Genomic DNA, 72,089 nt, shown 5'->3' with positions numbered 1-72,089 from the left:
CCTGTCGAACGCCTGCTGCACAAGCGGCGGAAGCACGCCATCCGTGTAACTTTCGTATTTTCAATTGAAAAATGCTTCCGCCCGCCGGCCACTGATTGCCAAAAAAAACCGAGGAGACTGAGATTCTATCTGCAACGGTAAACGGAATCCTCAAATCGTGCACAGCAGCAACTTCATTCGGAAGGAAAACTTTCCAGATTTCCGACGGCTGCTGCTTTGAATCCCAGTGTAAACGTGCACCTCGGAAGCCGCTTTTTTCGAAACGGAGGCATCAAAGGCAGGCTAAGCAGAAGATTTCTAAGTGCCAACAGCGTAACGCCAGGGGGCCCGCTGTTTAAGATTACTAATGGCTGATGTGAGAAACAGCAGGAGGAAGGAGGCGGCTGACAAGCTGTTTACCCACGCTGGGACCAGCGCGGAGGAGAATGCAGGCACGAGTGCAGCACAGCCTAAACCTGTGGATGAAATGAAGAAATTATGGGACACGCTCTGGAAGGCTTTAAAACGTGAACAATCCAAATGGTGGGAAGCGGCTGCTCTCACCAAATACCAGGAATGTAACCGAATACCAAGAGGATTACGTATCTTTATCATTCCCACCTTCCAGAAACCAGATCCAGAACTCATAAATGAATGGATGGAAAACAATAATGTATGCTCGAGTAACATGTTGAAAATACTCATCAAGTATGCTGAAAAGGAGTGTGCCAAACTAAACGAGGAGATTGAAGTCTTGACAACCAAATTAAAAGAAAAATACACCGAAACTGAGTTTTCAACAGAGATGGCTAAAATGACGAAAAGATTGGAAAAACTTGAACAAGAAATAAAAGAGAAGAAACAACGGAAATTCCTCCGTGATGAGATTGACTATAAGAAAGGTCAAATCCTCACGTTCGCCAAGAGATTTGATGCACTAAGGGACACGGCAAAAAAACAAAAGAAAGCCAAATTTCCCAAGAAAAGCAAATCTACTGCTGAAACCACAGAGACCACAGAAGAGGAAGCGACTGTATTGGTGTCTGAAAGTGAATCAATTGAGAGTGACGTATCTGAAGTGGAGGAAGATATGACCCCAAACGACAGAATTTTAAACGAGCTAGCACTGATGGTACAAGGATGCCAAACAGGTACGCCTCAAAGAAATCGTGGAAGAGGCGGCAAAGGAGGAAATACAGCAACAGGAAGAGGAAAGGCAAACAGTGTGGCCAGCCCCGTGGGAATGCGAACAAGGGGCAAATCGATGAAGAAATGAAGACCAAAACTGTGGTAAATTTATCTAAACACCATTTATCCTCTGATCAGTTAGAAGTACTGTCTAGGGGTCTTTCCTTTTGCCCTACGGCGAGGTTTAACTTTACTAACACACGTATAGACTTGTTTAAATTTACGAGAAAGCTCAAGCTAAAAAAATGGTTTGCAAATAGAACACGTTTGAAAAAAGATAATAACCAAGATAAGGTTAGCAAACTAACTTTACATGATGCTGAGACTTTACAAACTTTTCATGAACTGGCTGGATGTGTTGACATCTCAGAGAATCCGATATTGAATTTGGTTGAAACTGAAACTGTTGATCTTTGTAGCAAAAGTGGTTTTAAACCAAAATCGATCTTTGTGCCTAACATTGCAAACACTTACATTGACACCTTTGAACAAGGAATGTTAACTGCAATGCGTAAAATTGAGAAACAAAGACCGAAAATTAATATGAATCTTAACAAACATAAACATATCATGTCGGTCTGACGTTGTGATAAAAAATAGTGACAAGGGGGGTAATGTAGTTATTTGGCCGATTGACATGTATCTGTTTGAAGGAGAGAGGCAATTGAATGACTTGGACAGTTATACAATGGCCACCAAACGGGAATACAATGAAATGATCAAGATTTATCATGACAAACTGTACAGTTGGAAAGAGGCAGGCATAATTGAGGATGAAGAATACAAATTCCTGTTATGCAAATATCCTGTGACTCCGGCACTGTACTTGCTGCCAAAACTACACAAGAGTATGTTGATACCACCAGGAAGACCTATAGTCTCCTCTGTTGGCAGCTTACTAGAGAACACCTCCCGGTATATCGACCACTTCCTACAGCCCTCAGTACAAGCACTACCATCATACGTCAGAGACACATCTGACTTTTTGAGAATACTTGAAAACTTTGCATGGCAACCCGAATACTGGCTAATTAGCTTTGATGTGGTCAGCTTATACACAAGCATACCACAAAGCCTGGGTATTGATGCTTGTAAACATTTCTTAAAAAACCGGTCCATTTCACATCTTGTACATACCAACATGTTATTGGACATGATATGGTTTTGCCTGAGCAACAATTATTTCATTTTCAATAAAAAGATGTACAAACAGATCCGTGGGACGGCGATGGGTACTTGCTTTGCCCCCAGCTTTGCCGGGTTATACCTAGGCTGGTGGGAGGAGCTAGTGGTGAACAACATCTCCCACTTTAGTACCCACGCCGTCCTGTGGATAAGATACATAGACGACATCTTCTGCGTGTGGAATGGCACGCTCAAACAAGCACAGGAATTTGAGTCTATTATGAATAAAAACAACCTCAATCTCAAATTCACGAGTCAAATGAGCAAAACTTCCTTGGAGTTTCTGGATGTGAATCTGACAGTTAAGGAGGGTGTACTTACAAGTTCACTATTCCGTAAGAAAACAGCGGGGAATAGCCTCCTTAACGCAGACAGCTGCCACCCAACCTCACTTATACACAGTATACCATTTGGGGAGCTCATCAGGGCTAAAAGAAACTGCAGCACAGCAGAGGGCTATGAAAAAGAAAAAGAAACAATGAAGAAAAGGTTTTTAAACAGGGGTTACTCAAAGAAAATGATCAAACAGGCAGAACAGAAAGTAGCTCAAATGGAAAGAAAAGATCTCCTAATCCCAAAAGAACGTAAAGAGGAGGAAATGATTCGGTTCATAACCACATATAACTGCCAATCTTGGGAAGTTAGGCGTGGGTTGAAGAAATATTGGGAGATCCTTAGATTAGACAAAGATCTAGAAGAAGTAATAAATGTTACTCCATCAGTTACGTATAAAAAAGCAAGGTCCTTGAAAGACATGCTGAGCACAACACTGATCAAAAATCCCCCCAAACCAAATGCAATACAAGGATTTTATCCTTGTAAAAAGTGCAAAGCCTGCAAAACAAGCAAAAATTGTAAAGCAATTAAGCTTTCTCCTGAACAAGATGAACACATTATCACGAAACATCTAAGCTGCTTCACTGATTATGCCATATACGCACTACAATGCCCGTGCAAGAAATCCTACATTGGGTGCACGACAAAACAAGCAAAACTCAGGGTCTTAGAACACCTCAGAGCCATAAAAAACTTGAACCAACAATACCCAGTAGCACGGCATTTTGCCCAAGAACATAATCAAAACCCCAATTTGCTAACATTTGTGGTAATTGACTGTGTAGAAAGTAAGGAAAGGGGTGGCAACCGATGGCTGGACTTGAGAAAACTAGAGTCCAAGTATATAATTAAGTACAACACAATCCAACCGGGGGGCCATAACCTCGGAGAGGAATTAGCAATACATCTATATGATTGAATGCAATGTTATATCCTTCAATTGTGTAAACTGTTGCTACATATTGTGCCTGCATTTGAAACACATTAATGTGCGCTAGTTTTTAATAATCACTTGTCACCACCTGCTGAGATTATCTGCGAACTTTTAACTGAGTTATAATTTTTGCACAAGCCAATCACATTTATTATTGAAGACAATAATACTAAAATATATATGTTGTCCTTTTGTTACAGATCAGTGATGCCTGCCCACTGGGGCTTGATAAACAATGTGTCAAACAAGATCAGCACAATATTCTTGCCCACTTGGGCAATACGGACTTTTTTGCAATCATAAATCAGGGCTAAAAATTGCCAACCCAATTCATTATGATGTACAATGCACATGAATGTGTTGATGGTCTCACTGTTTAGCTGGCTCAAAACGTTGAAATGACACTGTTCCTATGAAATTTCGCCAGAGTGAGACAATATCAAGTTTGGTGTAAATATAAATTGCGTATTCACATAGGCATCAAAATGCACATATGAAATACTGCATTTGTGGTAAATATGTCGTTTGAAAATACGTTCTGTAACACAATGTAAAACAGTAGCAACAATGTAGCCACGGTAGTCTGTCTTCATGATTGATTGTCACGTGATATGTGCAAACACAATTCTGTCACTTTAAAAGTTTGGCGCTTTGAATTACACTCCACCCGTGAGCAAGAGGTAGGCGTACCTCGAAACGCGTAGGGTTGTTTTTCGGCCAAAATAAATCTTTCTACAGGATTGTGGTGCCAGGATTGGGACATATATATATATATATATATATATATATATATATATATATATATATATATATATATATATATATATATATATATATATATATATATATATATATATATATATATATATATATATATATATATATATGCATATATATTCTCCAATTTCTTCTCCTGAAGTGGAGAAGTGTGAGCTGCACATACAACACCGTGCTGGAGCACTTTAATTGTACCGATGGGCAGTTGTTGAAGTCATAGCCTTGCTGGCCCTCTGGTGGACATCTTGGGTGATGGTCGCCTGGCATGCTGGTTACTGCAGTCCCGCTGAGTCCGTGATGATTTTTCTAAATGTGCTGATATTGTTCTGTTGCAAAGGAAACCGTTGGATTTCCTGTGGTGTTGTTCCGGTAGCTGCCCATATTGGTCACCTTACCACCTTAAAAGCCATCTACCATTCTTCTGACATTTCTAAAATATATGTGTCATTGTACTTAAAAGAACATGTAAAAAATATACATTTTTCACAAATTGCACCTCTCGCATTTTCTGATGTTTGTAAAACGTATTTGTTTAGATTTTACGTTTACTGTAAAACATCTGGAAATCTTACTTTTTTGAAGCAATACCTGTGAAACCCAATTAACTTATTTAGAGGTTGTTGGACAGGACACTCCATCACAACAGCTTCGAAGCATGCCATCCGCCAAACTCTAAATAAGGCCTTAAATGTTATTTCTAAATAGTTATTTTTCTGGGGCAAAAAGATTCATTTTTCTTTATTTGTAATAACAAAAATTTCAAACTGCTGAATTTAAAAGCATCTCCACTTAGATTAAAAAAATGACATTCAGCGTAGTTTTTCCCATGACTAAAAAAGATTTGCACATTGCTGCATATAAACTCCAAAATAAGTTTTATGGAACAGCGCAATATCTTCTGATGCTGGGGTTTTCATATTCTGTCTCAGCTAAGGCTTTTCTCAGAATGTTCATGAGAAGCCATGGCTTCTAATCTACACAGCGACCAGGGCTTGAGGCCTCGTCTGTGTGATGTCACAACTCAGAACCCTGACCATAGCAACTACTATCAAATGAGAACCTTCAGTGTGCAGAGAGATCCGGACGGGAAAGGCGAAGTACCAGGGCTCTCAGAGGCACTACAATGGAGGGTCCCAGTGGCCTTACCCCAGTGGACTTTGCCGATGCACCCGGAACCAGCCAGGACCTTCCTGATTATGAGTCCGATGGTAAGAGTCTGGAATGGGGTCAGAATAAAAAGAGGCAGACGTGAGCTGTAAAGAAGGGGGTGGTTCCGCCAAGGCACAAAGCACCGCCATGACACAAACATGGCATAAAAACTTCTGAACTTAAAGGGGTAATGTATATGTAGAGGGCAATTGATGACTACACTATTTGTTCAAGTCGATGTTGGACCCTGAATTTTTACTGAGTAATAAACTATTTTTAAGTGGACATGAACAGTCAACAAGGAACCTGCCAATGTTAAAACAAAGCCCATGCTTAGGGCTGTATGGAACTTAACACTGGACCATATAAATAAAAAATAAAGGTGTGACAGAGCTACAATACTGAAACTTTCATGACAAATAACATCTGCACAGGGCAGGTCCTAGGCATAGGCAACTGACGTGAGCTTAGCTAATGCACTAATCTGGATACAATTTGCTAACATTTGATTGAACTAACAAGATTTAGAGAGACCACACCAAACCTTTCCATCCAGTGTGACTAATATAATGTATTCCATTTAATTGAAATCAAAATATGTGCCTATTTTATAAGTGTTAATATTTAGGTTTTTGTTTTACTGATATGGGCACCAAGAAAATTGGTAATTCTAAAGTCGCTCAACAATAGACATTTGATGGCAGTTCCTATGACGTTATTTTCTGTGATTTCATAATGAATGCAAATTGGGAGAGGCTTACAAATTGTCTTTCCACCCTGGGCCCCAGAAGTTCTAGGATTGGCCCTCCTCCCGTCTTGCAGAAGTCAATGGTGTCAAGAGCGGCTCATAGCCAGCACAGGGACAAAAGTTGGTTTGAAGCCTTTGCACCTACATATCTAAGGATGCACAAATAGCATCTCCATTGTTTCTAATTCCTCTTTGTAATTACTGTAGAGCCATTGGCCATCAACAAAATGTAATGCTTGTATGTTACACACGCCACATTGTCTTCATTTTCCCTACAAAGTTTGTGTGAATGTATATATATATATATATATATATATATATATATATATATATATATATATATATATATATATATATATATATATATATATATATATATATATAATTTTTTTTAATTATTATTTTATTTTATAATTTATTTGCAATATACAAACTGCAGGGTTACATCCAGAATGAGGAGCAAGCTGCATTAAGCCATGCCAAATGTGTGCTTTACAACAGCAAGCTCTTCTCTTATGGGCACTTTAGCTCACATTCCAGATGTTTAAATGTCTTACCACACTACACTTTAAAAACTACTAGCTATGTTAGAAACAGGAACATCAATCTCTGTAAATAAAACACATGATAATGGAAAGAAAAGATTAAAATAAATGCTTAAATCCACTGTGCAAAATCAACATGATGGATTGGCAGAAAATGTATTTAGGTTTCGACCTAGTGGTGCTAGATGGAATCTATTGAAACATATTCGTGGGGAAATGGTGGAAAGTAGACTGTGGATTCTTTACAAATTGATAACAGTCTGGCACATATTAGTACACTGCAAAAGGCTGCTTTCATTTCATAGCCTGGATGGTAAATCTTCCATTATTTGTAGTACATCGTTATGGAAACTGCTGCTCTAACCTTCTTGCAATGGTAGTTGAACCATCAGACTGCCATAAAAACATGGTTGGCTTTGGCCGGAATTAATACTGTTATCACCCCTAGCATCATACATGAACCTGGTAACAGTGCAGATATTGTACCTGTTCAGAGAGTGAAGGAAGCTTGCATTGCGGACGTTTATGCTGTAAATGTTTCGTTAACCAATAAAGAGACTACTGCTGATTCACAAGGTATCAGTTTTGCGAGTGAGTGGAGTTTTCTTTGCTGGTGCCCCTGGCATCACAATGGACCCTGAAACAGTGCAGGTTCTATTCATGTTTAGTCAGAGAGTGAGGGAAGCTTGCATTGCTGACGTTCATTCTGTAAACATTTTGATAACCAAAAAAGCTTCTACTGCTGATAAACATATGGTTTCACTTCTGGATGTGAGTGAAGCTTTCTTTGCTGGGGCACCTGGCATCACACATGGACCCTCAAACAGTGCAGATACTGTGCATGTTCAAAAAGTGAGGGAAGCTTGCATTGCTGATGGCCATGCTTTACATGTTTGGTTAACCAAGAAATCTTAGACTGCTGATACACATAAGGTAGGTGTTTTGCTGGTGAGTGAGGCTTTCTTTGCTGTGCCAATGCTGTGTCTGTTGGATGGAGGGATAATTGCACTAAATATTCCCATTCGGTGTCTCTTACGCTACTGAGGGAAGCTTGCACTGCTGGTTTCCAATATGTACCTTTTCTAAGAAAGATAAAAGACAAAACTACTGTTGTCCAAGTGGCCCAGAGAGAGAGGGAAGTGATCATCATTAATGTGCATTGTGAACCTGTTTTGGTAATGGAGGAACCTTACATTTGTAATGTCAAAGCTGCACCTGTTCTGTGAGGGAATGTCACTGCCATGCTGTACCTCTCTGAGCAGGGGAAAATGTGTACTTCTGATGTCTATAGGAATTCTGTTCTGTGAGAAAAGGAAGCTTGCAATGCCGATGTCCATTCTAGTTCTCTGAGGGGAGGGAATCTTACCCTGTTAATGTTTGTGATATACCTTTTGTGTTGGTGTGGGAAGCTTTCACTATTGGTGTCCATGCTTTGCCTGTTATGTAAGGGAGTAAAGCTTGCACTTCTGGTGTCCAAGAAGAACCTGTTCTTTGTTTTAGGGAAGCTTGCATTACTGATGCCCATATTGCATCTTCTCTGTCGGGGGAAAAGCTTGAGCTTTTACTCATTTGTTATGCCTGTTCTCTGCAGGAGGACAACTCGCACTTTTAAAGACCATGCTATACATAGTCTGTGAGGGAGGGAAGCTTGCACTGGTGATGTCCAGGCAGCATATGTTCTGTTATTAGAGGAAGTGTGCACTGGTGATGCTAATGTCACTGCTGTTCTTTAACAGAGTGAAACACACATTTCTGATGGACATGCTGGGCCTACTCTATCACGAGGTGAACACTGCAGTGCTGATGCCCATGGTGTACCTTTTGTTGTAGTGAGGGAGTCTTGCTCTGTTGATGCCCATGAGGTGCTTAGTGTGGGAGGGTGTGAAACATGGTCAGAGAGGGAGGAACGTGTGCACCGCCTATCTCCATGGTGTCCCTGTGGTTGTAGCAAGCAAAGCTTGCACTGCTGATGCCTGTGCTCCACCCTTCTGTGAAGGAGGGCAACTTGCTCTCCTGCTGCTAATACTTTGCATATTCTGTGAGTGAATGAAGCTTCCATTGGTGATGTCAATGCTGTGCATGTTCCCTCATCAAAGGAAGCTTGAAGGTGTCATGCCTGTGCTTGTTATTTGAAAGGGAGACGTTTGCATTGATGATGGCCATGCTGAACTTACACCTTGATGCACTGAGGACTACACTGTAGGTATCCACACTGCAACTCATACGATAATGAGGGAAGCTTACACTGTTGCTTTCCTTGTGTTACCAGTTCTGTCATCCATGGATGCTTGACCCACTGATTCATTGTTTATGTGAGTAAGGCTGTCTCTGTTGACAGCGATAACAGGGCCTGCTCTATCATGTTCTATTAGGGAAGGACACTTTCTATGATCCTGTTGTGCTGGACATGTTCTCTGTTTGATGCTTGTGGTTGAATTGTGATTGTTCTGTGAAAGAGGGCAACATACATTACTGATTGCCAAGCTACATGTATATTTTGTGAGTGAGAGAAGCTTACAATGGTTATATCCATGCTGTAAATGCTTATTTCCAAAGGGTACTTGCACTGATGATGTCTATTTCGTACCTGCTCTTTGACTGAGAAAAATGTACATTGCATTCCCACCACAGGCATTGTACAACAGAGCATAGAGATACTCAAGTAGTGTGTGTGACTGTCAATCATTTCTGTGAAAATGTTCAATAGGTTGGTGCCAACTTGTATACATATATACATGGTTCAGAATTTTGGGAATGAGTCAAGCAATTTGCCAACCTCTACATGGCACATAAACACTACATACATTCACAAAAGTACATTGATTTAGTTAATCGGGTGCCGAGTAAACTCGGCCATCCTTTATTTTTCTGGAATTATTGATTTGCTTTACTTTAAGTAAATAAATATAGAAAGGCATGTTATGCTGCACTTTACACCTCTAACTGTTACTGTCTGAAATACAAGGATAAAAACGAGGTGTGAGAGCAAAGGAACTATCCTCATTGGCCCAGCCTGGCACCTCGAAATTTTTCAAAATGCATTCATTAAGATGATATTATAATTTATAATTTTAAAGGCTGTGACACTATATTATAAATGTAATGTTGCCGCTTATGGAGTGGTTATGTGGTTCTGGGTATTAGGTCCCTGGATTTAGTGTTCATGTGTCTAGCTCGTGCCAGTCTTGTAGATGGCAGTGCCATGGTGCATCATTCACTTTTTCCTACCTACTTCAAGTAGGTGGTAAGTCGTCAAAAACGGAAAAGGTTTCCCAAGGGACCTTTTAGTGAATGGTTGCAAAAACGAACCACTGCCTGCTCTTAAAAAATGAAACTTTCATTTTTTTCAATTACACATCCCAATTTCTGTTAAGGAAATGGGCTGCATTTCCACAAAAAAAGTTTATTGAAAAGCAAACACAGACATGTTGGTTTGCTGTCCCCAGCAGGCCACCATCTCTGTGTTTTTAGCGATTTGCAATGGGTCGCAAATTGCGATCTGCCTCATGAATATTAATGACGCAGGTCCATTTACAAACCTCTCAGAACCACAGTGTCAAAAGCTGCTGTACATCGCATTTTGTGACTTCCTAATTGCAAGTGACAAAAAGTCACAATTAGGAATTCACAAAATGTAGCCCAAAATCATAAAAACATAGCAATGAGGCTGGAGCTCCATAAATATCCAGCGCTTCCTTTTTTGAGTCTAAATGTATTTCCTTTTATTGTACATTTTTCAAAAACAATAGGCTTAATAATTGTTTCACCTATGCAAACAGTTGACACAAAAAGCAATATAAAAGATTTAATGTCCTAAAACTCTTTCCCACCTCGTTAAGCTCCATAGATGGGCTACTGTATTTGCTAGTCATCGAGAAGTGCTTGAATGTTTGCCCATCTCTGTGTAGGAAGTTTGATCAGAATGGGGAGTGATCCCTCTGTATGATTGTAGGATGCTGAAAACCTCATATTTTTCTCAATATGCTATCATTTTCTGATAATGTTTCCCTGATAATGTTTTCCTTACAGAAGTTCCGTGTATCAGCTTCTGTGAATTTCTAAAGCTTCACTTCAGTCAGGATGCAGAGGATCATGAAAAAGGTAAGACTGAAGCATATGCTTATGTGTTGTGGGTGGTAAAAAGGCCAACAAAAATAATTTCTTTCTCCTTGCTCAAAATGAGTTACCTCTTGCTACTGTAAACCAGTGTCGTAGCTAGCCCTTAGACCGCCCACGGCGTCCCCTGCATTTGCGGAGGATGCAGGTAAGAGAGGGGTAGGCCGCCACCCCCCCTAAACTCATTCCTCCCCATTGCTACGGCCACTGCTGTAAACGCCGTGGATGGACAATATCTGACATAAAATTGGTGTAATTCATAATGTCTTCACTTTGGTGTTGTAGACTATATTTAACATACTCATCATCCGACATTTTCAAAGTAGCTACATCAAAAATATCAGAAATGAGGATATGAGTAGTTTTTAAATCTTTACTTCCTTCCTGGCTGATCATAATCATGAAAAATATTTTTCCATATTCAATGACGAATTAGTCAACCACAATACACGTGTTTATTTTTTTCCTAGTGAGTCTGCCTTGGTAGTAGTGTAGTTTCTGTAATTGTTTTGGAACAACCTATCTCCAGCGCTTTAACATATTTTCTATAATGGACCTTTCCACCAGGCCCTGAAATACCATCTATTTTGATAGGTAAGGTCTTGGCCTATTAGTCTTAGATTTAGTGTAGTCTCTTTTGACCACCAGTTTTATCTCCAAGATGCCTTTCAGAGAATATTACACTATGCAGATACCCTCACTCACTGACCCAGTACTGATGTATATAATTCAGTGATGAGACAGTGCTCTAGGTAATTAGCTTTATAGAGGGCATTTGGTGTCTTTGCTTGCTTAAGCGCACAAAGAAGCATAAGATTTGAGAAATGGGGCACTGTTTAAGTATCCTCAAGACTAAGGATTATCTATTAATTTGTAAGAATATCGATATAAAAGCAATTTTGTACACCAAAAGTACATTTCATAAGTTGGCTTAAAAAATGGCAGACTACCTTTTAAAATGGCAATGAATATGGTGGATATCCACTTCTGTGATTTCAGTGGTGCAGTCATTTAGTTTTGTTGTAAACAACTGATTGTAAACTATTTAAAAACGCCAACAAAAGTGGGCTCAAAAATAGAAAGGGTGATGGCAAAAGGTTTGAGGATGACCCTGCGGAGAGAGCCAAATCCAATAGGAATTTGATCTGAAAAGGACAGAATAAAAGTCATGTTTGCCTCCTCATAATGACTTTGTTTAGTTTTTTGAGAAGGTAGCGAGATGGTTAGAAATTGAGGGGATGCAGAGTAACAATTACTATTCCCGCATTAAGCATCTTAACGTGTTTCAACCAGTGGCCCTACCCAAAGTCCGCCGCTTTTGTGAGGATTGGGGATCCTTAGTATCCTATGTTGTTAGCACATACACAATCAACACAAGCTGGCATACACACAACACCCAATATTATGAATAATTCTGGATGCTTGAATGCTTCTTCAGCACATATTATATGGTCCCTAATCTTAACTTGGGAAACCCTCATGGAGGAGTATGACGAGGAGAGCCTTATAGTCACACAGGTATCAAGGACCTTACTGAATTTGGCTATTCCTAGGCGTTGACCTTATCCTTTATGTTTTGTTCATTTTTTGTGATGTGGATTCTATTTTAGGAGGACGCACACCCAGCCGTCGCCGCTGCAGGTAAGTGGGGTGGTGTGGGGCCAGGTGAGGAGGGATTTTAAGTGACGACCACAAGGGGAAATAATTATTCATTTAATTTTCCCTCGTGGTCCTCTCTCAAAATACTCCCTCACCTGGCCCCACCGCTCTTACCTGCAGCAGCCGCGACTGTGCATACATCGACAGCCCAGACATCTCTCTTGTTCCGTCAATCTACTGGTAGAAGGGGTTTGTAGCTTGTGATCATTTAAAATCCACCAGATCGGTGTAGAAAAAAGGAAACAGAAGGAAGGCTATTTGCTAACCAAGCATTCCTGTCCTACCTACTCTCAGCAACTCTGAAGCAATGGAGATGTGTCTCTCAATCGTTTCCCTTTCAAGACCTCTCTCATAAAGTGTGTCATATTGCTTTCCTCTGAGAGTTGGGGCTTCTCTGGGTGATTCAGCCTATGACTATGGAGTTGTTTGATGGTGAGTGCAGTCTGAGTCTCCACACCTTGCCTTTCAAATGACCTTCTTTTGATACAATTTGTTTTACAGAATGGCCTACATCTCCTGATGTTTCTGAAGGCCAGGCTTTCTCCCCAGAGAATGCAACTAATGCTGAAGAGGGTAAGAGATCTTTTTCAATTTGCAGAGCAAAAAATACATTTTCTACATCACTGTATGCTCTCCGAGCTTCCGAGACGTTGGCAACCCATGCTTTGGCAGCCTCCTGTGAATAAACTCTTAACATAAGATAGACTCTTGTGAACCTCATGGATAGTGACCCTGCTCAAGAAGCAGTGTCCCTGACTAAGAGTATCACAGGATCACTAAGGAATGAGTGAACCTGCATCACCACGGAAGGGTTTGTTATAATGTATCTGATATCCGCACAGATTCATTTTTATTCTTCATTATTTTTAAGTCCCTGAGACAGCAAACGGTACCTGCTTTCTGTGACTCCATGGTGGGGCGTCTGTGCCACTGCTTGTTCCACATGTGATGCGAATTTTATACATTAAATTCAGAGTGGAGCAAGAAATAAAGCATTTTATTTTTTATTTTTCATCATTGAACCTGGGGGCATATTATCAAGGGGGTTTATCTCCGCTTTTTTGGCTTTAAAAGCCAAGAAAGCGGAGATAAAATTATCTCCCTATTACCCAGCTGCCGCTAACACCAGTTAGCGACAGCTTGTAGGAGATAGCGACCATCTTGGGCCCCACTTTGCATGTCAGTGATATTTATCACTAATGAGATGCAAAGTGGGCGTGCCAAGATGTTAGAGACTGAAAACAGTCGCTAACATCGCTATCTCCTATTATCAACTTTTGGAGATATTTGCGCTAAGCGGGAATATCTCCAAAAGCTAACACCTGCCCTGAGCAGTTCTTAGCCATGTTATCCAATGGGAGGTGGATAACTTGGCTAAGAGCATTAGCTCGCTAATGCATGAATATCGCTGACTTTTCAGCGATATTCATGCTTTGCGGCGATTTTTACCACATTTGCGTTAAACCTTGGTAATACCAAGGTTTATTTGCGGTAAAAATCGCCGCGGCGCTGCGGTAAATTTTTGTCTCTAACCAAGCAATAGCGATAATTATCGCTATTGCTTGGTAATATGCCCCCTAGTCTTTTCCACTGAGAGGGCCCTATTGTTCCACTAGCTCACACTAGATGTGTTATTCAGTATCCAGAAGTCTAAAAATGAATAAGGATTCCAAAACAAAAGTTAATGGTCAGAATGCCCTCCCTGAGCCCTTATTCTGTTCCTATGATTTGAAGATGGGCTAATCATATGCCATGTTCATGCTTTCCTCTTTATCTTAATTCGTATTAGAATACAGCTACATAAACAAGATGATATGGAACATGCCACACCCCACAGCATCATGTGCTTTTACAAAGTAGTGGTTGTCAGGCGTGTTTCTCATGTACTGTCTTTAATGTATTTGAAACCAGTAATAATATTGTCATAACATTCTGAGCCACCTTTGGGGTCGGCATGCTATGTGTCTTTTCAATGGAAACATTAATAACATATTTCTCGAAAGCACTTAATGCCAAACTTCTTGCTATTTCTAAGCACTATAAATACAGGTGTTACTACTGATCAAGATAATTTTACTGAGGGACATGTTTACAAGCTCCTATTGCCACCACAACGTCACTTTTCAGGACTTGTGGTGGCAATAGTGCCTTTGCCTTATTTACAAGGCAGCATTAAGCCAGTTAGCGTGGCTGAATGTTGCCTTGTGAATAAGGTCTCCTTTCACGCTACTCTTTGCGTAAAAGGGATGGGCAATGAGTGTTGTGGTGGGTGTTTCACCTCAACACCCATTGATTTTGACACTGCCCCATATTTACAAGGGTGGCTTAAACATTGGCAGCACCAAAATTACAATTTTTAATTTCTCCTTGTTTTTGCTGTTTGCATGTGTGCTGCGTTGTGCAGCACACATGGAAACAACAAAACATCAATGATTGGATATGTGCAGGAAGGGGTCATTTCCTGCACATAAAGAATACTTTTTTTTAAATGACGTTTTGCAACTTCTATGTGTGCTGCATGAAGAAGCACACAATGAAGTTACAAAACCTCATTCAAAGATTGTTTATGTGCAGGAAGGGATACCTTACTGCACATAAACAATCTCCCCCTGCAACGCAGACACCCTTGCAATATGGTGAAATGGTGCCCGCTTTTGCGCTAGGCAGCTAAAATTAGTGCCAGTGCAGGGGGAAACGCAGGGCTGCACCATAGCGTTCTTAATATAGTGCAGCCCTGTGTTTCTAAAGTGACGAATTGTGTCATTCGCCTTCTTGGCCTAACGACACGCTTCACCACTATACTAGTAAATATGCCTCTGAGTTTCCCATGCAGTGGAACTTCCATAGATTCACATGCTTGATTAATTTCCTGCTGCCATGGGGAATGATTCCAGAATATAATTCTCTGTGGCGACTGGGAGTGATTCAAGTGTGTGAATCTATGAAAGGTACCGATGCTGGAGAGCTGGAGTTACAGATAAGTAGCTTATTTCTTCATCAACTGTGAAAGAGAAAGGCTGATCTAGGACTTACTGGGTTTCAAAATTGAGACCTGTTAGTCACACACACAGACCAGCAGTCATAGCTGAACTTCCTGAGCTACCTTGCCATGACATAATACTACATTACAAAGGACACCACCACATTACAGGTGATAACATATGGTCGCATTTCATGCGCCAACATGACACACCTGCTGTGCTGAGCTGCACTTAGCAATAAAGTAAGCTCGAAATCACAGAACCCTCTTAAGTCATGCATGTCTGTAATTTGTTATGTCAGTTGAACTTCTGGCAACAGGGGATTTATAAACAGTTGTTTTTCACTCACAATTGAACATTTGAAACCTCTTATTAAAAACAACACAACTGATGGTGTGGGTGATACTTAATTGAACGGTATCTTTTTGAAGCTTTACTGCTTGAAATTTACACCCCAACCAATTAAGCTCTGAGATTCCACCACCTCGCCTTCAAGAGATACTCCTTGTGCAAATGATACACATTGTCTATTTATTGGATAAACCTTACAAATATTCTGCATTCTGTTGTGGAATTCATTTATAACAACACATTCTGATGAGACTCTAAAAGGTGTGGCAGCCCATTAGTACTACGGTATATTCTACCTTCAAAATCCAATTACAGCTTAAAAGCAAATGCTGGTCTTTAATTATGGTAGCTTTTCATTTGAGACCAAGTATTATATCATTTCACTGGTACAAATGTATGGGTCTGTTGGGTTCGGTTTGTAGTCTCAAGACATTAGAGTAGTTTAAATCTAAAAGTGAAAAAGTGACACTTCTGGAGGCAGAACAGAAAGGCAATGCGCACTACATAAATGCAGTGGTGCTATCTTTTATTCAGTTCTGGTCATATGCTCATTATCTCATTCAGGTATTGAGCTGAGGGAATCAGATGCCAGAGCTTTGCATTTAGTAGACAATTATTGAAGGGGCTAAAAGAAGTCTTCCTCCCCAATAATGATGTATATTTCCCTGGCTTTCTATTTAGCGAGCCTTTGTTCTCTTTCTACTTGGCATTTTTGGCTTCATTCACTCTTTATTTGCTGGGTCTGGTGCTTGGTGGACTAATGCGTCCACAGTAGGGGATGTGTTTGGCCTTATTGTCACAGGTTCAAATCCCAGTGGGTCCACTTAGCCTTTCGTCCTTCTGACATCGATAAAATGAGTACCATTAAGTTGGGAAACAACAAACATCTGTTGTTAAAGTGCCAAGATACCCTTTGCGGTGAACACAATGTGAATGTTATATTATGTGATTTCTGATTCCTTCATTTTTGAGACACTCAAGGTTATTCTGGTTAGTTATAACCCAACTGTGGCCCTTATGAAGGCAGTAGGCATGCACCTTGATTTCACTCAGGCTAAATGTTTTCCAACCATCACCCAACAGAATAAGAGGAATATTCATGCAGGGTTACTGCAGTGAAGGGTGACCTTTTGTTTACAGCCATTTGTTCGATTTGAATTGATTTTCAACGTGCCAGAATGTATTTGATAACTCAATGTATGTTTTAGTAAACTTAGTAAGTGCTTTGTGTCTATTTCAAAAACATGCATAACATGCCCGCTTCTTCCCCTAGTCAATACACTTGAGGAGATGCCAGCTCTGCAACTTAGCTCGTCATATGCCTATGAAAACCGGATCTATGCAGCAGAAACATCCCCAGAGAACATTGAATCTGAGAAGAATGTAGGAAATGAAGCGGTTATTGCTGAGCCTGAAACCATTTCTGTTGCCTGTGACTGTGTTTGGCATAAAAATGAAGATCGTGTTATTGTAATAGGGTCTGGCACTACAGTAACAGCAAAGGAGCAAAATAAGATTTCTACTGAACTGATCTCACTAGTCAAGCCACCCATTTGTACATGCCAAAGAGAAGGGAACAACAGCGGCAGGATGACATATAGCTCATACATTCAGTGTGAGTCAAGTGATGATGTGGAAGTTGTTCCTCTTCATCCACCGATCTCGGATTTTCCTCCTGGTATGCCCATTACCAAGGAATTTGTGCAGTGCTTTTTTGGGAAGGTGGAACGTAATGTTCTGTTCCCATATGGGTGTGCTGCTTGCTGGAAGGCCTTTGCAACAGCAGACATGCTTTTCTCTCATGTGATCCACGGAGTCAGGGGAGACTTCAGCTGCCTTGTGTTCTTCCAGAGGTGGAAACTGATGAGAAGAAGGCTGCGCATGATGAGCAACAGACTTGATGCTGCCACAGAGAGGCGCAACCGTCTGAAGAGAAAGAGAGAAGGTCTCATTTCTCTCCCACGGACAGTATGTTCTTGCTGTGGGAGGAGCGTCCAGGGGTATGTGAACAGCACCAGCAGTGAAAGCAACAGCAGCAGCTGCTGCAGTGGTAGCCGGAAGAGGATGCGGCAAGATTATGCTTGTCGTTGCCCACCCCCCAAAAGGCACCGTTCTAGAATAGAGCCATAGAAGACCACTAGAGCAGACCACAAGAGGCAATTGACCAGCTAAAAGTACATACTTTTAGCCAACATTTTAGGACTATTTAGGAAATGTTGATAAACATTTAGGTTTAGCACATTATTAACCCATTACCTATAGCACAATATTTATATGTAAGAGGCCCTTTACTTACGCAGCTAATTCACCTTGTTAAACAGAGCTCCACTCCTTTGTCTAATAAGAGCATATATACACTTCACAGAGAAACTTTATCTGAGCCCCATGGCAAGACTGTCTGACAAAAACTGTAACTCCTTCACACTGAGCTCCCTCTATCCCTTGATGGGCATTATGGAGGCCATAGAACATTCAAACTTCTGCCACCTTTGTAAAGCTATACGTCACTTCTACAGAGAAATGCATCCACTGGACCAACAGAGTTCAGGGGCATATACACTCTAAAGAGCAATTAAGCTTGCCTCAATGTGTCAGATGTCACAGAGATGGCCTTTTTTGAGGAGTGAACTCATTGTAATTAGAGTCCCCTCACACATCTATTGAGAGTGCTACAGAACAGCATAATTTTTACCTGAAACACTCCCATCTACTGTTTTAAAATTTCGGAGCTAAATAGGTCGAATGAGATATGCCTACAGATATATATAATTTGCGGCAGACAGGTTTACACTGACGGACTCCCCAGAGAGATGCTGTTTTACCCCAGGGTAAATTTGGTGATTTGAAACAACTTCCTACTTTAATTGTCACCTCTCATTTTCCTTTACAGTTCAGTTCTAAGCTTACCATGGTTCCTTATTTCCTGAGGACATCCTGTTTCCAAATCCTAGACTTTGTATCTTAAAGTGCCCCAACTCCCAGGTGTTACTCAACACCAATATATATAATACAGGCTTGAATGAGTGAGGTTTCTAGAGAGAGAATACCCCACTATCTACGGAAAGAGAACGAGGCAGACGCGCTATCCATGATCCACAACGAACATATCCAGTTCACGGTGTGAATCGCGCCAAAATATGCCCGTTCAGGATTTGGTTTTAACCTTTTAAGATAAATACCTACACTGATCAAGACAAGTGGAATCTTCCCCACATACCAACACAAAGATTGAAGAGGTCGTCTGTCTATACACATGAGACGTGCTTAGAGTCTCCGATAGAGTGAGCCCCAGGAACTCCGAGGAGCCACTACCCACAGATTAGGAAAATCAGAGGTCTCTAACTACTTCTTTTATATTAAAAAGGTAAAGGGACAACCAACCCTAGATACCAGGTCTGGCAACAAAAATCTACATTTGAAGCCGTGCCCTGCCTCATACCCGGATAAGAGGGTGGCAAGCTATATGATTGGAAGCCGGTGACCCCGAAGCAACGGCAGTCCTGAGGAAGGTGCCACAGTATCTAATGTTCCTCGCACCGAAACGCGTTGACGCATTTTTCTTATAGAATCCAAACAAGGTCTAGTGAACAACTGATACGCACGTATAAGTGGTACTGTAGGATGTCACTCTTTGATTAACTAATGACCGTTGGATCCAACAATCAGGAGTGGTAAAGATACTAGTTAGCCACACTATAGGGGGTTCAGTGTTTTTTTTATTGTGATTTGATGTAATTTGTGTCTACAATCTTTTTTAAAGTACATGAATGTGATATTTAATATTTGACTTGTTTTTGAATATGTATGTAATGAATTGCAGTAAACTGATATGATTACTTATGTTTTTTAAGAAAACCTTTTTAAAGGTCGCTCTTTGAAATTTTAATTTACCTATTTGGTTGTAAACACTTTTATACTTTAATTAAAAAGACTGTGAACGTTCAAATTTTAGTGTGGAAATTTTAAATTATTTTCATATAGTTCCCTGTGTATGATGGTTGAATGACTAATTAGTTAGGTATGGTATTAGAATAAGTCCATACTTAAGTGTACACCCAGGGATTTCCCTTTGACTGATTGAATGAGTGAGGAACAGGGACCAGACTTTGCATATTAGCATTATTGCCTGGCTGAAATTGGCATTGCTCCCTACCATAAAATAGGCACCAACTCCTGCTATAAAACTGGCACAACTGCCCACTACACAAATAACACTACCTCCCCCACACGGATGAACTTCCTCATAGAAAACTGCTGTTATTTACAACTGCATAAATGAAGAATTATTAATCTGCATAGACACACAGGGTGGTAGTCAGAGGTATTTCAACTGATTACAAAAAACTCAACTTGGGCAGATGTCACCTAACAAATTTAAAATGTTGTTTAATGTGGCATGTCCGCACTTATAGTAGTTGCTGCACCTGACCATGTCACACACAAAACCAGCCTAACCAACGGACGCATACAGAGATTATCCTAATCCCACCACTTTCACTCACACCTCAACTGCCACAGGCTTTGTCCTACTGACCTCATTGCAACCACTTTGCACTGCTGATTTTCCCACAATCCCCCATCCGTTTGTACTACCCGTACTACTTCTCCGTTATTTACCGTTTCTAAACCCTCACTGCTCTTATGTTGGCCAACACCGCAATACCGTCACAATCTAATGAACCCCAGCATCAAAGCCATGTCTATGCTTGAGACTCATGAATTGGGAAAAAACTTAGATAAAACAGAAAAGCATCCTACCCAACCACCACAATACATGGTGGCTGGCCCTACCACAGAAAAGAACAAATCAGGGCTGTGACTTCTCAAAACCAAGTATTGGGGATCAGGAATGGGAAATTCTGTAACACATATGAGAAACATGGAAGGACCATCATTTTAAATAAGTCCACGTTGCCCATCACATTAAGTGGGAGCTTAGTCCACTTGTAAAGGTCCTTTTAAGTATTTTTCAGCTGAGGTGTGAGGTTAAGATTGTAGTGCAATTCGGCACCATAGATATCTATACACTCACGTATTTAAAACTTGAGCAGCGTATTGGAATATCTGTTTGTCAACCAAAAGCAGCGTTATCCCCCTTCAGGGAAACTAAAAGGGATTTGCTCTAATTTGCATAGAGGTCCGACGGCTCCTCGTAGATTTTCAGGATTTCAAATGCTCATGGTCCTGACACCTGGGGATTTGATAGGAAGAGGAACGTATCAGCTCGGTATAGTGCATTTTTATCTTCCATTGATCTTCCCCAGTGACAGCCCTGTACTTAAGCACCAAAGCATATTATTTAAGCAAGAGGTTTGAAGTTGAGAACAAACAGTAGAGGGTACAACGGAAACCCCTGCCTGGTGCCCTATCAAAATTTGGAACGTTTACAACTGTGCCCCATTTATGAGGACTTGCTGATATAAGATAGTCACACATTTGGTATTTGGGACCAAAGCCCATACCCATTAGGAACTTATATAAATGGAACCATTTGACCATATAAAAAGTAGGAGTGGCAATGGGCCTGGGATGTCATGTAGTCTAGCTAGAGATGTATTGACATGGCAAATGTAGTGATGGGTGCTATGATTTGACATAAAGCCGGAATGATCAACATGGTCAGAACCCAGTGCAGCCTGGTTGCTAGTATCTTAGGAAATGCTTTTATGCCGCACTACTTAAGGAAATGGGATATTAAGAGGCACTGTCATCTCAAAGACATCCAGACTTGGGGAGCATTTCTATATTGGCAATCTAAACCAGGTGGGAAGTGACTTTTTGGCACTGTTTCTTTATAGAGTTTAAGTTGATGTGGGATAATTGTATCCCAAAACTTACTATATTACTCAAAAGGGAAACCATCAGGGCCAGGAGTCTTGCCCGTTTGCACATCTTCTATTGCTGTCTTAATTTCCTCCACCATAAGGGGAGCATTGAGGTCATCCCTTTGAGCATGTGTTAGTTCTGGAAGGAGTATCTCATTAATCAGGAGTGCAGCCGGACCGTCCTAGGGTAGTATGCATATAGTGTTCGATAGTAGCCTTAAATTATATCTGCTATTTCAATGGATGTATGCCAGTGGTTCCTCTCCCAACTTATAATATAGAGGGATTACTTTGGAGCCCATATCTCTAGTGGCCAAACGGTAATGACGTTTCCCACTCTTGTCCCCATGTTCATATGCCAGCCAGATAGATTCCCTCCAGCATTGTTGAGCCTCGTCCAGCATGTTCTGCTGCAATGAGGTTCTAACAAGTTTGAGTTGTCGACGGAGAGTTTCAGAGGAGTCAACTTAGTTTCTCTAGCTCTATGATTCAGACATTGTGGTCATTAAGTTGGCTAAGTTCGTCTCTTTCTACCTGTTTACGGTATGCTTTAGCCAAGCCTTTAATTAGAGCTTTGTTAGCGCCCCACAGAGTGCTTGTCTCAGTCACCAGCCTTAGATTATCTCAAAGAAGGAATTAAGCTCTGTAGCTAGGTAATCCAAATATTGTGAACACATGTTTTCTCAACTGTCTGTTTTATTCCATTGTATTTCTACTCCTTGACGAAAACAATAGGGTATTGTAACAATTATAGGTTTTTATTGTAAAGTATCACAAGTTGTAAATATTAAACATATTCTAGTAAAATGTTATGTTGTAAACTGCTGATATACCCTAATAAAAACACAGCACCAAAACATCCTACAAAAATAAACTTTACAAATGTTTTGGCTCCTTGCTTGTGGCTATGGTCTCTTTTTTTTGTATGAATGGTGCAGGGTTACCCCCTTATCCACAGAAAACACATTGGGGCATATGTACAAGCCCCTATCACCACCATAACGTCACCTTTATTGACGTTGTGGTGGCGATAGGGGCTGCACTGGCTTAACGCTGCCTTATACATAAGGCCCCCTTTCACGCTATGTTTAGTGTGAAAGGGGTGGGCAGTGGGTGTTGCTGTGGGCGTTCCACCACAACACCCATTCTTTTTGATGCTGCCCCCTATGTACAAGGGTGGCGTACATAGGAGGCAGCTCCAAAATTAAGACCAGGCAAAAAATGGTCTCAAGAAGGCGAAGCGAGGAGAAATGCATTATTTCTCCCCGTGTTTGTTTTTTCCATGTGTGCTGCCTTTCGCATAAAGCAGCATTCATGAAAGTGACAGAATGGCATTTCTAGGATTGTTTATGTGCTGGAAGGGACACCTTCTTATACATAAACAATCCTCCCCTGCATGCAGAAAACCTTGCACTCTGGTGCAAGGGTGCCTGCGTGGGCGCTAAGTTGCTAAACTTAGTGCCATCGCAGGGTGAAACGCAAGGCTGAACCACATTCTTGAAAATATGGTGCAGCCTTGTGTTCAGAAGTGGAGGAGAGAGGCGTTAAGCCAGGAAGGCTAACGCCTCTCTACTCCGCTTCCTTGCACATATTTCCCATTGTTTTGCGATTTCCAGCTGGCCCTTTCCAAAGAGTTAATTTTGCTTGTGGGTATTTTTGCTTCCCAGATATTTTGTTCACATTCCAATGGCTATTAAAACCTGAAATTGTTTTTAGAAAGAGCTGGCTGTGTGACTTTTAAATATATGTCATTATACCAATCCTAGAGTATTTCAGAAGCACATTCCAAAAATGATAACTTTCATTTGGTGAGTAGGAATATCAGATGTAGATTCTAAATATCTTGAACATGGTGAGATAGGTTGTAACATTCTGAGCTCCAAGTAAGTAAGTTGAGTGGAGGTACCCACCACTGAAGTAGGGAAATCATGCAATGGAAAATGGCAACATATTTATAGAAAAATGCCCCTCTCTGTTCTCATTCTGCAGATGTAAGCCAGAGAGAGTCTCTGCTTGGCTGTGAGGTCTCATTGGTCAACAGTCATCAACTAACTAAAGCACAGCATGGCTGAGGGCTTGCAGGAGGTGGGGATTTCACTAAGTGGTCCCCGGGGCCAGCATGGAATGGCTCATGTTCATAGGTGTTGCTGTTTCATCCTTTTGACCAACTGTGCCCAGCACAATAAGTTAATTGCTATTAAAGGGAGTGATGACAGGAGAAATAAAAGTATTCTAAGCAGCATATAAATCCAGCCAAGGTAATGTGCATTAGATATGAAACATGGTGGTAGGAGGAAGATTAAAGCAGAATAGAAAATAAAAAGTTAAGAGGAAGAAAACAGACAGACCAATGAGGTCCAAAGAAAAAGAAACAGTAAATGACAATAGAGCCTCGAACATGCAAAAATTGTCAGAGCTAAGGGAGTACAGATACCAGAGGAATATGAGGAGCTAAATCTAATCATGTTCCATTCAAAATCACAAGACACCAATCTGAAAGATACTGATGCCCTGGCCTCAGGGAAAATGGCTGATCTGTGGCTTTTGGCTCTCATCTTGCTTGAACCTTGTCAATGGGCACCCAGAAAGTTTGGTAGTTATTTAGTATGTTTGTGTATTATTCCAGTGGCTCAACTTCCTTTAAGAATAAAAGTAATTTACAATAAAAATGTGCATCACTGGATTCTATTCGTGCTATGGCTGTAGGATGGGATTTGTAATACAATAGATGCCCCTAGTCTTCCAAAATACATAGGGAATGCTCCCAGGCAGTTGATAGTTTAACATGAGCCTAGGAACAAGAAAAAAGTCATGTAAGTCAGAGTGTTAAATAATCTAAAGCTAGCTAAAGCTATTGGGGCATTTGGTATGTCCAGTTTAGCAAAAAATCATAGCCAGTTCTAGCTGGTTGGTTGCAATGCCTGTTCCAGTATCAGGGGGATACCTGATAAAGCAATAGTCCCTGTCCACTGCGAGAGGTGAATTTGAATACTTTATCAAAACATTATTCTGCAAATGATCACCTGATTCCCATATTGAGCATTTTGTGGGAGGATTTCCCTAGTAGGGTCAAAACTCATGTTTTGGAGCAAGCGAATAGCACCAACCATTTCCTCTGAAGGGAGACATGCTTTAATAATTGGAATCCACAACGCACAATGTAGCCGCTTTGGCTATATTGACAAAGATAACTGTGTGCCGAGGGATTTCTGCTATATTGTATATTTCCACTCCCTTCCACAGGCCAGGTAGACCTTCCTTGTGGACCAAGCCAATGGTTGGTGTGTGCCTGTTTCCTCTTATCCTTTTTCAATTATTATTACATCACACAAGTACAAATTACTTTGCTAAACCTCAAGTTTGGAGACAATATTAAGATTGGGGTGATTCAACCTAACCTTGGACACTAGTTCATCCTTCTTATGTTCTTTGCTGATGATGCACTCTTCCTGATTAACAATGTGAGGGAGCTTTAATGTAGCTTTCTTCTTACTGATTTCTTAGAAGCTGTAGATGTACTTTGGTGAATCAAAACTAATGATCTTTGGCCTCTTTAGAAGGTGATAGCATCTATGATACTATACACTTCCAGGTAGTTTGTAGCTATTTCTGGCACTAGTCATGGCCCTAGATTAAGGTAGATTTAAATATTAGATGAAGGAACCCACTGAAATTCAATAGTAAATTCCTTTAACCAACTGAGCAACTATATCCACAGAAGCAGAGCAGGAGGAAGGGCCTTCTCCTACATCGCAGCCAAGACCTGGAACAGGCTCCCAGTCAGCATCAGATGCTCCCTGAAACTGCACGTTTCCAGGAAGGGGATCAAGACTTTGCTCTTTGCCTGAGCCGGAGCTGCCTAACCCCCCTGCCCCGTGCCTTGAGACACTCATGGGTGAGTGGCGTGCTCTATAAACCCCTTGATTGATTGATTGATTGAATAAAGGTCCAATACTGGTTCTCTTAATAAAAACACATCTGGCAGTAATCTTTTTAGAACTCGTGAGTCAACAAAGGATCATGATAGATTAGAAGCTACAGATGAGTCACTGAACTGTGAGAAACTAATCTTGTTACCTTTAGAAAGAAATGTGGTATCAATTTGGAGAAAGAAGTAGCAAACTGGGCATCAAGAAAATGTCTCAACACAATTGTAATGCAAAGGTGGGCCTGTATTTGTAATCAATATTTTTCTTTAAAAGGCACTGCCCGCAGATGAGTGATGGGACTACAGCTGATTCTGGATTTCCAAACTACATATGAACAAGTTTAAAAAGGGGTTGGGTCAAGAGGATTGGCTCTGAAGGGTGTTTAGATAAACAAAGATGGTGAAGAATTTCTTAGCAGAGGTGTGCATGAGCTATTGTCTGCAGAACTCCGATTTACAAAATGTTTGAACACTAGCATGAATCTTTGGCTCTCTAAAGGTGCTGGAATGGAGGTGGAATATGATGAACAGAATTAGTGTAATTTGCCCACAGCTGTAAATTTAGGGTGAAGGGTTGGAATGTGTTTTTTCCCAGTGAAGAAACTTTGAGATGGCCATTGAGAAGGTAGCAAACCCCTCCAATTCTCCAATTTTTTATTTTCCCCACATTCACATATCATTTGGCAACCTGTCCATTATGTGAAAACAGCTGGGATAAGAGAGCTGATTAATTGTATAAATGCCAAACCAACCCCAACATTTCTGGGGGTTTAGGGATATTGATTTGAGGTCACAAGTTTTCTATTTGAGTCTTGTTCTAGCATGCCTCAAAGGTAGAGGTTCAATGGCCTTTCACTAAGAATTCTGCAGTTATATCCTACTTGTGAACTCATGCATGAAAATGTCAAAATTAATTGTTCAATTAATAATTATGCTATTCCATTGGATTGGAAGGATGAAGTTGTAAGTTCTAAGTGTCAAGGCAGAACAAGTTTTCAAACATTTGGGCAGCTGTTTATGTTTATATTGGGTACAAATACACTTTAGAGTTATTGGAGAAGCTTAAACAAGCATTTGCATTGCATTAGGTATGCATTCATGTGAGTTTGAGCTATTGCCATTGTAAACGGCAAAGCCTCTTATTTATGTTTTGGGTTTTAAAACATAAAAACAAGGTATTGTCATTTACAATACTAAAAGCTTAAACACTCACAAAAGCTAGACCTATTGCATTGCAATAAAGGCCCTTTTTGACCACTTGTTAGATTGTAAATATCAGAGGTAGGGACCGGACTGCAACTTCTTGAAAGTAGTGATAAATAGTGCAGTGAAGAAGATGTGTAAGTGTTGTAAATTACACAGACACAAAGTGTGAAGTGAGAGTTACATAAAATCCGAGATATAAACACTAACAAAGTGCTCCAACACCTTTCACACTGTGATTACACTGCTGCGGCTCAGGAGGAAGAGCAGGAGGGGGGGCTATTTCCTGCCATCTCCATGATTTGAGTGTGCAGTGTGACATTGCGTAATGTCATTGCTATCTTTGGCCTAATAAACACTCCTGTTGGTGGTGCTGGTGGTACAAGTGGTACTGGTGGTAATGGTACTGGTAATAGTGGTACTGTTGGTGGTGGTACTGGTGGTTTTGGTACTGGTGGTGGTTCTACTGGTGGTGCTGTTACAGGTGGTGGTGTTACTGGTGGTGGACCTGGTGGTACTCAGACTGGTGGTGGTGGTACTGGTGGTTCTGGTGGTAGTGGTGCTGGTGGAACTGGTGGTGGTGGTACTGGTGGAGGTTGTACTGCTGGTTCTGGTGGTGGTGTTAGTGGTGGTTGGGGTGGTGGTGGTACTGGTTGTACTGGTGGTGGTCCTGGTGGTACTCAGACTGGTGGTGGTGGTGATACTGGTGGTGATGCTGGTGGTACTGGTGGTGGTACTGGTAGTGTTGGTACTGGTGGTAGTGGGGGTGGTGGTGGTACTGATGGCGGGGTACTGGTGGTGGTGGTGAAATTGTTGGTGGTAGTAGTACTGGTGGTACTAGTATTGGTGGTGGGTCTGGTACTGGTGGTGGTACTAGTAGTGGTGGTACTGGTGGTGGTGGTACTGGTGGTGATGGTACTGGTGGTGATGGTACTGGTGGTGCTGGTGGTGGTGGTGGTATGGGTGGGACAGGTGGTACTAGTGGTAATGGTACTGGTAGTGGTGGTACTGTTGGTGGTGGTACTGGTGGTGGTGGTACTGGTGATAGTTGTGGTACTGGTGATGGTTCTACTGGAGACACTGGTGGTGGTGGTACTGGTGGTGGTCCTGGTAGTAGTTCTGGTGCTAATGGTACTGGTGGTGGTACTAGTGGTGCTGATACTGATGGTACTGGAACTGGTGGTGGAATGGGTGGTTGTGGTTCTGGTGGTACTGGTGGTGGTGGTGCTGGTACTGGTGGTGGTGGGATTGGTGGTGTTAATGGTGGTGGTACTAGTGGTGGTGGTACTGATGGTGGTGGTACTGGTGGTGGGAGTACTGATGGTGGTGGTACCGGTAGTGGTGGTGGTACTGGTGGTGCCAGTGTGGTGGTACTGGTGATGGTGGTTGTGGTGGTAATGGTGGTGGTCGTACTGGTGGTGGTACTGGGACTGGTGGTGGTGGTACTGGTAGTGGTGATGGTGGTACTGGTGGGCCTGGTACTGGTGGTGGTTCTTGTGGTGGTTCTGGTGGAGGTACGCATGGTGGTACTTGTAGTGTGGTACTGGTGGTGGTACTGGTGGTGATGGTGGTACTGTGGTACTTGTACTTGTGGTACTGGAACTGTTGGTACTGGTGGTGGTATGGGTGGTACTGGTGGTAGTGGTGGAGGTGGTACAGGTGGTGGTGCTAGTGGTACAAGTGGTACTGGTGGTACTTTTGGTGGTGGTTCTGGTGGTGGTACTTGTGGTGGTGGTGGCGGAACTGGTGGGTGAGGTACTGGTGGTGGTTCTACTGGTGGTGGTGGTGCTGGAGGTGGTGGTACTGGTGGTGGTCCTGGTGGTACTCAGACTGGTGGTGGTGGTAATGGTGGTTCTGGTGGTGGTGGTACTGGCGGTGGTGGTACTGGTGGAGGTTGTACTGGTGTACTGGTGGTGGTGGTACTGGTGGTGGTGATGGTATTGGTGGTTGAGGTGGTGGTGGTACTGGTTGTGCTGCTGGTGGTACTGGTGGGGGAACTGGTGGTGGTCCTGGTGGTACTCAGACTGGTGGTGGTACTGGTGGCACTGTTGGTGGTTCTTGTGTTGGTACTGGCAGTGGTGGTGGTACTGGTAGTGGGTGTACTCATGGTGGTGGTACTGGTGGTGGTTCTGGTACTGGTGGTGGTACTGGTAGTGGTGGCACTTGTGGTGGTGGTACTGGTGGTGGTACGGATGTGACAGAAGGTACTGGTGGTAATGGTACTGGTAGTTGTGGTACTGTTGGTGGTGGTACTGGTGGTACTGGTGGTGATGGTACTGGTGGTGATGGTACTGGTGATAGTACTGGTTGTTGTGGTACTGGTGATGGTTCTACTGGTGGCGTTGTTACTAGTGGTGGTGGTACTGGTGGTGGTATAGTCCTGTTGGTGGTTCTGGTGGTACTGGTGCTGGTGGTACTGGTGGTTCTGGTGGTGTGACTGGTGTTGGTTCTGGTGGTGCTGGTACTAGTGGTAATGGTAGTGGTGGTACTGGTGGTGGATTTGGGGGTGGTTCTGGTGGTGGTACTTGTGGTGGTGGTGGCGGAACTGGTGGGTGAGGTACTGGTGGTGGTTCTACTGGTGGTGGTGGTGCTGGTGGTACTGGTGGTGGTCCTGGTGGTACTCAGACTGGTGGTGGTGGTAATGGTGGTTCTGGTGGTGGTGGTACTGGCGGTGGTGGTACTGGTGGAGGTTGTACTGGTGGTACGGGTGGTGGTGGTACTGGTGGTGGTGATGGTATTGGTGGTTGAGGTGGTGGTGGTACTGGTTGTGCTGCTGGTGGTACTGGTGGGGGAACTGGTGGTGGTCCTGGTGGTACTCAGACTGGTGGTGGTACTGGTGGCACTGTTGGTGGTTCTTGTGGTGGTACTGGCAGTGGTGGTGGTACTGGTAGTGGGTGTACTCATGGTGGTGGTACTGGTGGTGGTTCTGGCACTGGTGGTGGTACTGGTAGTGGTGGCACTTGTGGTGGTGGTACTGGTGGTGGTACGGATGTGACAGAAGGTACTGGTGGTAATGGTACTGGTAGTTGTGGTACTGTTGGTGGTGGTACTGGTGGTACTGGTGGTGATGGTACTGGTGGTGATGGTACTGGTGATAGTACTGGTTGTTGTGGTACTGGTGATGGTTCTACTGGTGGCGTTGTTACTAGTGGTGGTGGTACTGGTGTGGTATAGTCCGGGCGGTGGTTCTGGTGGTACTGGGGCTGGTGGTACTGGTGGTTCTGGTGGTGTGACTGGTGTTGGTTCTGGTGGTGGTGGTACTAGTGGTAATGGTAGTGGTGGTACTGGTGGTGGTTCTGGGGGTGGTTCTGGTGGTGGTACTGGTAGTGGTGGTACTGGTGGTGAGATGGTGGTACTGGTGGTGAGATGGTGGTACTGGTGGTAGTGCTGGTGGTACTGGTGGTGGTACTAGTGGTACTGGTACTGGTGGTACTGAAACTGGTGGTGGAATGGGTGGTGGTGGTACTGGTGGTACTGGTGGTGGTAGTACTGGTGGTGGTACTAGTGGTGGTGGTACTGGTGGTGGTACTAGTGGTGGTACTGGTTGTGGGAGTACTGGTGGTGGTGTTACTGGTGGTGCTGGTGGTACTGGCGGTTCTGGTGGTGGTACTGGTGTTGGTTCAGGTGGTGGTGGTACTAGTGGTAATGGTAGTGGTGGTACTGGTGGTGGTTCTGGGGGTGGTTCTGGTGGTGGTACTGGTAGTGGTGGTACTGGTGGTGAGATGGTGGTACTGGTGGTAGTGCTGATGGTGGTGGTGGTATTGGTGGTGGTACTAGTGGTACTGGTACTGGTAGTACTGAAACTGGTGGTGGAATGGGTGGTGGTGGTACTGGTGGTACTGGTGGTGGTAGTACTGGTGGTGGTACTAGTGGTGGTGGTACTGGTGGTTGTACTGGTGGTGATGGTACTGGTGGTGGTGGTACTGGTAGTGGTGGTATTAGTGGCGCCGGTGTGGTGGTACTGGTGATAGTGGTTGTGATGTACTGGTGGTGGTGGTACTGGCGGTGGTACTGGGACTGGTTGTGGTGGTACTGGTGGTACTGGTACTGGTGGTGGTGATACTGGTGGTAGTGGCACGGGTGGGGATGGTAGTGGTGGTGGTACTGGTGGTGGTACTAGTGGTGGTGGTGGTACTGGTGGTACTGGTACTGGTGGTGGTTCTTGTGGTGGTTCTGGTGGAGGTATTCGCGGTGGTACTAGTAGTGCGGTACTGGTGGTGGTGGTTCTGGTGGTGGTACTGGTGGTGATGATGTTACTGGTGGTACTGGTACTTGTGGTACTGGAACTGTTGGTACTGGTGGTGGTATGGGTGGAGGTGGTACTGGTGGTGATGGTGGTGGTACTGGTGGGGGTTCTGGTGGTACAAGTGGTACTGGTGGTAATGGTAGTACTGTCGGTGGTGGTTCAGGTGGTGGTACTGGTGGTGGTGGAACTGGTGGCGGTTCTACTGGTGGTGGTGGTGCTGGAGGTGGTGGTCCTGGGACTGGTGGTGGTGGTACTGGTGGTAGTGGCAGTGGTGGTGATGGTAGTGGGGGTGGTACTGGTGGTGGTACTGGTAGTGGTACTTGTTGTGGTGGTACTGGTGGTACTGGTACTGGTGGTGGTTCTTGTGGTGGTTCTGGTGGAGGTATTGGGTGTGGTACTAGTAGTGTGGTACTGGTGGTGGTGGTACTGGTGGTGGTACTGGTGGTGATGGTAGTACTGGTACTTGTGGTACTGGAACTGTTGGTACCGGTGGTGGTATGGGTGGTGGTGGTAGTGGTGTTGGTGGTACAAGTGGTACTGGTGTTAATGGTACTGGTGGTACTGTTGGTGGTGGTTCTGGTGGTGGTACTGGTGGTGGTGGTGGTGGTGGTACTAGTAGTTGAGGTACTGGTGGTGGTTCTACTGGTGGTGATGGTACTGGTGGTGATGGTACTGGAGGAGGTGGTACTGGTGGTGGTCCTGGTGGTACTCAGACTGGTGGTGGTGGTACTGGTGGTACTGGTGGTTCTGGTGGTAGTGGTACTGGTGGAGGTTGTACTGGTGGTGTTGGTGGTATTGGTGTTTGAGGTGGTGGTGGTACTGGTTGTGCTGGTGGTGGTACTGGTGGTGGTCCTGGTGGTAATCAGACTGGTGTTGGTACTTGTGGCACTGCTGGTGGTTCTTGTGGTGGTACTGGTAGTGGTGCTACTGGTGGTGGTGGTGGTACTGGGGGTGGGTGTGCTGGTGGTGGTGGTGGTACTGGTGGTGGTTCTGGTACTGGTGGTGGTACTGGTAGTGGTGGTACTGGTGGTGGTGGTACTGGTGGTGGTAGTATTGGTGGTGGTGGTACTGGTGGTGATGGTACTGGTGGGGGTACGGGTGGGACAGGTGGTACTGGTGGTAATGGTACTGGTAGTGGTAGTGGTGGTGTTACTGCTGGTGGTGGTGGTACTGGTTGTTGTGGTACTGCTGATGGTTCTACTGGTGGCACTGGTGGTGTTGGTACTGGTGGTGGTGTAGTCCTGGTGGTGGTATTGGTGGTACTGGTGGTGTTACCATCCTGTTTCTTTTTGGGGCGGCCCATCTGGACTGGATCTTTCACTTGCGGCGTTACACTGTCTCCTTCATTAGTGGGTAGGCATGCTTGTCTGTTCATTCTGCTTTTGCAAGGGCGCTCGCACTTCACGGGCCGCCATGTACCGCGCTATAGCACAGCGCTTGTCTTTTTTGTCTAATGCTTTTTTAATTTATTTATTTACTTTTTTTTCACTTTGGCGACACACACGCTTTACCTTCAGCCATGTGGGAGGTTGTAATATATCCCAGACTGGCTCTGAAGTGCATTGGAAACCATGGCTAAATTCAAAATCGATGTTCTACGCAGCAATTATATTGTTTTTCAGAAAACCTGGAAAAATATGGCTGTGGGCAGAGTTAGATTTTAGTTGAATGTTGAGACTTTAGTGAAATACTGAGTTTGAGTGTTTTTGAAATGTCCAAATTGGGATTCCCAGCATCCAATGCGGGAAGTACATCCCATTTACCATCCTGAATACCCAAAATACGAAATGATAAGAATGTGGTTACAAGAGCTCGCATGGAAGCACGATTCCAGGAACAGTGGGTCTACACCCCTTGGAAAAGAAGTGAGGTTCTTTCCTTAAAATCACAGCTTCCGGATCCTCGAAAAAATCCTTCGGCTTATTATAAAGAACTGACTGAGGCAGCTTCTTCACCCGTCATGACCCTAGCCGATGTAGAATTGTTCTTTGGACTTCTGGTACCGATAGATGTGTGGCGTCAAGTGCATGACCAGGATCATGCTGCTGAGTTGGGAGGGACTTGGGAACAGTTTCAAGATTGGGACAAGGACCGTAAACCGGATGATAAACCCCAAGCTGAAATAACAGATCTGCCGGCTAAAATAATTACTTACATGCATTCTCTGATTCCACCTCGGAAAGTAGATTGGGATAAGCTGACGGCATGTAAGCAGAAAAAGGAAGAGAGTGTTTTGGATTTTCTCACTAGATTTGAAGGTGTATTTATCGATTTCAGTGGTCAGGATCTATCGACGGAAGGCGGCATTTGATTGTTTGTCAATCGGTTTGTGACTAACTTATAGCCTGAGGTCTCTGCCCGATTGCAGGCTGCCGAGAGCACTTGGACTACCTCCACGCCTTCGGTCATTCTGAGCATGGCTCAGTATTACAAGCATAGGGAAAATGAGAGTACGGACAAAATAGAGAAGAAAGCTAAATATCTGAAAACCAGAGTACTGATGCAGCAAGTCGTTAGAGGGCAAGGGGGAGAAAGAAGCGGTAGAGGATTCACCCCAAAGGGGGTGGGAAGTGGACGAGGTGGATGTCCGGTGGTTACCTTAGGAATAAACCAATGTGCTTATTGTAAACACGAAGGTCATTGGCGGGATCAGTGTCCACTGTTATTGGCTCAGGATCGGGCTGTAAGAGGAAGAGGAAGAGGTCGAGGTGGTACAGATCAGAGCGACATGCTAAGGGAAGAAGTGGCCCGTAGTAATTCTGAGAAAAATTGTTTCGACAACCAAAAAGGTAGGCAGTATTACAACGAAGACTGCATGTTTGGGGGAACAGATGGGTATACCTATGCATAGGACAGCCATGGACAAAGTAGGGGCCAAGTGTCTGTACCCGTCGATCAGCAAGGACCTTATGTGAGAGGGCATTTGATGGGAACTTCTTGATTGATATGGGTGCGATGAATAGTTCCATTGCTCATTCACTGGTCCCAGGGTCTGCTCTGTGCGGGCAAAATAATGTTTCAGTAGGATTCTCTGGAGTCCCGGTGGTGAGCCCCATTTCGAAACCTATCCCGTTTACCATCGTCCAATCACAGTGGACTCTCCGTTTCTGTTAACTTCGCAATGCGGGGAGAATCTATTAGGACTGGACCTGTTGAAAAGGTTGAATGCTAAGATCCATTGTTCTCCTGATGGTGTCTATTTAACTAAACCCTTTCCTGACAGACGGAGTCGACAGTGTTTTGCTAAAAATGAACCGCTCCCTCCGGAGTTGGGGATGCGGATGTTTGTCTTTTGAATATTCCACCCGTTTCCATTACTTTGAAACCACATGCAAAGTTGCCCAGGATACCAAAGTATAAAATGTCACCGGCTGGTGAACAAGCACTGCTTTCTATCATACAAGATTTGATTGACAAGGGGGTAGTAGAGGAAACTGCTGCCAATGTTTGCAATAGCCCCATTTTACCGATCTTAAATAAGGCTCCCGCTGCAAATGATTCTGAAGATATCGATAAATATCGTTTTGTGATTGACCTGCGGGAAGTGCACAAGATTGTAGTGCCCCAGTACCCTGTTGTGTCAGATATTACTACTATACTTACTATGATTCCTCCAACTACAAAATATTTCTCAGTTACTGATTTAGAGAATGCTTTCTTTATCATTCCTATTCATCCCGATAGCCGACAAATCTTCGGCTTCTCATTCTCTGGTCGCAGCTTCAGATTTTGCCGCGCTCCTCAAGGATACACAGAGTCCCAGCATATACAGTCAAGCTATGAAAGCTGTATTAGATTAATTGACTTTGCTCCCAGGAAGTGTGCTCCTGCAATATGTTGATGATCTATTGGTAGCTTCCGACACAGAGGAAGGTTGCAAAAAAGCCACAGTAAAACTGTTGTCCCATTTGGCAGCTAATGGCAATAAAGTATACCTCTCCAAGTTCCAATATTGTTGACAGGAGGTGACATATCTTAGTCATCTACTGTCGAAAGCGGGGAGATTAACCCCTGAGCGTGTTACTACCATTTCTAACATGTCTGTACCTCGTACTCAACGTGATGTTCGTGCTTTTCTTGGCATAACCTCTTACTGTCGCCAATGGATTCCTAACTACTCTATTCTTGCTAAGCCTCTGCTGCATTTAACTACTAAAGCTGTACATGAACCCCTCCCCTGGACCGATGAATGTCAGCAAGCTTTCGGTTTCTTTGAAATCTGCGCTTTGTTCTGCACCGCCTTGGGTACTCCTGACTACCGAAAGCCTTTTGTGCTCTATGTACACGAGGTGGACGGTTGTTCACTGTCTGTGTTAACACAAGGATTTGGAGGTAAGCAGAGACCATGTGCTTATTTTTCAGCAGTATTGGATAGCGGTGGCCATCCGACAATCGGAAGGGCTGGTTCTAAATTCTGAACTCACAGTGATGGTATTGCATGCTGTGGATGTGTTATTGAATAAGTCGAAGACCCAGCACCTTACGAGTGCACGTCTTGCTGGATACGAATTGACTTTGTTTGCTCCCCATATTACAATTAAAAGTTGTGCCACTCTGAACCCTGCCACGTTACTACCCCTCCCTTCTGAAGAAGAAAATAATGACGTGCATCATTGCATATTTTGGACTGACGAAGGGAGGGGTGGACCTCACAGACATTCATCGATCTGACCCTCAAGGGGAATTGTATGTGGATGGCTCTTGTTTCAAGTTAGCAGATGGCACCACGACAGCTGCATACGTCATTACAACCCTTCGCACAATAGTTCAGACTTCCAGAGTGCCCCATCAATCAGCTCAGGCTGCTGAGTTAGTGGCATTATTACAGGCCTGTAAATTGAGTCAAGGATTGAGGGTAAACATTTATACAGACAGCAAATACGCCTTTGGCGTGGCCCATAGTTTCGGGTGGCTGTGGGCAGAAAGAGGTTTCCTTACTTCTCATGGACAACTAATACAACATGGCCCTTTGATCTTGCGATTGCTGACCACCTTAACATTTCCTAAGATGGTGACAGTGGTGAAGTGTAGCGCTCATAAAAAGGTGGTAGATGAAGTTGGTGAGGGCAACGCTTTGCCGATCAAATAGCTAAGCTAAAGAAACAGCCCAGTCCAAAATGACCTTGATGTTTGTGACTACATCTGCTAGGTGGGTTGCGGACTCAGAAATTTTTGATAACACTATGGAAAGTGTCTGGGAAATACAGAAAGAAGCTACCCCAGCCGAGTTGGCTTACTGGGAAAAGGAAGTGGGAAGGTTGAATGAAAATAACTGCTGGGTTGACTTGACTGATAAGCAAAGATGGTTATTACCCCATGGATTAGTAAATGCTGTAGTGACTATGGCCCATGGCCCAGCTCGCATTGGTGCAAAGGGGATCTGTGCATTACTAGATCCCGTGTGGAATAACCCAAATATTGCAAAGACAGCTGCACATTTGGTCCGATTTTGCATGATCTGTTTGCAACATAATCCGGGAGGCAGGGAACCTGTCCTTAGCGGGAATTTTGCACCACCTACCCTCCCTTTTGAAGTTCTCCAGATGGACTACATACATATGGAGCGTGTTATTATTCTGATGTATGTTTTGGTCGTGGTATGTGCTTTTAGTATATGGGTGGAAGCCTATCTGACCAAGGGAAACACTGCTCTTGCCACAGCGAAAGCTCCGATCAAGGAGTTCTTTCCCAGCTATGGATTGCCTCTAGTGATTTGGACATATAACGGGGGCATTTTAATGCAGAACTCGTAAAACATGTTTGTAATGGGATGCAGATTAAACAGGAATTTCATGCAGCTCGACATCCACAATCTGCAGAGTTAGTGGACAAGTACAATGGAATACTGAAATTGAAAATGGCTAAAATACAGGAAACAACAAAACTAAAATGGCCTGACACTATGCCATTAGCTTTGATGTCAGTAAGAGTTACCCCTCATTCCCGATCAGGACTGTCACCTTTTGAGGTTGTCTTTGGACGACCAGCAAATGTCTGGGGGGTGCCAAGACCTAGGTCATTTAGAGACATTGAGTATCCTATGTTGACAGATTACCTGTATGCATTGACTAAAGATCTTCGTTACATTCATCAGCAGGTATCAGCAGTACTTCAGCCCCTGTCAGAGGGTCCAGGACATCACTTGGAACCTGGCCAGTGGGTACTGGTCAAGAACTATCAGCGAGACTCAAGCCTGGCTCCCAGATGGTCTAAGCCACACCAAGTTCTTCTGGCCACGCGGACAGCGGTAAAGGTGAACGGTAAGAGGCATTGCATACATGTCTCCCATGTAAAACGGATACCGCTGCCACTTCCTGGTGATAAGCAGCCCCCAGAAGGAATTTTGACCCAGGAGTGTGAGCGAGCCACCTGCTTTGTTCCTTTTTCTGACGCCCAGGAAGTTTAAAGAGAGCAAGAAAGAGGAGTTCTAGAAGTAGACGGGGTATTGCCAACTGCTTTGGTAATTGCCCCGGGATCTGTCATTTTTGCAAGAGATCAACAAGCTCTATATATTCCAGAGGTGGCGGATGCATCTTCTCCTGTTTTGTTTGCTGATCAGGAAACACCTGCCCATGTTTGCTACAACCTATGGCCCAGAAAACAACACAGTACCCCTGATGAAGCTGGTAGGAGATAGGGAAAGACTTGAGTGATAGGGTTTCTTAGAACCCCCTCTGAGGTACTGAGCAAGACACAGGACTGAACTTGTTGAGAGCTGGTAACAATGGTATTGCTCTGTTCAGAAAGAAAGACTCAGAAGCAGTCAAGAGGCCCAGGCTGTAGTTTTCTTCAAGGGTTGTGTATGGACATAGCCCCAACGAGAGGATCTGTTTGGATTGCTTTGAGATGAACGATAGGAGCCTTCCTGTGAAGCTCTAGACGGACACAGGAAAGAAGCACCCACTGGCAGGTTGGACCGCATAGCCCGCGTTTAGTTTTGGACTTTTAGAAAGCATGTATCCCTTTGCCCGTTTTGTCCCTGAAGAGGAATGACCTTTTGTACCCCGTCATTACCCCGCTTATATACCAGTTTTCTCTAGTTGGACCATTCGTGTAAAAATTGCTTTTGTATTACTATTATGATTTTGTTTATAACAAAGATGAGTGTTTTTGTATATTTGGAACTTCGTCATCCAATGCATACTGTATTAGGAACTACTCCCTCACCTCCAGAACATATGTTTTTCACTCTGGCCCCTCAAAAGGAACAACATCGTCAGACATATGCTAAGAAAGTATTTGTTGAAATGCTTCACCAAACTCATAGAGCAAGCAACACTACAAATTGTTGGGTATGTGGTCTTTTACCGTCAGTGATACATAAGCACGAATTGTTCATATCATTGCCTTTGTCCTATTTAGGAAGTTGTGAGGCCTGGTTTAAGTTATTGTCGGCCATGTAGATGCATTATACCATAGATCCCAAACGATATTCTGAAAAATGTTATACCATGATTTTAGCATATATAGAAGTACATCAAGGTTTTGACCGAGAGGGTGGGGAGGGAGAAGGATCACTAGACCCTAATGCTTGTATGAATTTGTATACTACCTACAAGAATGTTCCTTGTCTCCAGAACGAAATTCTTGATTTTGTTGAGTTTAATCATACTCAGTATTTTCAGCAGTTTATTGAAAGAAATGTTACTGAGGATAGAACATTGCCTATACCTATTTTGAATAGCACCTCTGCGTTTGGTGTACAGGGAGCAGGACATGTCCCGGTAGGAGAAAGTGAGTGTAATTACAATTATCGTTTAAAAACATTTAGTAGCTCCCCACTCTTGACTCCCCCCAATGTATATTTTGTCTGTGGAGAAAATGCGTATACATGGCTCCCTTGTGGATAGTCAGGATGATGTTATTTGTCCTTCCTGTATCCCCCACTATTTATAGCTCCCTCCAATTATCATAAAGATCAAGATCAAGATGAATCAAGCCTGTCAATTATTAGAAAAAGGAGACAGATAGATACTTCTGATGTAGTTCAAACTGATACTCCCCTGAAACTGTTTTCCGATATTGCAAAGGGAATATTTCCTATATGGGGTCCAATACTAACGAGTAGAGAAGTGCAACAGTTGTCTAGAGTAGTGGACCAAGTCATTAATATTACTTCAGATATCTTCACTAACATGACAGTGGAGCTTCAGTCAACAAGACTATTCTCGCTTCAAAATCGAATGGTGTTAGATGTTATCTTGGCCGATCGAGGAGGAGCTTGTCACGTGAATATGCAGCTCCTGCTGTGTGTATATTCCTGAATCGACCCCCACTGTCCATTTGGCTATCCAAAAATTGCATCGCTTAGCCTCAGAAATTCATGCAGAGATCGGCACCTGGTCTTTCTCTGGGTGGTTCTGGGGATTATTGGGTTGGAAGCTATTAATGATTCTTGTAGGGATAGTTGGGGTTATATTTATTTGCTGTCTTTGCATACACTGTGAGCCAGCTTGCTGTTCCTATTGTGCCACTAGACTTTCTTCTGCAATAGTTCCTTCTCACTCCGCTGTGAAAAAGCAGATGGTCCAGCAAGAAATAAATGATCTAATGAAGATTGATGAAGGTATTTTTAGGGACTAAGTTACAGTTAGTTAGCTACATCATGCTAAAAGGGTGGATTTGAAGGATAAAACTTGTGTTGTTTCTCCTTTATCGGCATTAGACTTAGTTATATAGTTGTTAGCATGATGTACCTTATACATTTTCAGATATATGTCACATACATGTATCGGGGTATATACTTCTCTCTATTCAAACACAAGTGTCTTAGTGTGTTCCCTATGTTTAGGCCGAGGATCCGTGTAGACGCCATTTTGTCGGCCCTGTTCTGTGTTGAACCAAAGTCATGTGTTCTCCCTTGCTACCAGCAAAACTCTTTTTCTCTGAGTCATAGAGGAGCATCTGAAGGTGGACTGTCTTTCCCTCTGTCTGAAGGCCCAAGGTTACATCTGGGTTTGAATGCAATAAAGCACATTCCTGAAGGCGCCGTGACTGTACTCCCGAGTGCTGGGGTGAGGGGAGTTAACCTCTTTGACCTTACTATAATGAATAGAGTTATTCTGAGCCAATTCTGTGTGCCTAATATGGTCTTTCCTTGAGGCCCCTAGAAGCCTCCTGTAATTTTCGATTTAGGGTGATTGCATGTGTATTTGAAAAGAATATATGATCTGTCTCCTCTACATAGAGTATTCTGTTTATTAAAAGATTGAACTTTCTTCACTGCCAACTGACTGATTATTTAATTGATTAATACATTGGGCGAGCTGGGGTAAGTACAGCTCTATAGGTGATTTATTTTGCAATACGTCATGTCCTCTCCTAGGACACAATCTTCATATCCCTCGTAACTGGACCTGTCGTCGCGACCTTCTCTCGTTTGATTACCTATGGCTTTTACTTGATGTCGTTATTACTTTGCTTCAGTATTCTTCCTGGTCCTCTTTGTGGACATCACCTCAGACATTCTCTTCACATATGTCTTTGTTCTTCTTGTTAAATGTCTTTGGTAGATCTTGTCGCTCGCTGACTTCTTGCAGGTCAGCATTATCCTTGCGACCAAACTGACAGGTCGGCTTCTTCCTTCTTGCAACCAGACTGGCAGGTCGGCTTCTTCCTCCTTGTGACCAACTGGGTGGTCGGATTCTTCTTTCTTGTGACCAACAGGGTGGTCGGCTTCTTCCTCCATGCGACCAGCGGGGTGGTCAGCTTCTTCCTCCCTGTGACCAACTGGGTGGTCGGCTTCTTCCTTGCGACCAACGGGGTGGTCGGCTTCTTCCTTCATGCGACCAGCGGGGTGGTCGGCTAACTCCTTCTTGTGAATCTTCATGCTTCTGGTGGTCAGCTTAACCGCTCCGTCATCTCTCCACAGTTGCAGTGCTTCGGCACGCTTCTGACTGCGCTCTCTTGTCCCTTCCATGACTTGCTGCTTTGGGCGGCTGTCTTGTAGTCTTGCTTCTGCCGTGATTTCCTGTGGCCACTAGGCATCACTGCACTCTCAATCTTCGGCCCTGGCAGTCTTTATCCAGCTGTGAGATAGCCTTCTCTCTTCCATTGGTTATCCCAAGGCGTCTCCAGTTTTCCTTTGCCGAAGTGGGTGCTTGCTTACTTCCTTTCCAGTGGACTGGCGATTTCTTATGGGTCTGCCTGCCCATTCAGTGAAATCATGTTTGTGGTCCTCATCTGCTTTAGGTATTGTATGCAGAACTGCCTGTGTGGAGTTCCTGCACTCCTGGCATGCTCCTGCGCCTTGACACACTATCCTCTGGGGCTGTGTGATGGTTTGGCGCCACTCTGGCATAGCAGTTCTCTTGTGCATTCACTTTTATGCATTTGACAGTCCTCGCTGTGCCCTAGTGTTGCCTTTATGTTATTTCTGCTAGTGCGTTTTGTCCCTTTTAAAAGAACCTGGGTCTGCTTCTTTTAACCAATCTTTTTTTTTAACTCTTTTTATTGGGTTTTCACAGGTGTTACATCAGTAACATATTAAAGAAAACTAACCGAACCTCCACACTACAGCATTCATCATCCGGGTAATACAACCACATGCTGTACATATTCTTACATTGAGCAGTTGTTGGACTTGGCCCTTCTGGCAGGTTCACCCCTAAACTTTTTGCTTTGTGAATGTGAATTGGAGGTAGTGATTTTTGGTTTCTGCGCACTTTCACTGTGTCCCAGTGGAAAGTGCATGCGCACTCTGAGTACGTGGAGTACGGTTGGCCTGCCCTCCCATAGGAATGCATGAGGAATGTCTGTGTCCCTGGTAGTTTCTGATGCGTGAGGTGTGCAGGCTCGACTTTGGTATGTGCAAACTCGTGAGATTGAATGCTGCACAATGATGTATGCGGCATGCATGTGTCTAGTGGGGAAGTGCCACTTCTAGACATGGCTGTGCGTATGCTGTAAGTCAAGTCAAGTCAAGTCATAACATTTATATAGCGCACTACATACCCAGAGGGTTTCAAGGCGCTTAGGAAGGGGAGGAGGATTATTTGTCAAATATCCACGTTTTAAGCTGCTTTCTGAACGCTAGGTGATTCTGGGTGAGGCGAAGGTAAGCGGGGAGAGAGTTCCATGTTTTGGCAGCCAGGTATGAGAAGGATCTGCCTCCCATGGTGGTCTTGTTGATGCGAGGTACAGTGGCGAAGGCTTGGCTGGAAGAGCGAAGTTGGCGGGAGGTGCTGGCAGGTGCTGGCGTGTGATTGGCTGGAGCTGGCTGGGGTGCCAGGCTCCATGAGTCATGATGGGTCTGCCCAGTGGTGAGTGTGGAGATTAGCATGCTGATGGCTGGGGGGAGTGCACCTGGGTCCTGAATAGGGCTGGGCTTTCTCCACACAATGCTGGCTCCACCCCCTGTGGTGCGTCTAATGACCCTAGCCCTGCCAGTGAAAAGAGTGAGGGGCTGAGCACATCAAGAGTGCTCACCAACCAGCTGCGACAAGTTTGCCCCCTCACCCTGTGCCAGAACAAAGGATTGACCTGTATAAAAATGGGGCTGTGTCCCCACCCAAACTGTTCTTTTCCAGGATCCTATCTGAGGGGGGCTGCTGCTGCTGGCGCCAGGAGGAACCGCCACTTGGGACTGCCTTCCTTCCTGGAGGGCCCAGTGAGCTGGCCCCTGGCCCAGCCTTGCACCCCCCTTGCCTTGCTCTGCTAGGAGGACCTTTTTGCTGGACTGGTGCACCTCTCAAGCACCTGGAAGTGCTCTACCATAGCGCTGGGAGCGCTTTTCCTGCACCTCTAGCGCTGGGAGCGCTGGGGATTGTCCTATAGCGCTTGGGATCGCTTATTTCTGCTGCTAGCGCTCAGAGTGCTTTATTTTGCCTGAGCGGCTGCCACGCCGCATATTGCCGTGTCTTGGCCGCTTTTACTTGCCCAGGGGCCTTGCCGCTATATTTTTTACTTTCCCGCGGGAGCCTACCCCTCCAGATCCCCGCCGTCGGCCCGGAAAGTGATTGGGAGGTGCTGTCCCTCCTCCCTACCCCAGGGCCGCGCTGCGATTGGCCGCAGCTGCGACCCAAAAGTCAGGCAAGCTGTGGCGGGACCGAGGGACAACCGGAAGTGGACGGGAGCCCACCCCGTGCTTCGGAGTAGCAGGAAGAAGTGCCCAGACGCCGGCGCCGGCTCCAGCAGGGCTCCCCTGAGAAGCGGGAGAGCCCCGCCTGGGCGCCTGGAGAGCAGAGCTGGAAGTAAAGAAGTCCGCCCGCACTGAAGCCAGAGACCGCCGCCGCCGGCAGAGTCCAGCGAGAGGAGAGGAAGCCCCCGCGCCAGGTCCTGGTGAGTGCTAAAGAAGGGGGACGTTGGGGCACATTGGCGGTGCAAGCCCCCCTCCTTCCGCAGTTGTGCAAAGTTCCTGAGGGCTCAGGTGGCCATTGTCTTTTTGACTCCCCAGGAGGGTGACGCCAGCAAAACGGGCGCATTTGTTCTTAGAGCGACAAGGGCTCTAGGGTCTCTTCTTTCTTCCGAGTCCCCCACGAGGGACCCCAACGATCTGCAGGCACAGGGGAGGGTCGAGCAGCCCCAGGTGGCAGCGGGCCGCTCCCCCCCTCACCCGGAGGCTCTTGATTGCCGCATTTTCTCTCGAGTCAACGAGGGACTCCAAAGAAGCTCAGGGAGAATTTGCTCTTCAGAGCCTGCAAGGCTCAGAGCGGGCATATTCGTTTTCCAGCCCCGAGAGGCTCCAGGGCACAATTTGTTTGGTTAAAGCCCACAAGGCTTTTGGGGACATTTATTTGGTTTTGAGTCCCCTGGTAGGCGCTCCCACCTTGCCCCTTACTTGTGTAGAGCCCAGAGAGGCTGTGTGTGTCAGGTACGGAATCGCATGATACCAATATGTAGCATATTGTGCCTGTGCGCATAAATAACAGAGCAAAAAAATCTGCCACACCAAGCCCCCCTTTGGAGTATGGTAGCGCGAGTGTGTGCATCTCGATGCGTGCCTGTTTACCAGCCCATATCAACTTTAGTACAACCGACATTATTCTTTTAAAAACCTCTCGTGGGGGGCAAATAGGAATGTTGTTAAATAGGTAAAGCAGTTTTGGCAAGAGTACCATTTTAACAATCCCAACCCGATCTGCTAGGGATAACGGTAACTGTATCCATCTATTGACCCTATCTTCTATTGATGAGATCACCTGTCCATAATTAGTTTGGATGACCAATTCCGGATCTCTATGATACCACACTGTTGGACTTGGCCCTTCTGGCAGGTTCACCCCTAAACTTTTTGCTTTGTGAATGTGGATTGGTGGTAGTGATTTTTGGTTTCTGCGCACTCTGAGTGTGTGGAGTAAGGTTGGCCTGCCCTCCCATAGGAATGCATGGGGAATGTCTGTGTCCCTGGTAGTTCCTGATGCGTGAGGTGATTGACTGCTGCGCAATGATATGTGCGGCGTGTATGTGTCTAGTGTGAAAATGCCACTTCTAGACATGGCTGTGCGTGTGCTGTAAAGGTGCTGGCGTGTGATTGGCTGGGGCTGGCTGGGATGCCAGGCTCCATGAGTCATGATGGGTCTGCCCGGTGGTGAGTGTGAGATTAGCATGCTGATGGCTGGGGAGGAGTGCACCTGGGTCTTGAATAGGGCTGGCTTTCCCCACACAATGCTGGCTCCGCGCCCTGTGGTGCGACCGATGACCCTAGCCCTGCCAGTGAATAGAGTGAGGGGCTGAGCACATCAGGGTGCTCCAAAACCAGCTGTGACTGGTTTCTCCCCTCACCCTGTGACAAAGACAAAGGATTTACCTGTATAATAAGGGGCTGTGTCCCCATGAATGTTGTTCTCTGCCAGGATCCTGCCTGAGGGGGCTGCTGCTGTTGCTGGGGCCAGGAGGAACACCACTTGGATTATCTCCCTGCCTGAAGACCCAGTGAGCTAACCCGGCCCACCTGAAGAACTTTGCTGGAGTTTAATTTCTGCTCTAGCGCTGAGGAGCGCTTTACTTTATGCTTTGCTGAAGCCTCCAGCGCCTGGAAGCGCTGGACCTGCCTTTAGCGCTGGGAGCGCGGTGCTTTTCCTGCTAAGCGCTGAGGAGCGCTTTAAATTTCATTTAGCGCTTGGGAGCGCTTCAAGTGTGCTAACGAGTGCCCACCTCGCTTTACAATTTAATTAAAGCCGGTACCCACCCGGCATTGCCCCATGTTTTCACCGCCGCCGGCCCGGAGAGAGATTAGTAGGTGCTGTCCCGCCTCCCTACCCCAGGGCCGCGCTGCGATTGGCCGCAGCCGCGACCCGGAAGTCAGGCAGGCCGAGGGCGGGACTGTGGGATGACAGGAAGAGGCCGGGAGCCCACCACGCCTCCTCTGGAAGCCAGCCGTATCCTCCCAGGGAGCTCCTGAGTGAAGGGAGAGCCCCGGGGAGAGAGAGAAGTCCGTCCGAGGGCAGCGAGGCCCTCAGAATGGAGGGAGAGCCCCGCAGATGGTGAGAGGAACCGCCGCCCCAGAAGCTTACCGGGAGGCGGAGAGAGAGCTTCTCCTGCGGCCACCGCTCTGCCCAGGAGCCAAGAAGCAGCCAGCGAGTGCCTTGCCTGAGAGAGGCTCCCGGGGCCCTTGCATTTGTGCTCAGAGTCCAAAGGAGGGACTCCACCGTTCCAGGGGTATTTTTGTTTATTTCAAGTCCACGAGGGACTCCACCGGACACAGTTGATGAACGAGCCCACAGGGGCTCAGGTGGCACATTTGGTGAATGAGCCTGCGAGGCTCGAGGTGGCATTTCTGTGTTTTCGAGTCCCCCCTGAGAGGGACTCCAACCAAGCCCCAGGTGTCCACGAGTCCCCCCCGAGAGGGACCCCACTGATCTCTTGAGAGCCCTGAGAGGCTCACAGCGCCGCAGTGTCTAGTTCAGAGCCACAAGGGCTCAGGGGGAATTTTCTTCTGTGGTAGAGCGGCCCCAGAAGGCAGAAGGCCGCTCCCACCTTGCCCACGTGGTGTGTTGAGCCCAGCGAGGCTCCCAGTGGCCAGTTCTTTGTTTAGGGTCCAGAGGGGCTCAGGGGACAGTCAGTGCGAGGCTCCAGCATTGGCCCTCATTATCTATACAGCCGCCCAGCACTTAGTGGGTAGCTGCCACGTTTAGGCCCCCATGACATTGGGACACAGGGCGTCCTAGCCCCCACAAGGCCAGTTGGCCTAGGGACTGTCACAGGTGGGGGCTCATGTGAGTTTTGCGCAATTTGTGATCTTTTCGTGCACCTCTGAATGTGTTTTTATGCGTCAGGTGCCTTACTCTCACACCACTGAATGTAGGTTCAGCATCATGTGTTTTCCTTCCCTACACCTCTGAATGTGTTGTGATGCATCATGTGTAATGTGCTTATTCCCCTACAGGTATTGTGATACTTAGGTGGTTGTTTTTCTTCTAGTGCAGGTGGTGCTAGTGAGGTCCTGGGTCCCTGCGTGACCTGTTCCTAAGGTGGTTAGGGTTGCGTAGGTGGTACTTTTTTTTTTTAATCTTTATTTTTGGAAGTTTTAGCTACAATACATCATCAAAGAGTGCAATTCACATATACATATTGTAATCCACATTTGCAATTCACAGTGCATGCACACCATCAGGGGTCCGGCCATATATTCGTTCGTTATAATAGTACCGTACCAACATCAGACAGTCCCACACTGTACATGGCATTAGTCCATATTGCATCACAGGTACATTTCTATAAAGAGAGAACATCTACAAGTTAGCATACAAGAATAAATGTGCCTCTTTTACTCAAGCCCAGGCTACATATATCATCAGAGGAGTTTGTACAATGCATGTCCGCATATGAACATATCCCATTCCCTGACACGAAAATTCCCTCACCTCTCAGTGCATCATTTCGGATCTACAATCCCTGTAGTCTGTACTCGTCTGTGTGCAGAAGGAGTATCTTTGGGGAGATCCTCAGGTGACCTCATCTGGAGTCCTCACCTCCACAGTATCACCATTCTCTTGTGATGAGTAACATTGCAAAGGGGCTCAGACATCTTTGGGTCGTGAGTTAATTTGAAATAATTCCGAATATGTATGCAATTGTTCTTGGCAATAAGTAAGGTCTCGCAACCAGTCCTTAAATTTGGGGGCCCTGCCTCTCCCCCATCAACATGCAACTCTCCTTTTAGCCACCAAGAGGGCTAGCGCTATAAATTTGCGGTGTGCTGCCTGCATTGGCTCCACATATCCCAATAGAGCCAGTATCGGGGAGGGGTCTATCGCTGTATTAATCATGTTGGACAGTGCTGCCATCACTTGACTCCAGTAGAGCTGAACGGCATCGCACGCCCATGCTAGATGTAAAAAGTCAGCCCCTGGGGCGCGGCATCTGTCACAGTTGTCAGTAGTGCGAAGCTGAAATCTACACATACGGGCTGGAGTGTAATACAGTCGGTGTAAGAATTTGTAATGTATAATTCTTTATCTGCTGCTAGAAGAAATGTGCTCTGTTTGCAGGAGACAAAACGCCCACTGCCTGTCCGGGAGTGGCGTCACCAGTTCTTGGTCCCATCTTATTCTAGCCGCTAATGTTGGGATGTCTATTTGTGTGTGTACTGATCTGTATATTGTCGATACCAGTTTGCTAGGGTTGTCATTTTGAAGTATGTGCTGCAGAGGAGCAAAAGTTGGAGGTTCATGAGGGAAGTCAGGCGTAAGTGCCTTAATTCCCTGACGCAACCTAATATACAGAAAGACATCAAGTGGAGAAGGCTGTATGCCCTCATATAAATGTTCCATGGAACTAAATGTTCCATTATGGTATAGGTCGCCCCAAGTCGTAATGTGTATTTTGTGGATCAGCTTGCGAAAACCTGTTTCCTGCAATAAGGGCAAACTTGGGTGGTACGCGAGTAGCAAGTGCGGAGCATAGAGCATTTCAGTCTCTAATCTAGCAGCTAGTCTAGTCCACGCGGTTACTGTGCTCATCACCGTCGTAGGTGTCTTGTCTCTACCTGGCACCAAGGCGTATAATGCGCCCTCTATGGGGACTGGATGGGCCAGCCAGTGCTCTTACGCCAATTAGGGCATGTACCGAGGTTGCTGCACCCAAAAGTAAGCATAGTGAGCTTGAGCAGCCTGGTAATACAATTCAAAGTCTGGCACACCGAACCCGCCTTGATTGTACGGCAGAACCAGGATGTCCCACTTTAGTCGAGGCGATTTTCCGCCTCATATCAATGAGTTCCGTTCTAAGTTGCTGAAAGGAAAACCTGCAGGGGTAAAAGGGAATGTTTAGAAACAGGTATAGCAATTGGGGGAGGATCATCATTTTAATCAAGATGTCCTACCTGCCATAGAAAGGGGCAAGGTGATCCATCCTTCTTTACGTGGATACCCAAGTATTTGAAATCTCTCTCGCACCAAGTGATGGGGTAATCCAGCCCAAATTGCCTCGTGGAGGCTGTGAGCAGGAATATGCAAGACTTACTCCAATTTATGTGAACTCCAGAGAGTCTACCAAATCGTATGAACTCCTTGAGAACGGGATTCAAATTTTCGCTAGGATTATGCACGTATAGCGTAATATCATCCGCATACATGGATATTAGTATTTGTATCTGAAAGCATCTCAATGCGCTGTCATTGTGGTGCTGTCGCAATTTCGCCGCAAGGAGCTCCGTAACTATTTCAAACAGCAACGGCGACAGGGGGCAACCCTGTCTCGTGCCCCTAGTGATGGGGAATTCAGAGGAAAGTCTGCCATTAATCAGCACCTTGGCTACCGGACTCTCAAATAGTAGCTTAATCCATGAAATAAATATGATCGGAAAGCCCATGCGCTCCAAAACTCGGAACACATAGTCCCACTCCAGAGAATCAAAAGCCTTGGTGGCATCGAGGAAAATGGCCACCATCGGAAGTTCTTCATGCACCGAGATCAGGACTGAGAAGAAAGTACGCAAGTTATGTGACGTCGCTCTGCCAGGTACAAAACCCGACTGGTCGGGAAATATTAGGGTAGGGAGCAGGAGGCTTATACGAGTAGCAATTAGTTTGTCTAGTATTTTCACATCAAAATTTAGCAAGGAAAGGGACCGGTATGAATCACATTTATTTGCCGGCTTCCTAGGTTTCAAAAGGGATGTGATAAGCGCCACACGCATGGAGGGCGGCAAGTGGCCCACCTCAAGGGCATCTTCATAGACTTCTCATATCACCGGAGCCATAAATTCTATGAACGTTTTATAAAATTCAATAGGGATCCCGTCTGGTCCCGCTGCCTTTCCTGACCTCATATGCATGATCGCTTCACGCACCTCATCCAGCTCGAAAGGGGCACTCAAAAATGTCCTCTGTGCATCAGCTAAGCCAACCGAGGGAAACATCGGCCAGATACTCTTGTAGGCTAAGGTCATCAGTCCTAGTGGACGTGTACAGTGTGCTATAGTGCGTCACAAAAGAGTTAAGGATTTGTGCGGTATCTCTAAACACCTCTCCTTCTGAATTCTCGAGTTTCAGTATAACACTAGGTGCTCGTGTCAATCTCATCGTCGCAGCTAAGGCCTTCCCTGGCCTTTCGCCTTTCGCCTTCGCCATAACGGCGAGCAACCCAATATTTGCCCCTAAATTTCGATTCCCTAGCGGCTTCATCCATGTACTCAGAAAGTCTCTCACGTATACTCGAGAGGGTGGCCTCATCGGGACATGTAGCCAAAGACACCTCAAGGTTTTTTAGTTCTAACCCTAGTGTTGTCAACCGTGCCACAATGTTCTTTAAAACCCCGGATCCCTTAGCGATACAGAACCCCCTCAGAGTCACCTTGAATGCGTCCCAAATTGTTTCAACCTCTTTAACAGAGTCCTTATTCCGCTTGAAAAAATCTAAACATTCATCGCGGAGCTCTTCCTGAAATGCAGCATCCAGAAACATCGTAGGTTGTAGACGCCAGGCAGTTGTCGGGGGGCCTAGATCTGTCGAGCGTAGAGTGATTTTCACCGGAGAGTGATCAGAGTATGTACTAGGGAGATGCTGTGCCTTAACAAGTGAAGTGTACAGCTGCGGTGCTAGAAATATATAGTCAAGCCTAGCCCATGAGCCTGATTGCGCCGTGTAATGTGTACCCTCCCCTGTATCACTGTGCAGATGTCTCCAGGCATCTATCAAATTGTGATAGGCGATTGTTGCGCGCAATGTAGACCTTGTTCTAGTGTAATGGTGAGGAGCCGGGTGCGATCTGTCTGTAGCAGGATTTAGGGTAGTGTTGAAGTCTCCCCCCCAGATGAGATGTTGTGGGCCTGTTCCCACAATTGCCGCCCACAGCTCCGTGAAGAACTGAGGGTCATCAATGTTAGGACCATAGCAGCAAACCAAGGAAACCGCAATGTGTCCCAGCCTGCCCCACATCATACAGTACCTCCCCTGCGTGTCCACCTTGGTACCAGCCATAGCAAAGGGAGTACCTTTCTTTACCAGTATGGCTGTTCCTCTTCCATTTGTCGAGAAGGACGAAAATACAATGTGAATCGCCCACCTGTTGGCAAAGGTGTGGGAAGCTTGTACCCTGAAGTGGGTTTCCTGGAGGAGGGCTATATGCACAGAGTGGCGGTCTAGGTATGACAGAATCTGACTACGTTTTCTAGGATCTCCCAAACCCCTCACATTCCAAGTTAATACATTTAAATCAGTATCCCCATAAGTGATGTCGTCACTCAATGTCAAGCAGCATATTAGGTACAGCCAAGTGGGCCCAAGGCCATTAGCAGCTGCTGCTGAGTCAACATCCTTCTCAGTAGGTTCATTATCACACAAACCGGGCCTGAAAGCAACACGCACGTCATTTCATTCTCGTGGATCAAAGCTTACGCATACAAAGTGCACTGCGAGAGTATCCTCCCGCCTCCCAGCATCACGAATGTCTATCGGATCCAGATGCATTATCTCTTCGATAGTCACTGTGCCCAAACTCCAATTGTAATGTGTGAACACCCACCCCTCCCTCATCCCCAACTGAAACAAGTCCAATTCGTCAAAAGTAGAAAGTTCTACCATAATTTCAATTGCCAATTAGATAAGTCCTACCCAATACAATGCAAGGAAAGGCACCAATGGTCTTTCTCCCTCCCCACCCGCATCCCAAGAGAACAACATAAGAAAGGCCCGAAAATGTGGTCTTCTCTTCCCATTTGCTGGTAATTTACACATTTCAGTTTTGAAACGGTTACAGCTAAGCATGCTTATCATAGATGCATCAATATCACCTCTGATATCATAGGGCAACAAATTGTGTAAGAAGGTCACTCTTCCACCCCCCTCCCACTGAAGCATCCCCAACTTGCCAGAATCCCCATCCCACCCTCCACCCCCAGCAATAGCCAAACATCACAATATTTGCAAGGTAATCAACACGTTCAATGGGATATACTCTATGGGGGTCATCCAAGGTATGCACAGATCCACCCCCCTCACCGTGCCCTTCGTCCTATACGGCCTCAATCGGGCACAGTCAAGGGGAAGGGGGTGGTGCCTGGAATACATTACCATCAACAGTCCAATACCCGTCCATGGTATTCTCGTACAGCAGCGGAGTCCTCTCCCGATTGATAACCTCTTGTGTGCCTCTAGAGCAGTGTCTATAGGACAGTATTATGCTACAATAATCGGGCCATCAAGTCAAATGTCTTCATTCAGCGATTGTTCTTCTTCATGCTCTTCTTCGCCGTTGTTTCTCTGGCCAGCTCTTGCATGTCGCAGAGTTTTCAAAAAATCGTCCACTTGCAAGTGTTGCTTTGCTTGGTGGGTCACTCGTAGCTTCGCGGATATAGCAACGCATAGTCAATCTGTAGGGCACGGAGTTTTTTCTTAACATCCAGGAATTTACGTTGCTGTTCCTGCACCACAGGCGTAAAGTCAGGGTAAATGGAGAAGCTAACACCATCACGCGTGAGTTTTTGGTTGGTGCAAGCCGCCCGCAACGCAGTGTCGCAGTCACGGTAGTTGAGGAGCCGTGCAATGATGGGCCTCGGTGGGGCTCCAGGTTTAGGCCACGGTTCAAGCGAGCGGTGCGCCCTTTCGACAATAAATTGTTTGGAAAACGCTTCAGTTCCAACTGCAGCAAGTAGTATCTTCTCCACGTAGTCCTTCATGCGCCCCGTGTTGATGGATTCTGGCACACCTATAACGCGAATGTTATTTCTTCGGCTGCGGGCTTCCAATTCCTCATTCTTCGCAGCAATAACCCTGAGGACGTTGTCCATTCTCGAGAGTTGTGTGGTATGAGAGGCTGTTGTATCATCATTATCTGTTATGCGCCGTTCGGTTTCCGTGATGCGCTCCTCATGTACGTCCATTTTCTGTGCGATGGCGTCCATCCTTGACGATATCCGGTCGACTTTGTTCACTATCGTGGCAAATCCCTGCCTCATCTCCTGCATCAACTGTTGTATGTCTGACGTTGAGGAACCAAGACTCGCTCCAGCTGTCGATGGGCTCTGGGAGCCTGCTTTGTCCAGTGCATTACGCAATCCATTCTTGTTACTAGCGGCTTCAAATGTCAGCTTAGGTTGCCTGTTACCTTGTTTACCCATCGTGGGCCTCTTTTAGGGACTTGTGGCAATAGTCGATGGTCGTTTTTCCTCCTGTCCTGCTCGGATAGGGCAGGAACCTGTAGACATGAGCACGATGCAGTGCAATTGGCGTCTCTACTACCAGTGTGCAGAGAGGTCCAGGCTGGTCAGGCAGTTGCGGTACAGAGGCGGGAGAAGGGGTCACCACACCACTCCTACCAGAGCAGCGTCAGCTTCATATAGCCCCATGGCACTCTCAGCACAATCAGCGGGTAGATGAGGGTATGTAAGCAACAATCTGTCCCTGGTATATTTTAACGCTGTCAAACGTTGTACTACCAGGAGCGTTCCTCTACCCTGACAGACGAGGGAGCAATGTGTGCCACTTGCCCGTGGGTCGATAGGTGCAGCCAGAGTCGTCAGGGCCCGCGCCTCAGCACCATTCAACTGCGGTCTTCAACTGTATTGCAGCCAATGTCTAATTCCCCCCGGGCCCGTCCGCACAGCCCCTGCATCGCATCACTTTAAATCCTGTAGAGTATCACGCTCGTGCTGTTTTAGTGCTCCCCACTTGCGCAACTTCTCAGCCCCTGGGTGTAGTGTGGCGTTCTGAGTTGCCAATGGCCTCACGTACAGTTTAGCGCAAAAAAATTGCTCCCTTCACCACGCTACCGTCGTTACGGCAAGGATTCTGAAGTGTTTTATATCAAAACCATGTGGTTCCCCCGAGCCGTGTGCTGGCCTTATTGTGTGTTTCAGGGCCCTACAATTGTCTAAGAGCCCTTAGCGCCTCTTACGCAGATATGTCCACCTGCTGCTTGCAGTTTCCGTAAGTCTTATGTGCGCGCGTAGAGGCCTCTTAAGACATCCCCAGTTATGGTTCCTGTCACCCACACCGGCTGGGTCTTCTTGGCAGCACACCACTCGAAAAACGGGTCCGGGTGCCCACCGAGGCCACCCACAGGCAGTCCATAACCCTCCGGTCGCCGCAGCGGGGGAGCCCCATCGCGCCCAGGTCCGTCACCACACACTGTCATGGCTCGGTAGGACGTTCAAGGGGGAGGAGTCGGGTCTTTTTTTTTTCCCCTCTGCACCCCGCTGGCCGTTGCCCTTTGTCGATGCTATCTCGTGTCAGGTGTGGGACACAGCCGCTCGCATGTACGCCTGTGTTCGCAGCTCCTCACCGTAGGTCAAGACTTTCCCCGATAGCAGTTCACAGCTCCCTCGTTCGCAGCATAGGTGACCCACCGGGTGCCCAGACGATGTCCGCAGTGTCCAAGGACGGCTCGGTGTCTCTTGTCAGTCTGCAACACTGAAAGCAGGGCCCTGTCACTGTCGTTTCCTCGCGAGGCCTGTGCGCCTCGTGGAGCGCAGCGGTCTTGCGTAGCTTTCCGGCCCCTTCAGCTTGCTCCACCCAGCTCCAGCTTAGGTCCCGTCAAAAACTCCGCTGCCTCTAACTTTGTCGTGACAAGTCGCAGAGCCTTCAAATTTTCGCCGGGGCTGTAGAGCTGTGTTCTCTCCACTTGTGTGTATTTTCGTCAGGTAAGGAGTCCGTTTAGGTGGATAATTGAAGGATTATTAATCCCGGCTGCAGGAGCCTCACGCTAGTGCGGCCATTCTGCGTGTGCGCCCTCTGGTGCCCCCTGCGTAGGTGGTACTTACCTGTTACCAGTAGTTGCTGGTTGTGTGCTCTATTTTTATATTTTGTGCTACAGTAATTTTATATTCTATGTTCTAAGTGCTAATTCTACCCAGTGGTAAGTTCTAAAAGTGCCTATTCCTGACAGTGGTCCGTGTGGCCCTGTCTTGTACATATCCCCTGTAAATTCTGCCTGTGCCTGTTGGCACATTGTAAAGTGTGTGTTTTTATCTAATGTGTTTTGGTATAATACAAAGGCTATTTTTATATATAACCTTGTGTGGAGTTTCCTTTGTGGTGGGCCTTGGGTGTTGTTGCTGGGGTGCGTGCGCAAATACTTAACTCACATAGCCTCCAAGTTTAGCCTTGCTGCTCGCGCCACGTTACCTAGAGGGTGAGCAGGGGTTATCTTGGCTTGTAACTCCCTTGCCTTGACTTAGGAGTTGTGGTCTCTGACTGACTTTAGCGCAAGCCCTGGCCAGCCAGGGATCCCATTTCTAACATTGGCGGCAGCGGAAGGGATAAGGATTTGTGTTTGCGCTGTACCATAGTAGCAACTGGCTGCACCACAAAACTCTGCATTTTAGATAAATCACATTTTGGGGATTATTGTTTCTGAATTGTTCTAAATGTCATTTCTTGGGAAATGTGTTTCTAGTGCAGTGTGAAGTTTCTGGATTCACCAGTGGGTGGGATCCAGTGGAAGCAGCATAATTGTGTCCAGTACATTTGTTACCCGCCCTGCGCCCAGAGTTTGGTACCTGTGTCACGTGTGGTCAGGTTGAGAAATCAGGGGTGGCAGAAACTGCCTTACCAGTCCGAGGGAGGTGTGTGTGCGGATGAATGGTGTGTTGCCTTGGACAAATGAGTGTGAGTTCTCTTTGATAGGGAGCTTGCTGAAGACTTTGAGTTGTGTAATCTTACTTCAGACTGTTAAGTCCCCTGTGTTGCACGTGTCTGTGAGCATCCTGCCAAGATGGAATCTTCTTTTAACCTCTGTGGCCTGTTTAGGTACAGTATGCATGAGTTGGTGCAGTTTTGTGAGGAGAGAGACATCACAGTGAATGAGTCAGACACCCACTCCAAGCTTAGGGATAACCTGATCCTATGGCAGAAGGATGCCTGGGAACGTGAGCACAGTAAGAAAGAGAGGGCCCGGGCCGCACACCATAAAGGTGGTGGGTCTGAGAGGAGCCCTGAAGAGTCTGAAGAGGAGGATGAAAATGACAGTGAATGGGCACCAGCAGAGAGCGAGGACCCCATAGATAGGGAGTCCCTTGCTGGGTCCAGCGTAGGAGGCAGCGCCTCATCCCTTTCCCTGTCCCCAGAGGCAAATAGGAGATTAGCCTTAGAGGAGTGGGCAGATAGGAGGGAAGAGAGGGAGCACCAGCTGGCTTTGTAGAAGCTCAGGTTAGAGCATGCCAAGGAGATAGCGCAGCTGGGTGTGCAGGAGAGGATGGCGGAGGCTGAGAGGACCTTTGCCAGAGAGAGCTTAGCTCAGGAGGGTAGATTGTCCCCTGAGCGCAGTTTTAATTTTCTGGATTCCCCAGGGAGGGTTGAGTCCAGTGGTGGCAGCTATTTAAATCTCAGTGTAGGAAGTCCCACTCCCAGTTCCCCAAGTATGGTACCTGTTTCCTGAGAAGAGGAGTATCGGTTGAAGTTCAGGAACCTTAGGAGACTGCCTCACCAGGATTGGGGGGAGTTTATGGATGACTGCTCAGATGCACAGTGTGAGTGGTTGGCGTCTTGGCCGGACCAGAAGACTGGGGGGCAATGTATATGGTTCTCAGAGAGCACTTCCTCAGTATTTGTTGTCCAGAGTTGCACCAGCACCTGTTGAGGTTTGAATATTTTTGTCCTTGGGACCTTGCAGAGGAAGCAGACCGCTGGGTAAGTGCTAGAGGTTCCGTAGAGTGAGTCCAACAGTAGCGGTACAGGTATCTTCTATAGGGGTTAAAGAGAGGGTTGGTGGAGCACTGCGGGTTAGATTCTAATGTTTGAAAATAGTGGAAAGATTTTGAGAGGTTTAGGGTGCGCTCGTGGGTCGTGTTTCCGTCAAAACACGATGAAATCATAGAACTTGTGGTGTACACATAGAAATGCTGATACATCCCCAGGTGAGGCACTCCATTGGAGATCAAACAATGATTCAGGAGATTGTTATCCGAAAGTTATTTTGTATTCAATAAAGTTCATGATGGTTTATACGTTGATATTAACATCATATCAATCGCATATGAGGTGAAGATAACTTTAGAGTAGAGAAAAATGAAAGCGAACTCCTCCAATGCATTTCGGGCGGGGAGCCCTTTATCACGGAGTGCTGAAAGGAAGACGATTCAGGGTCAGGGTGGAGATGACTGAACATGAACAAATTATCTATTAAGTGCCGATCAATAATGGTGCTCAGTGTTGGAATATTAGAGGCAAAAGTATAAGGGGTGGTGTCGAAATGTGAACTAATGGAGTGGGGGAAGGGGTCGGCGAGGGACGTGAATGAGGCTTACATCGAGTGAGGTTGACACACCTGGCTCGGTGTAACGCTGGCGCATGGAACGCTAAAGCGGACTTACTTCATGGCAAAGGTAGCAGGACTCACTACTCCGATGCTTCAATGGATTAGCTGAAGCGGTGTCAGCGCGGGTGAGAAGGGGGTTGATGGCTCATAAACATGAAAATAAAAAGCGGACTGGAGGCTAGGGGGGTGAAGGTAGAAAAAGGACTCAAGAATAAAGTGCGGGAGCCATGATGGAATGGTGTGTAGAAAGGTGAAAGAAATAAAGAATAGGGGTAAAGCGAAAGAATGACAAGAACGAGGTAAAGCAAGAGAGAGCAATGCAAAACATGAATACACAAAAGTTTACAAATAGCAACTATATTCGATCCGATCGTTAAGACCATGAGGTTTGAGAGTCTGTAAACGATAAATCCATTCGAGTTCTCTTTTGAGGAGAAACTTGCGATTGTCAGTCCCTTCTTTTTTGGAAACAGTTTCCAGGATTATGAATTGTAGTTGTGCGATGGTATGGCGTGCTTCCAAGAAAATGCATGGCAATGTTGGATTTCTCGTACTTGAGACGTATGTTAGATTTGTGTTCGTTCATACGTATTTTGATTTTGCGCTCCGTCTTACCGACATACAGTTTGCCACAAGGGCATTTCAAGGCATAGATCAGGTTCGTGGTGTCACATGTGGCGTTTACTTGGAGTTTGATTGTGTTACCCTTCATAGGATGTCTGATGATGTTCCCCTTGATGATACAGTTGCAGTGATTACAATTTAAGCATGGTTGAGTTTCTTTGTAATGTTCAGTGGTGAGTGTGGGTTTGGAGAGAATTTCTTTGATGTTCTTGCTCCTGGTGTAGGCGAACAAGGGAGGACTCTGAAAGATGTCCCGAAAGTCGGGTTCCATTTGTAGGATCGGCCAGTGTTTGAGTATAATTTTTTTGTAGGTTGTACTTGCCGTGGAGTATTTAGAAACTAGCACCATGCGTTGTTCGTCTTTTTTGGGTGTTTTGGACAAACTCTTCTGTCTGGTGATTTTAGCCACTCGGGTTTGAGCCTCCTTGAGAATAGGTTCAGTGTAGCCTCTCTCAAGGAAGCATTCATGCATTTCCTTGATGCGGGTGTCGACGGTCTGTTCCTCTGAAACTATGCGTTTAACACGTAGCATTTGGGAGAAAGGCAAATGTTTTTTGAGAGATCCCTGGTGGAAGCTAGTGTAGTGTAAGGTATTGTTGCGGTCGGTGATTTTCCTGTGGAGATCGGTGCTGAAACCATTTGGAGTGATTTTGATGTTAACGTCGAGAAATGAAATTTCAGTATCACTGATTTGCCAGGTCAGTTTGATGTGTTCATCCTTGGTGTTGAGTTCAAGCAGGGAGTGGTTTAGAGACTCTTTGGTATCCGTCCACGTTATAAACAAATCGTCGATATATCGGACGTACATTTTTATTTTCTCATTGAAGGTGGTGTTGGCATAGATGTGAAGGTTTTCAAAATTTTCCATGTAGATGTTGGCATATGTGGGAGCAGCGCAGTTTCCCATCGCCATTCCAGATAGCTGAAGGTACCATTTATTGTCTTCTTGGAAATAACTTTGGTATAGAGTGTATACCATGAGTTCCATGAGGAAGGATTGCATTTGTGCATCAATGTCACTGTTGAGAAGGGCTTGTTCAATCGCATCAATGCCTCCCTGGTGGGGTATTGATGTGTATAAGGAGCTGACATCAGCTGTGCATAAGATGAGTGAATCATTTTCATTGATTTGGATTTTGGATAATTTGAGTAAAAATTCTGTAGTGTCTTTGATGTGGCTGGTGGTTTTGGTGACCAGCGGCTGAAGGTATTTATCGGTAAATTTGCCTGTAGGTTCATGTATTGATCCTTTAGTAGAAACGATTGGTCTAAAAGGAGGGTTTTGAAGATCTTTATGTATCTTAGGACACATATGTATAGTTGGACTCTTGGGGTGTTCTTCTAAGAGGTAGTTCTTAGTGCGGTCTTCAATGATGCTGTTGCGGTGTGCCTTTGTCACAATCTCATGTAGAATGTTCTGAAACTCCCTTGTTGGGTTGTTGTCAAGTTGCATGTAGACCGTAGCGTCCTGTATGTGTTCCTGAAGCCGTTGTGTATACATGGTACTGTCAAGAATTACAAGTGCGCCGCCCTTGTCGGCTTTGACACATTTGATTTGTGTAATGTTGGCCAGAGATTTGAGAGTGTCCCGATCTTTGATGGTGAGGTTTTGGTGTTTTGATTTTCTTTTCTTTTGAAGTTGATTCTAGACACATCGTTGCGTACGAGGTTTTCAAATAAATCAATACACTTGTGGCTGCTGGGGGCTTGAAACGTGCTGGGAGGTCGTAGACCTCTGAGTTCGTCGGGTTTGGTATTGTTGGTAGGGGGTAGGATATTGTCAAAGAAGTGGCGGAGTTTGAGTTTCCTGGTGAATTTGAAAGTACTTACTTCAAGTTCAAGTATATTAGTGTGCGCCACCGGAATGAATGACGTGCCTTTCTCAAGTAGATCTATTTGGTGTTGGGGAATAACTGTCTTAGAGATGTTGATGACTAGATGTTCTTTTTTCCTTTGGGATCCTTCTTGGAGACTGTGCTCCGTGTGTTTGGAGGACTTATTTCCTTTTCTTTTGTTCTGGCTCCTCCGGAGTCGTCGATTGTTTCTGGGCCTGATTCTAAAAAATGAACCGCGGATGGTTGTTCTTGTACTGTTGTGGATGTTCTAGCTTGGCCATTAGTAGGTGTTGGAGTCATGGTCTTGCGTGGAGGACGATATGTAGAATCACTTTCAGAAGATAATGTGTCGGTTTGTGTATTGGGAGGTCTATTCCGGCGTCGTTGGGCATAGACGTCAGCCCAAGTGTATACTTCATCTAGCTTGTAATCAAGCGTTTCTCTTCGGAATTTTCTAATTTTCCGCTCATTGATTTCTTTCCGGTGTTTATCAAGTGTGGTTTTGAGATCCTCTAGGGTGTTGGTGAGTTCTTCGGGTGTCAGCATGTCTCTCAATTCATTGTCAATTTCTTTAATTTCTTGTTCCAGTTCTTTAAGTATACCAGGGAGTTCTTCTACGATAAGTAGAATCAGGTCAAGACTGCATTTGTTAAGTATCCCATCCCATTTGTCCTTGAATGATTTAGAGTTCTTGCAGAAGGAGGGCTTGAGGGCTATCCGTAACCCGCGGGGGATTCTGAGTGCTCGATGATATTTGAGTAATGTACTCGCATGGAGTTTCTGATTTATGTGGCGCTTGGAGAGATATAGTAGTTGCTTAATGCATTGCTCTTTGTTGCGGATTGTAGAGGTGGGGCTGATGTCTTCCTCAATCAGCGAATAAATTCTTTTGCGTTCCTCTTCATCATACGCTAAAGTGTGTGCTCTGGCTTCAGTACTTTTACTGATTTCGTCGAATTGCATTTTGATGCTTGCAGCCCACCAGTTGGCGGATGAAGCAAAATGACTTAAAGAGAGGGTTGGTGGAGCACTGCAGGTTAGATTCTAATGTTTGAAAATAGTGGAAAGATTTTGAGAGGTTTAGGGTGCGCTCGTGGGTCTTGTTTCCGTCAAAACACAATGAAATCATAGAACTTGTGGTGTACGCCTAGAAATGCTGATACATCCCCAGGTGAGGCACTCCGTTGGAGATCAAACAATGATTCAGGAGATTGTTATCCGAAAGTTATTTTTTATTCAATAAAGTTCATGATGGTTTATACGTTGATATTAACATCATATCAATCCCATATGATGTGAAGATAACTTTAGAGTAGAGAAAAATGAAAGCGAACTCCTCCAATGCATTTCGGGCTGGGAGCCCTTTATCACGGAGTGCTGAAAGGAAGACGATTCAGGGTCAGGGTGGAGATGACTGAACATGAACAAATTATCTATTAAGTGCCGATCAATAATGGTGCTCGGTGTTGGAATATTAGAGGCAAATGTATAAGGGGTGGTTTCGAAATGTGAACTAATGAGTGGGGGAAGGGGTCGGCGCGGGACGTGAATGAGGCTTACATCGAGTGAGGGTGACACACCTGGCTCGGTGTAACGCTGGCGCATGGAACGCTAAAGCGGACTTACTTCATGGCAAAGGTAGCAGGACTCGCTACTCCGATGCTTCAATGGATTAGCTGAACGATGAAGCGGTGTCAGTGCGGGTGAGAAGGAGGTTGATGCCTCATAAACATGAAAGTAAAAAGCGGACTGGAGGCTAGCGGGGTAAAGGTAGAAAAAGGACTCAAGAATAAAGTGCGGAAGCCATGATGGAATGGTGTGCAGAAAGGTGAAAGGAATAAAGAAAAGGGGTAAAGCGAAAGAATGACAAGAACGAGGTAAAGCAAGAGAGAGCAATGCAAAACATGAATACACAACAGTTTACAGGAGGGAGGGCACAGAAGTCCGAAGTGAGGAGTGATTGGAGGAGTTCCCCAGTGGAAGGACCAGGCGGTCAGGGACTACCGAGTTGGGCTAGGTTCCCGTGTAGTGACCATGGTGACACCACTTCTGTTCTGGGGGATCTTTGCGCACTGTCAGGAGGACAGGAGACAGGAGATCTGCGCCAGACAGACAGTCACACAACACATGGGTCATGTGTCAGCCTCAGGGGGATGATGTGTAAATCCCCAGAAGTCCTGGAGTGCCAGGCAATTATTCCACCAAAGGTTTTAGACCGGAGGTTGGGAGGCCCGGTCCAGGATCAGCCTGACCTGAAGGGTAGGATGACCCTAACCAGTGTCCTGACCGGTTCTTCTTCCAGAGGTACCGCCCCAGTTGGTAGGGAGCAGGACTCTGGAAAGGGGTGCAGAGGGTGGGAGAGCCCACCTCTGACCCCGGTGCAACCTGAGGGGTTAAACCCTGGTTTGGAGTGGCGTTGTACGGGTACCCCTCGCAGGAGGAGGAGGAACCCTAGAAGAAGAGGTAGGGGGAGGAGAGCCTTCCCTGAGACTCTTGGTCCGCCTGAGGGTTTAGCCACTAGGCTGGAGAACGAGTGGCAGTCTAGTCCTGCCTTGCAGACAGGAAGAGTGGGGAATGGCTACTATGTGCCAGGGGTTACTACCCCCCACTCTGTGAATAGGCAAGGACCAGTTGAACCTGGGTGGCCCAGGGCCTGGTCCGGGCCACGGACAGCTTGGGGGTACCAGTGGGGTAGCCCAGTTGGTCCAGAGAGGGGTTCTAGAAGGAATCCCATGGGTTCGCCGTGGCGTAGAACCGGAGGGTGTCCCATCAGTTGTGGGCCTGCGTCCGTGTTCTATCGCCCAAAGCAGGGAAGTCCATCACAGTGGTGATTGGTCTCCCCTGCGTTTTGGCTGGAAGGGGGTTGTGTTGGACTTGGCCCTTCTGGTAGGTTCACCCCTAAACTTTTTGCTTTGTGAATGTGGATTGGTGGTAGCGATTTTTGGTTTCTGCGTACTTTCACTGTGTCCCAGTGGAAAGTGCGTGCACACTCTGAGAGCGTGGAGTAAGGTTGGCCTTGTAGGAGAGTAGGGTCTGCTATCCTATGGTCACCCCAAATTTTTGCTTTTTGCTTCACTGGTTTCTGACTTAATGTGGCTGTGGGCCTGCTAATCAGACCCACAGCCTGCTGTTCTCTCTCTAAATTACTGCCAATGCACTTTAGGTGCATTACGAATTTGAACTGGTTCACCTTATGAGCCCCTGTAGTAGTGTACCCTAGGTACCCAGGGCATAGGTGTATCCAAGGCCTACCAGGGGCTGCAGCATGTATTGTGCCACCCCTGGCCTGGCCTCCATATTTGACACAACTGGCTGATCACTCAGCTGGGGTAAGTTGGCGTAATCACCTCTTGCTTAGGTACAGTATGCCTGTGCCTAACCCTAAACTGGACACATATGTTCCTATCAGCCACTCCTATGGAAGGCCTCATCAATCCTGGAGGCAGAGTGCTTGGGAATATGTGAGATGGTGCTCTAGCATGAGCTGAGCCTGTCTGCAGCTGTCGGGAACCACTCCCTAAGCTGTTCCGGGATATTGCCATACCATATACTCTTAAATGCATTATAATCCTCGCGGTTAAATGCTATCTTTGGTTTGGCTTTATCAAAACATGTCGAGTAAGGTATCATACGAATTGGAATACTATCCCCTCGCCAGTTCTGCCGACGGGGATAGCATTCCACCCTTCTAGAGGGACACGACATGTGTGTAGCCTTAAACCCCGGTTAAAGTTAACCAGAGCCTCAGCATCCCAAAATGGATGCTGCCACTACAGACACGAGTCTGGCCTCCTGCTGCTGACCGAAACTCGGCAGATGGTGGCCTGGACAAAGGGTTTCCTGCCTTGGGAGGTGCGAGCACCACCCCAGACAGGGTTTTGTGTATTGGGTAGGACAGGGCTGAATAGAATCAGACATGCCCGGGGCACACAAGGTGTCCCCGTGCATAGGCCAGTCCAAACCGGTCCTGGGACTTTCCAGACCCAGGCTTGGCGCGGAACTGGACAAAGGAAAGGGGGTGTAACCGCCCCCTTTCTGGTTCCTCCCAGAGGAGGGACCTAGTAGGTGATCCACCCCTCAGATTGGGAATAAGAGTGGGAGCAGTGCCATTGCACAGCAGATCATCCTGAATCAACTTAAAACTAAGAAGACGACTGGACTTCGACATTCTGCTGCTTAGAAGACTGAAGAAGAATCTCCCTTGTGGCCTAGGAGTGGCCACCCTGTGAACACAGGTACCAACCAGCAACTCGACATCTGCTTTGCCGCCGCCTCCCGCCGGAGCCCGAGCCCAGAGCCCGACAAGAACCAGACTCCCAAACCTCTCAGAGCCCGATCCACAGTCCCTGCAAAGAAGGGACCCGTGGAGGCACCGAGTGACGTGGGACCGGACCTCTTGGAAGACACTTGAAAAGCTGACTGCGCAGCTTCTGAGGCATCCTCGACGTTGTGCTTTGGAGACTGAGAACCCCCACCACCGAGCAGCCCTTGCACCGAAGATCAGCCCTCCAGCATCTCCACGATCTGCGTGGGGCCCTTTTGCATTGTGCCACTCGACGCGCCATCCCGGCCACTAGCCACGTGGTCAGCGGCCATCTTGGCAACGAAACCGACGATTTACACAGCAGGTCTGGTTGCTCCAGACCTACCCAAGCTCCTGTAAAAAAGGAGCACACGCTCTGACCTTGCTGGTCCGAGTGTAAAGCATCTTTCAACTTCTGCATGGCTTGCATTTGCCAAGGCCTGTTTGATCGATCAGGTCGCCGATACCGCCAACAGCGAGAAGCCTGCGTGGGACAGCTTGTGACCGACTCCTGGACGTCCTCGACCCCGGGTGTCCACGTGGCTGCAGAGAGAAGCTACCCGACAACGCCTGTTTGCACCCGACATCGCCTGGTTCCAATCTGGTTCCACGGTAGTCACTGGCTAGTGACTTTGAACACTGTCCCCTCTGCTTTCAGGTCTTCACATCTTCAGATCCACCCTTGGATCCACTGGAACTCTTCACATCGAGCCGCCTGCAGCATCTTCAGCTCCAAGCACCATCGACCAGCGTGACGAAACCCGACACTACTTCGACCCTGTGCACCCGCTTCCTGTGGGTGAGGTAACTCAGCTCCGCCGGTGCTCCTGCGCTGGTACACATTTCAAGGGCCTGTGTCTTAAGTTTCAGCTCCCTAGGTCACTCGGAAGGTTCCTAACTTTCTAACATTGTACTTTTTACGCACCATAGACTTTGCCTTGGAAAGTGCGTGCACTTTGAACACTGCACCCGAGTCCCGTGGGTTTTTCCCGACTTAATCATTGCTAGTCTCGAATAGCTCCAGCGATTCCCAAGGCCCTAGGCCTGTTCCCTTTCCTATTGGTATTTCTTATACCACTTTCTTAGTATATGGTTTAGGTGGCCCCTAGGGCTCATCCATATTGTGCAACTTTTGTGTATTTTAAACTGTCTTGTGATTTAACGCTTGTGCTTCTGTGCTCATAAAGAGTCCAGGGGATTTTATAGTTAATAAATCAATATATATTTTCAATATATATCTGTGTGGTGTCCCTTTCATTTGGTATTCAAGGGGGTTGTGTATGGTATAACAGCTGGCTTTACATGCCTTTCAGAGTTTAGCCTAAGACTGCTTTGTCCACGTTACCACTAGGATAACTGGTCTACAAGGTTGAATTACAACCATCATCATAAGGGTTGCTTGGCATGGTACAAAGTGATCACTAAGAATTAGTGAGCATTATATACCAGGCCAACTTCTCACATTGGTGAGCAGCGGATTGGGATCTGAGCCTGCTGTTGTTTTACCATTACAATCTTTGAGATTATCATTTGAAAGATCATACAGGTACCTGCTAGGTACATATAAAACAAGACTAGTATACTTAAGTTCTACTGAACTTAGTTGTTGTAGAGCAAAGGGAGTAGCACACCCTAGCTACAACTACTAGATAGGTTTAGTAGGTAAACACCAGTGTAGGTAGATTGCAACACATCCACCCACACTAGAGCAATGTCTGGAGCAGAGGGTTCCACTGGGAATGGCTCTGTTGAGAGTGACCCTCCAAGGGCACCATCCAAATTTGCTATTTTTTCCTTTAAGGAACTAAGGCAGCTTTGTGCCTTAAGGAGTCTGAAGACAGGGCCTTCCCCTACTACAGACCACCTAAGAGAGCTCTTGGATCAGCCTGAGACTGTAAAGACCTCTAAAGAAAACCCCACAGGTAATGCTGAGGGAGGCCATCCTTCAGAGGATGACACTGTAGACACCCCTGCCCCTATCATCCTGGTATATGAGGAAGCCTCCACCACTGGAGCTCCTCAGGTAGATGAGGAGGAAGAGGAAGAGGAAGAAGAGGAGGAGGTGGAAAGCAGTGAGTCAGATGATGAGAGAGATAGTCAGGTGCTGGTCAGTAGGCTGAACCAGGCTAACTTAAGTGTGTTTGGGACTGAAGCAAGACTGACCTTGCCCAGCCACCCAAATGGACTTAACCAGGGGCATAGGAGGAGGAGGAATCACTCAGGTGAATCCAATACCTCCCATGTCTCTAGAGGCTCTCATGGTCACTCCAGAAGGGAGATGGCTAGCCCTCAGAGAAGGGAACATGAGGCCAAAATGAGAGAGGCTGAGCTTAGGATCCAGAAGCGAGAACTAGAGGTTGCCCTGGTCCAAGAGAGACTTGCTAGAGCAAGACAGCCTAGAGAGAGTGGGGTAATAGAACCCACTGGTGGCAGCAATATCCACAAGGATAAAGACAGGTCTTTTGATAACAGAAACCTGAGTAAGATTGTGCCCCCCTACAAAGCTGGGGATGATATCCATAAATGGATTACTGCAATGGAGAGAGCCTGCAGAGTACAGCAGATCCCTCAGGAGCAGTGGGCAGCAATCTTGTGGCTCTCCTTTGAAGGTAGAGGCCGAGACAGACTCCTCACAGTTAGTGATGGGGATTCTAGAAACTACCTGGTCCTGAAGAGTGCTCTGATTGATGGGTTAGGCTTAACCACTGAACAGTACAGGTTAATGTTCAGAGATACCCAGAAGACACAGACTCAGGACTGGTCTGAATTTGTTGAGTGTGCCACTAAGGCTCTGGAGGGATGGTTGCTGGGAAGCAAGGTTACAGACTATGAAGGATTGTATAATTTGCTGATGAGAGAACAAATTTTAAACAATTGTCAGAACCAGCAGTTGCATCAACATTTGGTTGACTCAGATTTGACCTCTCCCCAGGAATTGGGAAAGAGGGCAGATAAATGGGTAAGAACCAGAGTTAAGCAAAAGAACCAGAACCAGGGTGGTGACCAGAAGAAAACCGACCAGAAGGGTGGGGAGCAGAAATCTAAAGACCAGAAGTCTTCAACAGGGCCCCAATCTGAGACAGAGGGTGGGTCCCAAACTTCCAAGAAGAAGAAGAAAGAAGGTCAGAAGAAACCCTGGTGTAAAACTTGTAAAAACACCTCTCACTGGACAAGTTAGTGTAAAAAGGGTGGAGCCCCCAGCACTGCAGCCCATAAGGCAACTGCACCCACTAGTACAGCTAGTAGTGCTGGTCCACAAACCAAGGGGGTAGTGGGTATCACTTTGGGAACTGAAGGAGATTCTGACCTAGTCAGAACCCTTACACAGGCTGTTCTGATTTGTGAAGGGGACATAGATTTGACCCCTGACATAAGTCCCAGTAATCTGGGCAAATACAGACAGAAGCCTTTGATCAACAATAAAGTGGCTCAAACTTACAGGGACACATGTGCCAGTGTCACTATGGTGACACCTAACTTTGTGGACCCTGGACAATACATGCCAGGTGATAATTACCTGGTGACCAATGCCAGCAATGTCACTACTACAAATAGTGTGGCACTTGTTAACTTTTCCTGGGGAGGGGTAACTGGCCTAAAAAGAGTTGTGGTTAGTGCTGATCTCCCAGTAGAATGTTTGTTGGGCAATGACCTGGAGAACTCTCTATGGTGAGAAGTTGAGTACAGGACTCATGCAGAGATGTTAGGGATATCATCACATGTCCTTGCTGTGACCAGGTCACAAGCCAAAAAGTGCCTCTCTGAACCTCAGGTCTTGGATCCTGGAACAATGGACCAAGCACCTCCCAAGAGAAAGAACAGGAGGGTTAAGGCTGTACCTTCCCAACTGCCTGCAAGTGAGGATCAGGCTTCACAGGAAACTGATCTTGAGACCCCTGAAGGAACTGTCTCTGAAGAACTTGAACCTGATCAGGTTGAGTTTCTCGGGACAGGGGGACCTTCTAGGGCAGACTTGGGGCAGGCTCAGTTAACCTGTCCTTCTCTTGAACCCCTCAGACAGCAGGCTGCTGCTGAGGCTGCTGGGAATGCTGAAGGTGCCCATAAAGTTTATTGGGATGAAGGACTCCTTTACACAGAGGGTAGAGACCCCAAGCCTGGTGCAACCAGGAGGTTGGTTATACCTCTGCAATTTAGGGGTTTCCTTCTCACCTTAGCCCATGATATTCCTCTAGCAGGACACTTAGGCCAGAACAAGACCTGGGACAGGCTTGTCCCTCACTTTCACTGGCCTCACATGTCTGAAGACACCAAGGAGTTTTGTCGCTCCTGTGAAACCTGCCAAGCCAGTGGTAAAGCAGGTGGAACAACAAAGGCCCCCCTGATACCACTACCTGTGGTGGGGGTTCCCTTTGAAAGAGTGGGGATTGATATTGTTGGTCCAATGGATCCCCCTACAGCATCTGGGCACAGATTCATACTGGTGGTAGTGGATCATGCCACCAGGTACCCAGAGGCAATTCCACTTAGGACCACAACAGCTCCTGTTGTGGCCAGGGCCTTACTTGGAGTTTTCTCCAGAGTGGGGTTTCCTAAGGAGGTAATATCTGATAGAGATGCCAACTTCATGTCAGGATATTTGACAGCTATGTGGAAGGAATGTGGTGTCAACTACAAGTTCACCACTCCTTATCACCCACAATGCAATGGGCTTGTTGAGAGATTTAACAAGACCCTAAAGGGCATGATTAAAGGATTACCTGAAAAGCTCAGGCAAAGATGGGACATCCTACTGCCCTGCCTTTTGTTCGCTTACAGAGAGGTCCCTCAAAAGGGGGTTGGCTTCAGCCCCTTTGAATTATTGTTTGGGCACCCTGTAAGAGGACCCCTGTGTCTAGTGAAGGAAGGATGGGAGTTACCTCTCAAAAGCCTAAGCAAGACATAGTGGACTATGTACTTGGTCTCCGCTCCAGGATGGCAGAGTACATGGAAAAGGCATCCAAAAACCTTGAGGCTAGCCAAGAATTGCAGAAAGCTTGGCATGACCAAAAGGCTGTCCTTGTTGAATTTCAGCCTGGACAGAAGGTATGGGTGTTGGAGCCAGTGGCCCCAGCAGCACTCCAAGACAAATGGTCTGGACCCCATACAATTCTGGAGAAGAAGGGAGAGGTTACCTACTTGGTGGACCTAGGAACTCCCAGGAGCCCCCACACGGTGCTCCATGTGAACAGATTGAAGGCATATGTCAGCAGGACAGACATGGGCTTGCTCATGGCTACAGATGAGGGACAGGAGGAAGAGAGTGACCCTCTCCCAGACCTGCTCACTCAGAACCCTGAGGATGGTTCAGTTGATGGTGTGGCCTTAGGTGGCAGCCTCACTGAGCATCAGCAACAGGACTGCAGACAAGTTCTACAGGCATACAGGCATATGTTCTCCTTGACACCCAGTCAGACTAACTGGTGTACCCATGTGGTGGACACTGGTGACAGTCTTCCTGTAAAGAGCAAGATTTACAGGCAACCTGACCACGTCAGGGACTGTATGAAGACTGAGGTGCAAAAGATGCTGGAATTAGGTGTCATTGAGCCTTCAGAGAGCCCCTGGGCTAGCCCAGTGGTTCTGGTCCCCAAACCTCACACCAAAGATGGCAAGAGAGAGATGAGGTTCTGTGTGGATTACAGAGGATTCAATGCTGTCACCAGGAAAGATGCACACCCTATTCCAAGGGCAGATGAGCTCATTGACAAGTTGGCTTCTGCCAAATATTTGAGCACATTTGACTTGACAGCTGGCTACTGGCAAATCAGGTTAGCTGAGGAGTCTAAAGCCAAAACAGCATTTTCTACCCCTAGTGGGCATTATCAGTTTGTGGTGATGCCCTTTGGTTTGAAAAATGCACCTGTCACCTTCCACCTTCCAAAGGTTGGTGAATCAAGTCCTTACTGGGTTGGATGACTGTTGTGCAGCTTATCTGGATGATATTGCTGTCTTTAGCTCCACCTGGGAGGATCACCAGGTCCACCTGAAGGAAGTGCTTGAGGCTCTGCAGAAGGCAGGCCTCACTATCAAGGCAACCAAGTGCCAGATAGGGCAGAGTAAGGTTGTATACCTGGGCCACCTTGTAGGTGGAGGCCAAGTTCAACCACTGGAGAGTACGATCCAGACCATCAAGGACTGGTCCCCTCCAACCACCCAGACTCAGGTCAGAGCTTTCTTGGGCCTGACTGGGTACTACAGGAAGTTTGTTAAGAACTATGGGTCCATTGTGACTCCTCTTAATGATCTGACATCCAAGAAGATGCCCAAAAAGGTTCAGTGGACAGAAATCTGTCAAAAGGCATTTGATGACCTGAAGAAGGCCATGTGCTCTGCACCTATCCTGAAGAGTCCTGACTACTCAAGAGAGTTCATTGTCCAAACAGATGCTTCTGAGTTGGGAGTGGGAGCAGTGCTTTCACAGCTTAATGTAGATGGCCAGGACCAGCCCATTGCTTTCATTAGCAGAAGGCTGACCCCCAGAGAGAAACGTTGGTCAGCTATAGAGAGGGAGGCCTTTGCTGTGGTGTGGGCCCTGAAGAAGTTGAGGCCATACTTGTTTGGTACTCACTTCAAGATTCAGACCGACCATAAGCCCCTCTTATGGCTTAATCAGATGAAGGGTGAAAACCCCAAACTGCTCAGGTGGTCCATTTCCCTACAGGGATGGACTTTACAGTGGAGCACCGCCCAGGGACTGACCATGGCAACGCAGATGGTCTCTCCAGGTACTTCCACTTAGAACATGAAGACACAACTGGTTAAGGTTAGTCTAATGTCCCAGCGTTTGGGGGGGGGGGTTATGTAGGAGAGTAGGGTCTGCTATCCTATGGTCACCCCAAATTTTTCCTTTTTGCTTCACTGGTTTCTGACTTAATGTGGCTGTGGGCCTGCTAATCAGACCCACAGCCTGCTGTTCTCTCTCTAAATTACTGCCAATGCACTTTAGGTGCATTACGAATTGGAACTGGTTCACCTTATGAGCCCCTGTAGTAGTGTACCCTAGGTACCCAGGGCATAGGTGTATCCAAGGCCTACCAGGGGCTGCAGCATGTATTGTGCCACCCCTGGCCTGGCCTCCATATTTGACACAACTGGCTGATCACTCAGCTGGGGTAAGTTGGTGTAATCACCTCTTGCTTAGGTACAGTATGCCTGTGCCTAACCCTAAACTGGACACATATGTTCCTATCAGCCACTCCTATAGAAGGCCTCATCAATCCTGGAGGCAGAGTGCTTGGGAATATGTGATATGGTGCTCTAGCATGAGCTGAGCCTGTCTGCAGCTGTCGGGAACCACTCCCTAAGCTGTTCCGGGATATTGCCTTACCATATACTCTTAAGTGCATTATAATCCTCGCGGTTAAATGCTATCTTTGGTTTGGCTTTATCAAAACATGTCGAGTAAGGTGTCATACGAATTGGAATACTATCCCCTCGCCAGTTCTGGCGACGGGAATAGCATTCCACCTTTCTAGAGGGACACGACATGTGTGTAGCCTTAAACCCCGGTTAAAGTTAACCAGATCCTCAGCATCCCAAAATGGATGCTGCCACCACAGACACGAGTCTGGCCTCCTGCTGCTGACTGAAACTCGGCAGATGGTGGCCTGGACAAAGGGTTTCCTGCCTTGGGAGGTGCGAGCACCACCCCAGACAGGGTTTTGTGTATTGGGTAGGACAGGGCTGAATAGAATCAGACATGCCCGGGGCACACAAGGTGTCCCCGTGCATAGGCCAGTCCAAACCGGTCCTGGGACTTTCCAGACCCAGGCTTGGCGCGGAACTGGACAAAGGAAAGGGGGTGTAACCGCCCCCCTTCCTGGTTCCTCCCAGAGGAGGGACTTAGTAGTTGATCCACCCCTCAGATTGGGAATAAGAGTGGGAGCAGTGCCATTGCACAGCAGATCATCCTGAATCAACTTAAAACTAAGAAGACGACTGGACTTCGACATTCTGCTGCTCAGAAGACTGTAGAAGAATCTCCCTTGTGGCCTAGGAGTGGCCACCCTGTGAACACAGGTACCAACCAGCAACTCGACGTCTGCTTTGCCGCCGCCTCCCGCCGGAGCCCGAGCCCAGAGCCCAACAAGAACCAGACTCCCAGACCTCTCAGAGCCCGATCCACAGTCCCTGCAAAGAAGGGACCCGTGGAGGCACCGAGTGACGTGGGACCGGACCTCTTGGAAGACACTCGAAAAGCTGACTGCGCAGCTTCTGAGGCATCCTCGACAATGTCCTTTGGGGACTGAGAACCCCCACCACCGAGCAGCCCTTGCACCGAAGATCAGCCCTCCAGCATCTCCACGATCTGCGTGGGGCCCTTTTGCATTGTGCCACTCGACGCGCCATCCCGGCCACTAGCCACGTGGTCAGCGGCCATCTTGGCAACAAAACCGACGATTTACACAGCAGGTCTGGTTGCTCCGACCTACCCAAGCTCCTGTAAAAAGGAGCACACGCTCTGACCTTGCTGGTCCGAGTGTAAAGCATCTTTCAACTTCTGCGTGGCTTGCATTTGCCAAGGCCTGTTTGCTACGATCA

Source organism: Lissotriton vulgaris, chromosome 5 (assembly GCF_964263255.1).
Source record: "Lissotriton vulgaris chromosome 5, aLisVul1.2, whole genome shotgun sequence".
Taxonomy (NCBI): Eukaryota; Metazoa; Chordata; class Amphibia; order Caudata; family Salamandridae; genus Lissotriton; species Lissotriton vulgaris.
This window is presented reverse-complemented; position numbering follows the sequence as displayed.